This window comes from Ruditapes philippinarum, unplaced genomic scaffold (assembly GCF_026571515.1).
Source record: "Ruditapes philippinarum isolate M1 unplaced genomic scaffold, ASM2657151v2 ctg2198_1_1_1_1, whole genome shotgun sequence".
Taxonomy (NCBI): Eukaryota; Metazoa; Mollusca; class Bivalvia; order Venerida; family Veneridae; genus Ruditapes; species Ruditapes philippinarum.
Genome location: NW_026860985.1, coordinates 120,493 through 192,581, shown reverse-complemented (window position 1 = coordinate 192,581; position 72,089 = coordinate 120,493). Strand labels below are relative to the sequence as shown.

Sequence of the window (72,089 nt, the reverse complement as noted above, 5' to 3'; positions counted from 1 at the left end):
TCAAAATACGACCAGTCTGTTACTCTAAGAATGCCGAAGGAAACTTTCAAATCTAGAACTGAAGTGAAATTATTGGTAAGAGAGTTTTGTGAAGACCTGTATGAAAAATCTAAGCGAGTGATGTAGATAAAAGTTTGTTTCGTTGAAACGTTTAATAAAAACTAATTGTAATTCGTACAAAACGCCCAAAAAGGCAAAAATGGAAAAAGTTGCAGGCTCGATTTGATTGAGCTAGTTCGTATATGCAAACTATTGACCACGCCCTTAGTTCGTTACGAATTAGATACTTCTTCATATTTATTACATTTTTAGTTGCTTGGTAGTTGTGCCGATATAGTTAAATGCCAAATATTGACATAATATCTGGCACATGAAAGATGTACGCAAATTTGTCAGACTGTCATAGACCAATCTTAAATTTGAATAATTTGATTTTTTTCACTTAAAGACTTGAATGCGATCCAATAAAGTTTTAGAGTTGATTTCTTTAACAGTTTCACCACTGAGTACGCGCCACTGAAAACGTATCGTCGACCGAAATCTTAGCTAAATGATTTATTTATGCATTTACACGCATCATTAACACATTAACCGGTATTTCACTTAAGACTCATTTTATCGTAAAATTTGATGAGTTTTTAAAATAGACTTTAAAGATCATGTTGGTTGCGCTTTTTAACATTATGGGTTTGTAGGTCATTTAATTGATACCCTTTTTGTACAGCAAATTAAATTGACTTTAATGGCTTTTCAATATGGCTGCTGATTGATGAAATTGATATATGATTCCTTTCAAGTTACCAGTTAAAGTGCTAAATTTATGTAAAGTATGTGAAAATATGTCTTTGGGTCATTTGCACAATTATAAGCTAGAAGTGCATTGATTTCAGAAAAGTGTTTGAATTACCTAGTTTGATATCATATCTTAAATATATGTATCAATACACCGTCTGTCCGGTTTTTTTTTTTACATTTGCAAATATTTCTTTAATAGCTAGACTGAGTGTTTAGTTTTACGTGGCTGCACGTATTTTTTTCATCTCAATCTTAAACGCATTTTGATATGAAAAGCGTAAAAAATAAAAGTCGAGCAAGACGCCGGAGCGATATGTTGAACTATTTATGGTGTTTTTTCATTAAAAGATTATTTATTTGATTTAGAGATTTTTAGCCATCACAAATCGCCGTCATCGTATCAGTTGAAGATATTTTTCTTGGTCAATGCAACTGTATAATAATTTTGAAATTATAATATTAGTTATAAATTCCGCAAGTAATGATGTACGAGGTTCAGAAAGCGTTTGAGATGCACGTCAAGAACAAACTGTGTTTACCATTTATGAAACAAGCTGGTATATAAAATGCGCTGTACTTTGTTCCAATAAATTATGTTTACATGTATTAATTAAACGATATAAAATAAAATATTCAAAAAGTCAAACGTGGTATATGATCGCACTTTACCAAGATAAATAGTAATTAGCAGTGCCCTCCAAAAGTCCTAAGACAAAGTTTGTATTTACCATATTTAACCTTGTATGAAACAGACGAGCCCAGGCGTAATTTAAATATATTGAACACCCGGAAGTTAAGAGTAAATTCACCTTATCACAAGGTTATGATTATAATAATAATGATGGTAATAATGATGATGATAATAATAATAATAATAAAAAAAATAATAATAATAATAGATAGTTATGATGATGATGATGATGATAATAATAATGATTAATATAAAAATATAAATAATAATAATAAAAAATTAGATAATTATAATAATAATAATAATAATAATAATAATAATAATAATAATAATAATAATAATAATAATAAATAATAATAATAATAATAATAATGATAAATAAAAAAATAATGATGATGATGATGATTATGATGATGATAATAATAATAATAATAATAATGATGATAATAATAATACTATGGTAATATATAGGTACACGATACTCACCGTCGGGAGATGCTTACAGCTATAGAGATCCACGACGAATGTAAACAGATCATGTCCTGTACATCGTTTGTCTCAATTATCTGCGAACAAATGACTAAGGAAGATTTCTCAGTAATTATGCAGCTACCAGAAGATAAAGGTAACTATCTTTTATGATATGGGCCGCGCCATGACAAAACCAACATAATGGGTTTGCGACCAGTATGGATCCTGGTCAGACCGCGCGGATGCGCAGGCTGGTCTGGATCCATGCTGGTCGTAAACCCATTATGTTGGTTTTGTCATGACGCGGCTCATATTTACTTCCGAGTTCTTTTAGAGAATGATATTTTTGTGGTAGGGTTAAGGTCAGATGACGGCTGTGTAGTAAAATCTCAGAATTTATTTCGTGCATAATATAGACTCCTGCGTAACACCATTACCTACCTCCTTTTAGCCACATGGAAAACGTCTTCACATATCAGGATTCAAAGTCCGTGATGGGATTCGAACCCACAATATGTATACGTACAAAGCTAGTAATGTTGTGGCAATGAATTGATATTATATGGTAAAAGATATACTTAAAGTACATTTTAGATAGTCAGTGCTTTGGTCCTCCGAGGCCGAGTGGGCATGGTCGCTCGCTTCGACGAACTTGTCACTCTCCTGCATGCCTTCGAATCCCATCAGCTTCTTTGAATCCTGGAATTATATTAAGTAATTCAATAAGATTGTCACAGCCGTAATGAGCCAATTCCATGTATCATATATAACAATAATTATTTTGATTTAACATGTACTTGTTGTGACTTTAAACAATACCTTTCTTGTTTCTATGAATGCTATATTTGAAATTATACTGTAACTTTTTTGTTAGATATAAAGCAATAATTACGGGGTGGGGGGCAATACTATAAACATGTAAGCCTACAATACTAATAACATTGAGCATGTAAGATACGAACACTGCACTACAATCTTAAAATGTTCATCAATTTTGTTTTTAAACAGACTGTATACCGCTCGTGAGATACTGGCTTGAAACCTGGCTTTATTAAATAAATTAAAAGCCTAGAATGATAAAGCATACTCCTTCTTGTTTCCAGATGCTGAATGTAAATATACTATGTTCAGCCTAGACGACCATGGTTGGACATTGGCGGATTGTGAATGGAGTAAAGGAGAAAAAGAGCTGGCGGTCCATCTAATGGCAGGTGCTAAAAAATACAGGTAAAAAACAGTACAAAAAAACAAAAAACAAAAAAAAAATTTACAAAAAAACCCCAAAAAAAACAGTAAAGGCTTTGTAAGGGAAAACAATATTCTGCTAATGAAATTATCACAGGGTCAACAATCAATTTATGGGTATGCTCGATATAACGATATAAAGAATGGCTATGGATTGTGAAAAATACATTGTTATCGTGAAATAATAACACTTTATATAGCATACCCCCACATATTGCAGAAATATGAAAACCTCTTCACGTTCAAGATCGTGTTAAAAAGCCACTTTAAAGTATTTTTTAAATAAATGTTTGCTATACGTCTTTTAGAATAATTGGTTTAAAAGTTCTTTAATACTAGAGTGTTAACATATATCGTAAAGTGTATTTAAAATGATTATTGCTTGTACATTTTTCTTGATAAATTGTTTTAGATTAAAGCATCAGTGTAACAATGCATTGTAAAGTGTTTGTTTTCCACATATTTATTATACATCTTCTAAAATAGTTAGTTTGAAACTTCCTAAAAACACGAGTGTTAAAATCAATTTTAAGGTGTATTTTGAAATAAATCTTTGCTGTTTGTCTTTTAGAATAATTGGTTTGGAACTGCCTAAAGACATGAGTGCGGAGGAGAAGTTTGAAGCTGTAAAGTGGCTACATGATCACACCAGTCATTACCTTGTGAGGCTGTTGTTCAGACAAAGAGAAGACGATCCCACACAAGCCGTCGTCATTTGTCTAGGATCTAAAATTGTTAAAAGAGGTATATTTAATTTCTTCTTGTATAATATATAAATCATATTATTTTATTTGTAGATGTTATTTGTTACAAGAAATCCTGTTTACTCCTTTATTTTCTGAATATAATCTAATTTTATATCTGTGAAGCCAAACATTGGTAATGTATTTCCCTTCGCCAACGCGCTTAATGTTGTAGCATCACTTAGCCTACAATAGACAAGCTAAACAACCACTTATACATGTATTTCATGGACCATGTTGTAATTTCACTCTGTCACGCGTCTTTTCTTCAGAACCTTTCTACTTCAGAACTTTTCTACGTGTGTTTAACTTTCACACATTAAAAGTTTACATTCTTAATGGAATCTTATTTCTGTATATTCAGAGCAAAATACTTCCATACAATAACATTAAAACTATAATTGGTGAAATTCTAAAAACGTTTCTTCATGCTTAAAATCGAAAGGTAATCTTTTAATCAGAGTAATGTCTAAGTTCCATACGTGGTGCACCAACCTTTACGCTTACTTCAAAAGGCTTAAAGCAACCTGCCTCCATATTTTGATTTTGACTTTGAAAACTTTAAATGTTTTCATGACTCAAAATGTAGAGGAGTGTATAAATTAAGTGAGTCATTCTAGCATGAGATATAAATATGTACAGAAATCACAGATATCCAGTCAAACTATGTAAAAATGGTTCTGTATATTAAAGGAACTCTACAGAGATCTAAAAACTAAAAATAAACAAAAACAAAAAAACAACAACAAAAAACAAACAAAAACAAAACAACATAAAATTTGAATTTCTTACATAGATGAGCTGAAGCACTAAAGCGGAAAGATATGCAAGGATAATTAAGAAGTATAATAAAAAATATATATAATTGAAAATCTTATTTTGTGCTGTCCTTTGCCCGATTTGAGTAAATACCGTTGCAACGCTTTCCAGTATAGGTCATGTTTTTACAATTAGAATTTTGAATTGGGTACCTTAATGAAAAGAAAGTTTTCATTATCTTTTAATTACAAGTTACGATTCTATTTAAATCAAATTATAAATATTCTTAAAAGTTTTATAGACAATTTTAACGGTTGAATTCCTTAAATAAACTTTTAACATCATGTAATCATTATTTTACAAATGAAAGACAAACATCAAGGGTCAATACTTATTTTGTTTGTATAAGTGTAATCGGATTTTATCTTGTAATGACCTTTAAATAACAACAAAGTGTTCTATATATTATGCACATTATATATTGTCTAATGTGTTAAAGGAATTGTATTGTATCTTTAAAATTACATGTGAGTGGCAAGTGCTTATTTGAATAAACCTACAATTAATCAAACGGTTGGAATACCATTAATTTGGTTCTTATGGTAAATGGATTTGCGACATTTCCATTACTTAATGCTAAAGACGTATATAAAGAATAGTTTCTCAAAGTTTAAAAAGATTGCTGGGTTTGCAATGGAAATGAATCAGTCAGATGTTAATTTCAGAGGTTTCAAAATAAAAGTACTAAATTTAGGCTGCAAATATTATAAAACCCTCAAGGTTCCGAAGTCTGTCCGAATGTAATGATTTTTATTGGTCAATATCTAATTGGTCCATAAGCATGTATCATATCTGTTTTCTTCCAGGAATCTACGAGTTAAAAGAACTAGGGTATTCTGTGGGAGGGTATCCAAGTTCTCAGTTCTGTTTGTTAGAGGGAGACGTCCTGTCACTACAATTTGAAGGGGAGATAACTGCAACCCCTGTTTACTCAGAGAAGGTATAGTGAGTCTTTGTCCGATAATAATTATCATAATATTTATCTAGTGTTTGGTTCGCGTTAAAAAAACATTATTGACTTTTATTTTCCTCAGTCGAAATACCCATCTTTTCTAATCTTTTCTCTGTGCAAACAAAGCAGAAGCGGACATTATCCTTGTGACAATTATTGTATAATAAAACCATAAAGCAAATAGATAAGTGAACCTTTAAGTTGTAATATAAATCTTGCTTCTTCCGAATGACCTCATTTTCGAACAAGGTCACATCCCACGTGCTGTCATTCTGGTAGGTAATAAATAAGTTTTTATTGTTATACATTGTATACAAAAAGGAGAGAAAACTTTGTGGTAAAACTGATGTCTTACTTTTGGATGATTTCAGATTTAGCCATCCTCCTTTCTTCATTAATGGTCATTAAGGACCAGACTGTATTCAATTACCCGGTATAACACGCATCCTTAGATGCGTTCTTATTAGAAATGCAACCATTCTTGTACTACTGTAACAAATATAAAAGGCATAGATATAATTGTAACAATTCAAGATTTGTCAAAAGATGTTAAAACTTTGTTTACTGACGATATATTTAACTGTGTTATCATTAAAATACAACCAACAGTAAATTTCATATCTTTACATATGTTGTGTAGTTGGTTATGTTACTTTAATGGAAAATTTGACGTTTTTGCTTTCACTTTAATTTCAGATGGAAATGGCGTTCTATCCACAAAAAGAAATAGCTACAAAACAGTTGAAATTACATTCAGCCGGTAAAACTGAAGGTGAAGACACCCAGCCACAAGGCCAGCTAAGCGTCTTCAAGAAAAATGACTCGGAGAAAATAATTCTAGGGGAGACAATAAACTTCCAAATAGAAAAACAAGCCGACTTTGACGGGCGATCTGAACATACAAAAGTTACTAAAGATGACAAAGTTGACGAATCAAAAACGAAAGAAGCTGCCGTATAAGTTTGCATGATTTAATAATTAATAGGACACTTTAAAATGTTATCATGATTGTTAAAGTCTTTAAATTGCGTGTTGTTAGAATCTGTATCAATACTTGAGATGAATTGTTGTGTGTCTTCTGGGTGCCCTACTTGGGTGTGTCGGAGGCTGCGTCATATGTACGTTGCCTTTACCTTGTTGATCTTTATTCTTGTTTTTTTATTGATTGTCATATTATTTATGTTTACGAAAATGGAATCGTATAACCGATAATCAGTAGGATAGTGTTATGCTGTTTTACTTAACGGAAGATATTGCTATGTTAAACCTTTTTTTCTACTTGTATGTTACTATACCATAATTATTATGTATTACGTTTAAATAATAATAACATCAATTCTCATTATCATGCTCTTTGCTATGAATTTGCCCTTGAAATGAAATACGTTTTATACATTAAGAGATGTACTACATACATCTACAAGAAAAAAAGAAGTACTTATACTCAGTACTCGTACATATTAATTTATATTCTGCTGATGAAATTGTTAGGGGAAAATGTGCGAAAAGCTGCACGTACGGTTTTAGGATTTTTTTTAAACAGAGGGGATCACAAACTTTCAACAAAATGGTACTATATATATCAGAGGGTTTTAAAATTTTACTAGATTTTTTAAGCTTCGAAGGTAACTCGCGTTTTTGCCTCCGTCACATTTTTATTTTCATTGGGATGGTCTTTGGTCAAATATTTGCTTGATTTGCACTGTAACGTTTTATACCAAGACCTTGATATACATGTGTATGATATTTTATGACATGATAGCAAAATCTAAGGGTGTGGGGTTTTTAACCCAAACAGCCCCTCCTCTGGACCCGTGCATAAGCTACACATTATTAGTAATTCAAACGTGAAATACTTGTACTGTTAGAGGCATTCCTCTTAATGTCATGTAATCACTTTAACCACAGAAATAACTCGAAAATATCATGATGATGAAAGTATTGTAATACTTTGTAAGTGTGTAATACGTGAGAATGCAACAAATTAACAGCGACATTGCCGCAAACACTTGGAATAGGTGTGTGTTAGCAATTACAATGATAGAAACATCTAAGATATGTGTGATTTGTTTTTCCAACAATCGTCCTTCTTCTTGTTTTTAACCTTCCCTGTCTTTAGAATTAAAACAAATATACAAGGAAACGAAAACATAAATGAATATGAAATTGATATTCTCTTAGTTTAAATAAATCTTAATACCAACAAACAGGTTTTTGACTGTTAGAAGTTATCAAAATATTTTTATTTTGGCTTGTTAAGTATGAACGTGATTGCTAAAACGTTCAAACAAGGTCATGATATGTTTTGAGAACGTCTTGTACACTCCCAATTAACGTGGATTATTTGTTTAAGATATATTTCTATTGACCATTTCTCTTTTTCAAAATTAATGCAAATAAAAAACATCTTCTAATGAAGTGGAAAAGGTAGATTTCTAGAATGAAAAAATATTTTGACAATCCGAAAAACAAGCTTGTTATAAACTTTGATGACGCAGTTCAGAAACATATAAGCAGGAGAAATGTCAGACTGTCCCACAACGCCCAAGGTTAACTGAAGAAATTCATTATGATTTCTGATGGAAAAAATTAAAACATTTAGTTTCTAAAGGATACTCATATTAAGAAACTAAGCGTGTAGTTTAAACTGTAAAGATACATTCAACAAACCCGGGTTTGCATCAAAGCAGTAACATAATTGTCTACAGAAAAAAAGAAGAATATTTTGTGATTTTTAAAAAGAATGAAGGCATCGGAGGTGAAATCACATGTTGGTAAAAACATACATTTTGATAAATTACCAACATTACCAAAAGGTTCTGAAGCGTTTGAGTCTATCCGGAAGGAGCTGAAAGACGAAGAGGAAATGAAAGAAATAAAAATAAACAATGCTCATTTAATGATTGACACTGACAGTCCACCGAGATCGCGTGCTAATTCACAATCGCGTGCATCACCTGCACAGATGTGGTTTACTGCCAGAGCAAGATTAGACAAGCCATCTTTATATAAAACCGTTGCCCTAGCCACAAGTAAATGGAAGCGATGAGCGATCTAATAATAAAGTGTTGTAAAACGTTTCTAGTTTAATACTGAAAAGGAATAAAGAAAATTGTTCATTTGCTGGAATTTCAACATTTGATTGACAAAGTATGGGTTGGATACTGTTGGTCTCTATAAATGTGCGATTTTACAATGAAAGGAATTCAACCACAAACATAGCCGACATGCGGCTGATGCGTTTTTATGCCTTTATCTATACAATGACCGATGATCTGCTGTATAAACATTTCACTAGAACGACTTAGGTTAAGGCTAAAGAAATTCCGAGATATGATATGTGACGTATTTAAAGGGTAATCAATAGTTTACTGTGACTTTGATATAAATATTTCAACACCAGAATGTATATATTTATTTCATAACATTTCATTATTGCAAATACATCATCTAATGAATAATATGATTATAGTAAAATAACAGAATAGTAGAAATACTTATTTTCTTGTTTACTTGTTTAATGTTTTTATTTGATTTGTTTTATAAGTAAAGTTGCTTTACAGTTATTGATGTAACAACTAATACCATAGTTACAATGTGGTATTGGTACCTATATATGATGGGAACAGCCTCCATTTTTTTATCAAAAGCTGCTATGGCTTATGGTTGATTTAAAATGCAATTTTGTTTTCAATTGTCTACCTTTTTCATATTCATTGTTTATAATGAAACAAACAAAATAATGAAACCCCACTAACTAACTATCGATGAAGATGAATTGTAGCTGCAATAGTAAAATGTAGACAAATTTGCAATTTGTTGCTTTGTTTTATTACTTATTTTCATAGTATGAACGGATAAATACTGTTTGTCGGCTGCAGAAGAGATACGTGTGCCACTTTGTTGTAAATTCTAGTTTTCCGCAGAAGCATTGATTTCAATAAGCCACGAAGAAGATCTACCAGGTCTAGATTTTTTTTAGAGTTTAGAGATTTTATGGTTACTTTTAACTTACTGTACGGATTTTACTCTTTGTCATTTATCACAATAATGCGCATGAAATAATAAGAGAATTAACATTTGTCCCATTTATAGCAAGTACGTTAATTCTGTGGGAATATTTACATAAACGTTCGCATCATAATTGTTGCACTAAATAAGAAGATATTGACAAGTCCACATAAGATACGATGGGTGTTCAAATATGAATGCAACTGGGTCAATTTTCAGAAGTGCTTTAAAACAGTGCCAAAATAATTATCTCAATCCTTTAAAATACTCACCACCTTGTGATACTCAAAGTTTTAGTCTTTTAATTCAATTTTTAAATGCGTTTGAGGTATACTGTTCAGACACTGGTAAATAGCCGAACTGAGATTTTTCGCGTTTGATATTTTTTTCCAGGAAGGTGTTTTTGAGCCTCAGAAATAGGAAAAAGTCACAAGGGGCATGATCCGGTGAATAAGGAGGATGAGGAAGCTCGAAAACCCTTTCCTGTTTCAGATATTCTCGTACAATGGCCGCTTTGCGTGACGAAGCATTTTTATGCAACAACCTGACATCACGGAGACCAATTGCTGGTCGACGGTTTTTGAAATATTTCTTTAATTCATGAAGGACCTTGCCTTTGTAAAACTTGGCACTTACAGATTTTACCTTTCTTACGACAATTTGAATAGCGGGACTTTGATTGGTAAAAAAAATTACACACATGTGACCTTTTTGACGCTCATGGTGCGTTTTCCTATGCAAGGTCTTTCACTTTCTTTGGTTGCTCATATTTTGTTATGAATCTTTCGCTTGGGCTTATAAAAGTGAATCCACGTCTCATTGCAAGTAATGAAAATTGCAAAAGATCGATTGTTGTATTTAAGGAACTAGCTGTTTCAACAATTGTTTGGAGATTTTACCGGAGCAAGTTTTTGCTCTTTCGTAAAGAGATGGGTATCCATTTGGCACTTATCCTTCTCATTTTTAAATCATGTCTGATGAATGAGCGGCTCCTACAGAGATACCAACGCATTCAGCTATATACCTAGTTGTAAATCTTTCATCAGCAGAAATCAAATCCTTTTCTTTTTCACCCATTTTGGCGAAGTTGCAGTTTTCGGACAACGTGCATAAAGTGTATCTTTTACTGAATCAAAACCACTTTAAGATTTCTTACACCACCGTGTGACAGAATGATGAAAAGGAGAGTTCATTGTTTCCATTAACACGGCATATTTAATTAAATATATATTTCGCCTGTATACCAAGAATACATCGGTTCTTGATATTGGACCGTTTTTGGTCAGTGAAAAGAGACTTTTGCCCCACCATTTTAGTTTTAGTATACACGAGTAGATAGCGTTAATCGAGCTATTGTCAAAGCTAGACTGAACTGATATACATATTTAGACCACAGCTGTTTTCTCTCGGCCAATCAGAGTAGTTTAAAAGTGTTTGATATATCCCACACATCACAGTAAAGTGTTTGATATAACTATCATGTTTGTTTTCAACTGAAAGAAAAACCCCGTTATGTGCTCGCTTTATGCGGGAAAAATTTATATGTATATAGTTAAGTTTATAGTGTAATTCCCTTCTTAAAAATTAACAGATAGCAATAGTCCTTTGACCAATTTATTTCGTCATTTTACAAGTATAGTTACTGTATTTATAAATAAGAAAAAACAAGCAATAATGAAATGAAATGCGTTTATCTATCTATTTAAATCTATAAATGTATCTACATTTTACGACCGCTTTTGTGCTAATATTTTAGGTACTGTGCCTTGTGCATTATGCCCGGTTCACTCTTAATAGCAGACACTGTCGATGTACATTCATTTTCGGTTTGGGATGAGGGGATTCAACTGGTGAGCAGGGGGTGGAGTATTCGAACGGTGACTGGACTGCGTTTGCAACGCTAAGGCAATGGTATGCTTTAAGGCTTCAGAGGGACGTTTGAAATATTGTTTTAGTTCATGAATGAGGTAAAAAAGACAATGCAGGATGTATATAAAGCATACAACAAAAACACGAATCTATATGTCAAGTAAAATATTTTCAACTTCAGCCGGACAACCAATCAATATCCTGAACCCTAGGGTTGTTTAAGCATTAAGGAAAACGTTAAATGAAAGTTACCTGCCCGTTTCTCCAAGAGCCCACTCTTGAGAAAAGCAGCCATCGCCCATGAGTTCTGTCTAAGAGTATTTTTCGGTAAGCAGTTTTGCTTCTTGACTTCATATTCAAGCGCTGTGTACGTTGTTATGTCATTTAATCATTTAAATGAAGAATCAACAGGAATAACAACAAAATCTCTCAACTTGCAAAATTGTAATAATATCACATTCAGAAATGTTAAATTCTTCCTAAATTTCTTCTTACTGCACCTTTGTGATGGAATGTGAAATCTATCATTCATAAGATTGTGTATACAGTAACTTATGAAAGAACATGAATTATGCCATTTTCTCGTGCTTTATTTACCTACAATAAGGCCAAATAGATTGAGTAAGAAATATTTGGATGTCCCTATGTCATTGTCGGAGAAAAAATCGTTTACGCATATTAAATCTTCACCTTAAACAGAGAAAACTAAACCTGTGGTCTAAGTCAGATAGATCGCTCGTACCAGTTGGATGTGAGATTTATCAACTCGCTTCGCTTGTTGATAAATCTCACATCCAACTGGTACTCATGATCTATCCTATACGTATTGCTTACACAACCATCTATGCGATACACGCACATAGTTCGTGCAAAACGTGGTTTAAAAGCCTCATATTGGCCTAGTTGCATTCATATCTGAACACCCCTCGTAAACAGAAATTACATCCTTATATAACATGGAGTTTCTTTGCATTGATTGAATGAATGAATGAATGAATGAATGAATGAATGAATGAATGGATGGATGAATGAATCATTTCTTTATAGGTAAAAATGGGAAGGTAAATGCAAATGGCTATTAATCAACTGTCTGAAATTTCGAACTATCAAAGAAGTACATTTGATTGTAGGAGATAAACCACCTATTATTGATGACATGGGCACACATCTAATACATCAATTACTAAAACTTTAATTAAGATGTCTGAAACATCTTTGTAATAGTTGATGCATCTATAAAAGCACTTAAAATTCATGTGACAACAATAGCTTCTATAACGTTAAATTAAATGTTCGAATTTCATAAAAACATATTCACCCCAGCATATTGGCTGTTAATATGTAATAAAATATCTCATTTACAAATTGTTAAGTTTGTGAAAAGGAGGAATATTAAAGACGGTAAAAATACATCCCAAGGATTAAAATAGAAATTGATTATTCTCTTCGATTGTTAAGGCTGCATGCCCCCAGATGAGTAAACATATTTTTGTGAAAGGAAGAAACACAAAACTTAAATAAAACATATATATTAAGATGGTATTATGCTCATTTTTTCATCGTCAAATTGAGCTGAATTAACTATATTTTTCAAAAGATTGACTGTTAAAATGGTGACTGGCCACCAGTTGATATTGGAAAATGTTTAGGATAAAATATAAATCTGCCTAAATTGTAAAAAAGACTGCCCCATTTTTTTTTTACAAATTGAACGTTACAGGTAGACTTATTTCCGATGGATATTTATAGAAGTTTCCTTGGGCAGCGTCCATGCGAAGTAAATTATGAAATATTTAGAAATTATGATTAAATGTTAAATTAGTTTGACTTCACATATTCACTCACTATATAACCTTGGATTGGCTTAATGTCACTTTAATAGCTTTTTATCAAACTTATAACAATATTCTACATAGTTTGGCAAATTATAAATCAAATCCTGTAAAGTGCATAGAAGTACATACACACGACACATACCATTTAAGTTTAACCTAGAAGAATAGAAAAATAAAGATGTGATTGATATTCTGATTTGTATCAGGACTTTAATAAAAATATTAGTTACAATTAAGATCAAGTTGTTAATAAGGAGTTCGATGCCTATTTTTTCGATGAAACATACAGTGCTGTAACAGTTGTGTATGTTTCCGAATTGTATTTCCTCAATACTAAACCGAGCATTTAAGATCATAACATATTTTAACTTATCAAATATGAAAACAACCGTATATTTATAATTCTATTCAAACTAATACTGTAATATGCACTTGATGAAGAGGGCATTGATTTTAAGAAAATCAAACAAATTTGACCGTTGACTCTCAACTTTACAAAGTGATAATCCGGAACGACAAACAGATTTGAACAATTTCACGGTACTTCAGTTTACATAAAAAGATATTACTTTCACTTTGATAGCAATTGAGAGTTTTAATCGTGGGAACTACTTATCAAATTCTATTAGAAGTAAGGTTTTTATAAATAATTACGCGCGCCAAGTAGTCAATTATCCGAACAAAACTGGTTTAAACAATATCCTATTCACTTACAGCAGACGACAATTTTCAATTTTAATAAAGACTGTCAAACGTGTCATTATTTCAATGAGAGCATTGATGTATTCTCCATTATATAGGAAGTTTTAAATTTTATTTACATGTACTTTTATATACTCTACAAATTAACTTATCATTTCTTTATTAAAATTTACAATGGTTTGCCATCCTATCTCACACATATATCAAAAAAGTGTAAGGATACTTTTTGACACTGAAATAGAGGCCCAAACAACGACTACTTGCACATTACCTTTTATATGACTTAAACATACTGAAAACAATAATACAGAAAATAAAGAAACATTTTTGTTTATATAAATAAATAAATATTTCTTAAAATCGTTCATATTTTGAACGATACAGCATAACCAACCCTTTTTAAAATTAAAAGTTTTAAAGTTTGGGTAGTTTAATGCAATTTCTAATGTTGTTTATTTTCACTTTATGAACGCTGTCCGTTCATGATGTAGTAAGGTGCCGTATAGAATGAAATAAATACTACAAACCGTTTCGGACCTACTAGAATTATAAGGAACAGCTCATTCGAGTCCAAAAACAATATATTTGGTCTTTGGTATGTTTATTATTTATCATTTAAATGCTAAAAGAACCCCGGTAGTGTGAACTTTTTCTTTAATAACACAATTCTCATGCTAAAGACGAACAACGCAAAATAGGACAAAACATTTAATAAATTTTTCTGGCAGTAAATCATACACACCATTAACACTGCGCCTCTAATAAGCTATTTTCAGTGCGACCTTTGACATTATATTTAGGAATTTGGCGATGTCAAGTTAAGTAATGGCAATATTTGACCTTATAATTGGCTGATCATCCCGTAATTTAAACTATGTTAATGGGTGAACATTCTACCAGGCGACAAAGGGCACTACATGGATCAAGTATTTGTTGACATAACACTCAGACTGTTTGCAAAACATCCCTACTTAATATTTTAACCATAAAGTACACCACTGAAATGATAATGGTTAAAAAAAAGAAAAGTATATAAACTGATTTACACTGGAAGTGTTATATTTTTTTTATATAATTACACGAGAAATTAGTCCTTTTATATCTTCAAGTGTGTTAAAATATTTTACCTTGTAGTCATTTTTGTTTAGATTTTAAGAGAAACAATCAACTGACAATAAAAGTATATATTTGTTGGGGTTCACTTTCCGTACTGTTTTAAAATGAATTTGAATGACTATGATGCACACTTTTCATGTGATATCCTCATTGATTTCTCAAAATGCGATTGTAGGATAATTCCAGCAATAAAAAATCACCAACCTGATATATTCTATTAAAACTAATTATTTTATCACACCACCCACCTATTGCAATTTTCATACAAACCATAAAGTATTTCGTGAATCATCATTATTATATAACAAATCTGTATTGAAAATCTATGGAAGCGTCCTAGTGCCAAACCTGAAATGTTTTTATGTCATAATTAGTAGATAGTAAGTGCTAATTAGTAGAAAGTAAGTGCTAATTAGTAGAAAGTAAGTGCTAATTAGTAGATAGTAAGTGCTAATTAGTAGATGCTAAGTCATAATTAGTAGACAGTAAATACTAATTAGGAGATAGTAAGTGCTAATTAGTATATACTAAGTCATAATTAGTATATAGTAAGTACTAATTAGTAGATACTAAGTCATAATTAGTAGATAGTAAGTGCTAATTATTAGATAGTAAGTGCTAATTAGTAGATACTAAGTCATAATTAGTAGATAGTAAGTACTAATTAATAGATACTATGTCATAATTAGTATATAGTAAGTACTAATTAGTAGATAATAAGTCATAATTAGTAGATAGTAAGTACTAATTAGAACATAATAAGTCATAATTAGTAGATAGTAAGTTAACACAGAATGCAAGCAGCGATTACAATATTATAACTTAGTATGTACTAATTAGTACTTACTATCTACTAATTATGACTTATTATGTTCTAATTAGTACTTACTATCTACTAATTATGACTTATTATCTACTAATTAGTACTTACTATATACTAATTATGACATAGTATCTATTAATTAGTACTTACTACCTACTAATTATGACTTATTATGTTCTAATTAGTACTTACTATCTACTAATTATGACTTATTATCTACTAATTAGTACTTACTATCTACTAATTATGACTTATTATCTACTAATTAGTACTTACTATATACCAATTATGACATAGTATCTATTAATTAGTACTTACTATCTACTAATTATGACTTAGTATCTACTAATTAGCACTTACTATCTAATAATTAGCACTTACTATCTACTAATTATGACTTAGTATCTACTAATTAGTACTTACTATATACTAATTATGACTTAGTATATACTAATTAGCACTTACTATCTCCTAATTAGTATTTACTGTCTACTAATTATGACTTAGCATCTACTAATTAGCACTTACTATCTACTAATTAGCACTTACTTTCTACTAATTAGCACTTACTTTCTACTAATTAGCACTTACTATCTACTAATTATGACATAAAAACATTTCAGGTTTGGCACTAGGACGCTTCCATAAAAATCTCTATTCAATTATGAAAATGTAGTAAATCTATTTCAGATAATTTGTTGTTTTGTTCGATAAAATTAATAGTTTTTCAATTGTTACGAAACCCGCAATTACTTTTAATAAATTATGTTTACTTGTCAAAAGACATTTATTGGAATGCGAGCGTTCATAGGGAAACTTCATTTGGGTTTGTTTTAAATTTTGGGGCCCTTCTTTCGGTTTTTTAAAAATTTTTTTGACCCCCGCAATATAAGTGCCTTTTAAATAAACCCTTAACATAGAATTAAAACCCCCTTTTCCCAGCGATTCTTTTATTAGTTTAAAAATTTTAAAAAAAACAAAAATCCGGAAAAACCCTTTAAAAACGACGGGCCAAAAATTAAAAACCCGTTTTTACTTTACGAAAATGTAAAAAAAATTATAAAATTTTGTTTTGGGGGAACTTTTATTTTTTGTAAAAAAAAACACAAAAGGTTTTTTCTTTTGGTTCAAAATTTTCATAGGAAAAATTTTTTAAAAGGGTTTTAAAACATTTGGGTTTTAAGCAAAAAAAGATTGATTTTTTTGGGCTAAACTAAACGTTTTTTGGGTGAAATAACAAAGCTCCCAAAAAAAAAGGGAAAATAAAATTTAAATTTTTAAATTGATGACAGTGATAAATCATCAGCGATTTAAAATTACTTAACTTAAGAAATTGAAAAAGAATAAATAAAAAATAGACGACAAAGATGCTGTGAGAAGTATATTAAAATCAATTTTAGAATATCATCAAATGGAGATATATAAACATAATTAATACATAACATCAATGTTGTATTTGAATTCTGTTCATTTTGTTAATGTAAACGTAAGAGGGAATCTTAAACTAAAAACTTCATAAATAAATAACAAACATGAGGACGTTAGGGGACCAAAATAACAATTTTCCACCGATTTTAGAAGATTCAGAAAGTGGACTGGAATTAAAAGACAGCGAAAATAACAATATGAAATATGATACGTTAACCTCACCATCCAGATCGCCATTACCTAAGGGATCAGTCACTTTTCAACAAGTTCTTGACGAAATAGAAAAGGAGAAAGAAGCCGAGAAAGCACTGATAGAAAAAGCTTTGAACGCGTTTGCATCTGTGAAGAAGAAGCCAGTAAACAATGTTGATAATAAAAATGCAAAGAATAACAGATGGAGAATGGCTTCGATTAAAATGATTTCAAGGACAAGGTCGCACAGGGATTCTGTTTCAAAATAGTTGACTACTGCTTAAGGTAGAATCAACATTTTTTCTACATGTAATTGGTGCTTTAATTGAATTTATAACAAACAGTGTCAATTATACACATGTTACTACAATTAGAGAATTTCGTGATACCTCTATTTTTCACAGTTTAATCCCGAGAACATAAAGTGACAACTGAATAAAAAAACTATCATTTTAAACTTTAAATATAATTGTGAACCGGTGCTTTGTGTGGCTATGTATTTGTGTAACATTCTCAGATTTAAGATTATAAGTGATTATTAATATAAAGGTGAAAAAGGTATGTGAAAAAAATGTATGTTTAGGAACTCCAAAAAAAAGAGAACATTTAAATACTTACCATGGTACATGGTACCCTAGTATATCTTACAGTTTTTTGTTAAGCTGAAAGTGTTTTTAAAACAATTTGAGATAATAAATCGCGTTTTTGAGATAACTTTATACTTATTCGTGTGATGTCAATGTTTAAATGTACGCACATAGAAAACGATGACTGTCTTAAGTGTAGCAAGCAGTTAGATTCTTTCACATAAATAATTCAAATGTTTTAATTCGGGATCCGTTATTTCTCTTGCTTCAGAAGAATCATGTGCAATTGAATAAGGATACTGTCTTGAATAAAATGAACACTATTTCAGCTGTTTACATAGATAACAACACACTACAATTGTACAGCCTATTTATGTCGTCCTAATCCCCCAGAAAAGATACGTTATTTTTTGCATACACTATAACGAACGATAGTTTTAAATAAATATTTGTTAGTGATTAACATGTACTTATTTCATTTTGTTTAGAATTCCGCAAAAATCTTACAGACTGTTTACACAAAATTGTATCAATTAAGTGTCGGAAGCTTACATTGGAGTAAATGGCACGCCGTATTCATGCTTGTATAATTTATAACTGTTACGCTACATTTGTAAAATTCGGATACCATTTAATTATACTCACCATTTCTAAAATGTTTTGTGCTTGTGAAAAAGATGTTTGTTACTTATAATTTGTGTTAAGTATTAATACTTTGTTACTTTTCTGATTATATGAAAGCAATGTTTTTTTCCAAATGTTGTTTAGTATTTTGATATATCATATTCTATAAATATGTAATAAAAATGTTCATTGCAAGGTACACACTCTCTTTTTTATACCATTACAATAATAACAACAACAACAACAACAACGACGACGACGACGACAACAACAACTTTTACTACTGCTTAACTATATGCTTGGTGATGGCAAATGATCTAACCAATGCAACAAGCGCCGTGACGTTTAATCATGTTCACACTTTTCGCTTTTCAGGCAGTACATTATTTTGAAATGTTCTATAAAGACGTTCCATAGATTTTGTCCAGACTGTAAGATGGGCATATTTTAGATAATTAGTGTAGTAGGGGTTAAACCAAAATATCACACAAAAGAACCTTACTTGGATAATTTCCTGCTGATTCGTTTTGGTCTAAACACATTAGAACAGCATTTGGTGGAAAGGTGTGTACTGCTTAACAATATTCAATTTTAAGCATGACTATCATATTCTATATTAGGAATTTATTCCTAGATGTATAAATAATATATGTGATAATTCTCACTTGAAGTTGTTTATTTTCAAAGTATTAAAAAGTCACATTATTAAAAAAATACGTATTTATTTAATGCAGCTCTTCACCACTGTAACATTATGTGTGTCCGCGGTAAAATGTGTAAACATTTTGACAGTTGTGCGTACAAAATCAGGTAGATCTAGATTATTATGCATGGATGTCACGGAATCGAATGGATATCTTGAACATTTTATTATGTTTGTTACTGATAAAAATAATTGACATAGTTGTTTTCCTTTCAATATACAATACATTGTAAATGTCTAGTTAGCCGCCTGAATAAGAACAGCAAACGTATAATAATGTATCTTTATAAATAATTATTAACTTATTAATGACAAAGTTACGCAAATGACATATGGGATTTTAAACAGTCAAACACCATTATCTCTAGTTGTATGCCTCATCCGTCTTGTTCAAAGGCCTATTGAGTAAAAATGAGAAAGAAACCCTATATATTTTCATTTTTCTAAAGCTTTTTTTTATTTTCATTGTCGTGTTTCAATTTTCAGACAGGACGATACACCTGAGCAACTTTTTGCTTCAATATACTTTTAATGACAAGCGGAATACCTTGAAGATTATTCATTATAACCTTGGACTTGATACTTCTACCCCCTGGTTTCACATGTAAACAAAACAGAGGGTGAAGGTTTTGTATAATGTATAACGAATGTATAAATTTGACATCCAAAAGAAAAATAAAGTAGACTACGATACAGCTATGATTGAACAAATGTTGGACCATCATAATCAATTAAAAATGCCCAGGGATCAAACTGAATTAATGTCAGCAGGTATAAATTGTACTTTAGGTTTCACATCCGTTATAATAAGTATATGAATTATATGTACTGTTAACTCTAATATCAATATATGTACTTATTTAGGTGATTTTTTACTCGATATATTAGAATAAACTCAGTTGTTTACATGTTTAGTTTCTGTGTATTCTTGCTATTGTTTTCGAGGACCTTATCCGTAGCTTGACGGAAAGTCCCTGTAAGATATGATTGTTTGAGATATTTAGTATTTTCTATGAGTGTCAAAATTACACTCTGTTTACATTTTGCAACATATAATATTGACTATAAATCTTTTCAAAGTCAATGCTATTTTCGTCAGGTATAAAGCGTCTCACGTGTTCTAAATTTATTATTACAACATTATAAATAGCATGTTTGTCATTTCCACAGAATAACAAAATATTCATTTCATAGATATAGTCTGTCTTTAACAGTGATGTTTTAATGAAAATTAATCAGACAATATGCATGTAACTGACTAATATACATCTATGTCAAATGTTTCTTTTCTACAAATTGAACTTTTTAGAGTACATAGGTCTCAAATGGTCACTTTCACAAGTATTTCAAATATTGATTAAAACAGTAGATATGTATAATTTAGATATTCTTATAAGATATTGCTTGATAAAATTGTTGATTAAGATTTCAGTATGAACATTTAAATATTAATAATGATAACATTTGGTTAAAGAACAATTTACTGTCTGCTATATATTTATATATGTATTACAAAATGTATCAAAACATGCGTCTCACACTGACTCACACTTGCCAACATCATTCAAAAATAACTATATCGTGGTTTGTTGATATGTCGTAATTAAATACCATCAACATAATTATTTAACAAGAGATGTATCTGACAATCTATACCGATCTAGCGTATATCAGATATATTCATTCGCAATTTCTAAAAAACCTCTTTATACTTTAAAGCCAATTTTGCCTCAGGAATGCTATCATTTTTATTTCTCAAAACCTTTTCATTTGAGGTATATTGTCTCTGTTCCAAAGTAAAAACACATTTGTCATATGCATTAACAATTTATTTCTGATTTTGTTATGTTTGCTATTGGTATTAATTTAGTGAATTAGTATTTTGTATGGCAGTCACAATACTATTTTTTTTACATTTTGCTACCTTTATGACACATTACTGCATGTTCAGTGCTACTTTCTCCAGCTGTTAAACTTGTAACATACTCTAAATACATTATCAAAACATTATTATACACAGGTTGCACAATTCTAAGTGACACAATATGTGTTTTTGTGACATAATGTGCCTTTATGGATTTAGAATAAACACCCTGCTAAATTTTTATTTTCGAATGTTATCCCGATTTTGATATTTTTAATTATTCGTAGAATCTTAACCATCCGTGTTAGTTCAGTAACTATCAGCGACTCTATTCGCTTATTGAAACCGTCTTTTTCTTTTTACGCGCATTTGGCTTACACTTGTACTCAAATCGGATTGGAATCCCAGATAAAACTTTACCATTTACACTATATTGATTTCCTCTCCGAATCTCTTCAGTATAACTATTACTACATGTATATTCGCACATCTTGTTCCTTTTCTCCATCTCAATCTCCTCGTACATTTCAGAGATGATTCTTTGAAGTTCTGAAGAGCCCGGCGGTATGATTTCTTTGCCTATTTTGCGTCTGTATAAAGGTGGAGTCATTGCCATTACTGAAGGTGTGTTCCAGGGGTCTTCTATTTCTAAAGTTGACATTGAGGACTCTGTCATGATTTACATCAACAGTAACCCTTCGATCTCCGTTCATATATCATTCACTTCACTATTTGAATATAAGTTTTAAATTGTGTGTCGTTTTATTTCTTGTAATACAGAAATGGTACCTTGAAATAACTTGAAATTAGTTATCATCAATATAGTTTACTTACAGTTCTTTTCCAAATATTAGACGAACAAATTTCATAAGAAAACTCAGAATATTTATTCGGCCAAACATAATGCATATATTATATAATGGTGTCAATGAACCGATGCATTGACCGAGATCAGTCTTTCACACGTCTAAGTAAATCCAAGTATTCTACAAAACATTCACGTGGATCCTACATCACTAAACAAGCACATAAATCAAGGTTTTTCTCATCAACTGATATAAAACAATCTCTTACATCCTTCACAAATAACATCGAACAAAGCTATGTGTCAATTTGGAAACATTTCTTCAATTAAAAACATTATCAATATGTGATCCTGAATAATTCTAAATTTTTATTTTATTTCATTTAAATCATTTGCAATCATCACTTGTAACCTACCAATTAATTGAAGAAGGAAACTAATTTCTTCATAGAACAGGACTATAGACAATTAAACATCAATTTATGCAATAAAACTTTCGTTCAAAAGAGAATACTTGATTGAAAGTTCAAATTCTAATTGATTGAAAACGTGTTCAGAACAATAAACATTCTCGGGTATAGTTTAAACATAAATTACACAGCTTAAATTTTACTTCATATTTTTCTAGTCCATCGGAATCATTTATTCCATTTATTTCAGTTTATTTAGTATTGCAGATTGAATACCTCCTAAGCAGGTGCTAGAGGGCGCGGTTTTTATACACAGTTGCAAAATATGTCAGGAACAGACTCAATCAAACTAGGTATGCATTTTTTTATACATTTCTTTTTTTTTTCATTGCTTGCCAGAGAGCTCCGCTTTTCTTCATCAAATGCCGTGTTGTAGCAATAAAAAGTCAAATTGTGCTGCACTTCATTGTGCCACTCAGGAACGTTGTTCCTATAGCACATTTGATAACGGAGATGATTAAAATATCGCTTAAGCTGGTGCCGTGAGAGATGCTGTACATGACAACGAAAACAACCTAGGAAGTTTGAGACTAAGTTCTCACGCACAGATAAAAATAAATGGACAAGTAAAAAATGATATGAACAAATGTTTAAGAAATAGATTAACGTTGACTAATTATTTATCACCTTTTTAAAGTATTTATCATAGAAACAAGTAAAAGAAAAAACGTATTTTCAAAATCATGATCATAAGGAACAAAACAAAGTGTCGGTATTATTAAGATGCCGTTGGAAACTGTCGGTTATTTTTTTAGTTATGATACATCGTATTAATTTATCAATATTTCCCAACTTAACTGTGAAGGTTCCGTATCAATTTCTCGTATTGAAATATTTAGTAGTTCGCATCAAAGTATACAAACGAATAAAAAAACAATCGACCTAACTGCATGTCAATAATTTTTATTACCATTTTATTTTGTAATATCTTACGTTTGATTTTTTTTAATTATTATTGTATATTATTTAAGAATAACGTCAGTAAAGATTAAAGCTGGTTTATGTATTATTTTACAGTTAAATCACAAGGGAGACTAATCGCTACTTTATTTAGCAACGCACCGATGATACATACATTCCCTTGATTCGAAATTCCCCTTTTTCAGAAAATTTGTTCAAATTGAGCATTAAAAATAAAATAAGCATAAATATTCATTATAAGTTATGCAGACTAAGATTTTTATTTTTATTTGGAATCAAATTGGACTAAATGAAAAAAGAAGAAAAAAAAACGTTCAAGTTTATTATTTAATCCCACGTGACCGGAAAATGTAGTGCTAACTGAATAATGGCGGTAAGTAAATTATCGTCTCTTTTTTCAATACCCACAGCAATTTAACAAGCAATTTCAGTTCACATAACAACAGTGTAATCTAAATTAAGTAGTTTCACCATAAGGCACAAATAAAGTCCTAAGTTTACATGCAAATACGAAGATAAAGGATGTTTTCGTATGTAGGTCAACATAAACAGTACAGTATATATGTTCGTCTTTGTTTCGTTAACATTTTCAATTTAAATGTCATTATCTATCCACCAAAACACACCTCGGCCAATTTATAATACATATAACATGAATAGGTAAAAAGTGTTTGAAACAGATTGTAAAATTTTATTTGTAATTCCTTTTAAAAGCTTAATTTAGGAAACCTTTGATTAATAGATTACTGTATGTATATAAATAGAAATGCTATTAATAGAGACACGAAACTATATGCATTCATCAGCAGTATTTGAAACATATTGTAGGGCACTCAAGAGTTAGTAGGTGCTGCGCTGGAAATACCTGTACCACAGACGAAGCGTAAAAGAAGACATAGGTATATAATTTCATTATTTTTATCTGTTATACATGTATTTAATATATATTATACAATCTATTAACTTAATGTAATACAGAAAAAATTGAACTCATTTATTGAAATTTTCCTACACTTTAAATCGTTAATTGTATGAAATCACACTTAAGCATAATGAAATAATTAAACTAAAACTTCAATTATTTGATAAATTACACAACAATTACATTGTAGTGAAGCAGGAATAGATACGGGGGATGAAGACGATGATGTCGAGTCTAAATATAAAAGACATCACGTTGGTAAGATCTATCTTTAGAATGTAAACATACCCCCTCTAGGGTTTTAGTATACACGCTGAAGACAAATATAGAAGTTGGTAACTCGATTTCATTTGTAAAAAGTAAATAAATTAAATAATAATGATGATAATAATAATAATAATAATAATAAAGAAAACAGTGCATATTACTGAGATATTTGTAATATTCCAAATTACTACTTTTCTAAAAAAAAATGTAAATTAATTCTCTGGAGTTGAATACAGCTACCATATTATTGCAAAATGATTATGGTTTTGCATTCCAGAAATAGATAAAATACAAACAAGTGACAGTCCTCAACTTTCTCCGCTAAAGAAAATCGTATCAGATAATACAGTTGCAACTTCTCCACAGGCAGATTCAGGTTATGAAATATCTGCCGTAAACACTCCATCATCTAGCAAACCCTGGAAATACGTACAGCCGGGATCCAGTGGATATATATCAGGTATATTGGACAGAAATCATGTTTATTAAACAATAGTTTAAAAAAAACGTTGTTTCTTTCTAAACATATGCTAAAAGAGTATTTAAAGAACATACTGCGCATCAACATCTTTTGCGGGAGTAATGTTTTAATAGCTGCATCTGAGGGAGTTAAATGTAATGTGAAGTCTTACTTTGGGAAAAATGATACCCTTTGTTGCAAAGAGGCGATTGCTCTGTAGAGACTGTGGCAACATTTTTGTTTCAATTATAATATATTGAATTTGACTTAAAAAGTTCAATTTATATGATAGAAGTCATGTTTTAAACTAACATTGCAGGGTCTGATTGTGGAACACCTGCTGGAAGTCAGCGAACACCCGGACCATTTTCTCCTGATTTTGTAACGAGAGGAAAGGTAATATCAGAATCCGATTTAAATACGTAAGGACTTTTAAATCCAGTCGATGTAACCTGCTTGTTAATTACACCTTTGATATATCATTTTATCATGCATACTTATTTGTAGATACATGGCATTTTCATTTGGCAGCCCGTTAGCGCGAAACTTTGATATATATTTGATAATAGCATAGAACAGAAAAAAAGTTTATTTTACCTGACTTACGTTACTAACCACATATTTCAGAAAACAATAGCTCCGGTCAGGCCACGTCATCTCGAATATTTTCTGCAAAGACAATTTGTTGTGTTGAAAAGTGAGGTGGATCCGTCTGGAGTAGCAGACAGTCTATTCACTGATGGAATATTATCAGAAAATGATGTCGAAAAGATAAGAGAAGAAAAGTTCAGATTTGATAAGTGTGATATTCTTATCAAGTCTATCGTTCGGTCGAAACTCAAGAACGATATTCACACACCGCGAAAGGTCATTACAGCATTTGAGAAGGAAGGATATGGTCATCTTTTTCAAGACTTTGAGAAAGGAAAAGGTAAAAGATTTGAAAAATTCACATAGTCGTCTCATATCTTATATTTCATTTTGTATAAAGTTTACGATCCACATGCTTATTTACATTGATAACAATCATTCTAAATTCAGCATTTTTACCGTGAATTTTTAGAAAAGAGAAAAACACCACCAGTAGAAGAAGTCCTATCCAAAGAAGACATTAAAGGAAGATTCTTCTGTAACAGCGCTTACATAGAGGACGAAATTGATCCTTTATTAATCCTTGATGATCTCGTAGCTGAAGAAGTTCTGACATTTGATGAGCACCAGGACATAAAAAACACAGACTTTAAACCAAAGAAAGTAGAGAACTTAATCAAGTATATTCTAAGAAAGTCTGTGTCGGATTTCTGGTTGTTTTGTAAGGCTCTTGAGGTGCATTATCCGTCATTGGCAGAATTATTGAGACGTGGTGCATCAGGACCTTCTCTTACAGGTACATCTCATTACTGCATCCTAGTTAAACATAATCTTAATGATTTTAAATTATATAGGCTTAATATTTAGGCTTTGGACATTATTTCTTTACAGATAGCATAAGTACTTTCAAGCTTAAAACGACATTTACTTACTTAATATTCAAAATATTACTAAAATTTATGCTATACTTTTGTAAATTCTAATTTGTCAGATTAATAATATGGTATAAAAAGTAAGAACGATATGGACATAATTTTGAAAATATTATATTTCGGTAAAAACTTCGTTTAAGACCTTAACAACGAAATCCTTATATTGCAGAATACAGAACTACTCCTTTGATAGATGTAACCTGTGTAAAGAAACCAACTGAAACAAGCTACAGTAATTGTCCTGTAAATGAAGGTAATATAGATGATCTTATATTAACACACATATTTGTAAAAACTTAAAACTTTTTTAATTAACATTATCAATCTATTTTTATTATATCATAAAATCAATGTAACAAGTACATCAAATTACACCAATTTGAAGCAGTTAATTGTATAAATGCAGCCCTTGCGAAGGCGTAGAAAATGGAATTATATATTTGGACGCAAGCTAAAATTCAGCTTTACAATAAAAGTGCGTCAATGAAAAAATGGTATAAATTTCATTGTAAACAGGTTCATTTTAGAAATGTGATTTTCATTCTGTGTGTATGATAATTGCTCAAAAACTTTTAAATGTGTAGAGAAAATAATGATGTAATGTTTGAACAATAAAAATATGCAAATGCTAATATGATATCTTGCACTTTCGTTTCCTAATTTTACAGTTTTTCTAGAAAAAAATGCATGAAAGACTTTTTAAAACATTAGGCTATCATTATACGAATTCTTTGAACAGACATTAAACATTGTTGGTGATATGCCTTGTATCGTTTAAAATAGCGTAAATTGCATCATACAATATTATATCAGTTGTCTGTTTCATCATGCAATTGTTTCAAAATCTAAGTAGGATCAAGAGAAGAAACAGAAGTAAAGATTATATTCAGTGGTGACGGAAGAGAAGAAGAACAGATGATTGTCGATGACAATTTCCCAGATGTAGATTTTGGATTTCAGGAAGAAGTAATGTTTAGAAGAGTTTTAATATAATTAATTGTGAAATTGTGCATTGGGATGTTTGTAATGATATAACGTCGCAATACATAAATTCAGCTAATATTGATGTCTAACCTAGTAACGCCAATTTTCCTGATTCCAGTCCTATTGAGTACGTTTTGGATCTGCTTCGTCGTAGGCTACAATATGTTCTTAAAATTGAATTAAAAATAAATCCGCTCATACTGTTAATGTATCGTCAATTCAATATGGATGTCATTTTGCTTTAGTAAGCCGTCAACTTGGTGCCCATACCAGATATGTACAAAAAGATGACAATAATTTCATTATGCGTGTCATTCACCGCAGTTTATTTTATAGGTCTATGCTAATGTCATCTATGATTATGTATCATGTTGACTCTAAACTCATTCGTCAATAAAAACCACAATTTGAAAAAACACCACTCAGTACGTAATTGAATAACCTAAAAATGGTACCAAATATTATATAATTTCAATAATGGAAATAACGCCACAACCTCATGGATAACTCATTTAACTTTGAGTTAACCTATCAAGTAGATTTTATGATGAAACTTAAAATATGCAATTAGCATGACATTAATGTAAACACTGTTCAATCGTATAAATATTTATGCGAATTTATGATTCACAGATGTATCTATTAAAGAAAATTGTACATCTTTATGTATGGTTAATATGATCATTTGAAAATTTCAGGCAATGGAAATAGGATTTGATATATCAAGAATACAATTTTCTTGTATCCGTATAAGTCTCACAAATATGTCCAAACAGTCACAAATGATGCTTCTAAAGAAATGCAGAGAGTCGCCAAAGTTTCTTGAAAAATGGATTCAGAGCATGATATCAGAGAAGCACATACAACGTTTACAAGAAAAGAATATTGACAAGATATCTTTTCAAGTGAAACTTTGCCTTCCAGATTTAGATAAAAGTAATTATATGCTTCTTTTTATTTCATCCTATATATTTGAGTTCTCTTTAGTTAGTGTACACTTCTCCCGTGTATAAATGGTGTTATAATATATTATTAATAAGAAACAAGTATCTGTCCATATATTCACTGAGTGACAATCTAATTGATCTTTGAATAACTTTCGGCGTGACATTCTTGCTCTGCGTGTAATTCATAATGTTTCTTTTAATGTCTTTAATACGTAGGCTTCAAAGTGACACTATGTTTTCATGTTAATTGCTGGGGAGCAAGGATAGTAACATCCATTGACAACAATTCTGTTCCTCATGAACAGTCAAAGAAACCCGAGCCTGCAGCATTTTCACTTTGATCGTGTGAACAACACGTTCGATATTCTGATATTGAATTTAGCTTGATCAATCACTAGGATTTGTTGTCGTTGTCAATCAAAACCAATGTATTGAAACTGGCTCTAAAACATAATTTATATTAGTTTTTTCTTATTTCATTAGGAACATGCTCTTGCAAACTGACAAAAGAAGCGATTGTAGAACATTACACTTCCCTAGAAAAGAATCTTAAATGCGTAAAAGAAATTATTCAAACATTTGGGAAATTCGAAGGATTTGACGAAGAAACCAGAGCTGTGTTTCAAAATTTGCTTGCGAAGGATAAAACAGGCCCTATAATAGAGAGGTTTCTACAAAAGATGCTAGATTTACATGATTCAAGAATTCACCTATGCCTTCTAGAGAAAGAAATGCGGACAACCAATCCTACCCTGTTGGAAGAAGTAATTAAATCCAAGCCTAAAAATACAAGTAAGCATATTTATTCAAATTTGCTTTTCTTGCAGAGTATAGCTGAAGTACAAATTATTGTGTTGAGTTAAAACCCTCACTCTAACCATCTTATCAACGCTATAGTTTTCTTTGTTTTTCTCAGGTGATATAATAAATTACAGACACTAAATTTAAGTTACTCTCGATTTATGATTGATTGATGAATTTATTGATTAGTTACAACTTCTATTTCGAGTATTGCTAATTTTATTAACGGTATATATCTTCCAGCAACCAAACTGTCTGTATCCGACTTGAGACGAAACATGAATTTTCTTGTTGACGAACTGGAGCCCCGGCATTTTAGGGAACTGCTAATTGGAATAGATGGCAGTGAGGTCGTCGTAGAAAAAGTGATGTCAACAGAGCCAAGGAAAGAAAGATGCCGAGAACTTTTGAATTTTATAATTCAAAAGAAAAATATCGACCGATTTGTTCAAGAATTAGAGCGTCGTAACAAAACCCATATTGTTGAATTTCTGATGGCTTCTAAGCAAGATTCCGGTAGGAAATCTCATTCTTAATTGTGTATTATGTAAGAAATGCAGGATCACAATGTGGAAGAAGTATTTGTGTCTGAAAGACAATAAAGCTCGAAGGTTTTATGGGCTAACAAACGTTACTTTATGATTTGATACATATTGGCTATATTGTCATAACTTATTCAGATATGAGAGTAATATAAGCAAGGGAGAGTAATTGTGATTGATAAGTTTTTTTTTTAGATTTGAGACTTAACAAAGTAATTGTAGTGAAGATTAAATCGCACGCATGCAGATGAAAAATATTGTATTTTGAAAATATACCTATTCATAGCTCAGTGACACTGCGTAATTTATGTCTAAGTATAAATGAATGTACTATTATTCAATCAAACATTTTACCAAGTATACAACAGAGTTAGAACTATTGAAGCATATGTTTAAACATACATACTTACCGTAGGCAATGAACTTTAAATGTACAATTGATAAAATCTTTACCGTACGGTCGGCTTAAAGGGGTCGTGAGGGATGTTGCACCTATTCATTATCCCTCATGTACAGACTCAATCAAACCGAGTCTGCAATTTTCATGTAATTTTGTTGTGATTAATTCTTCCGAGGGTGATTAATTCTTCCGAGGGTTCACTTTGTTTCAAGAGTTTTAAAGCATTAACATCTATGCCCTGTTTACAGCAATGAGGCTTTAGGCAATTCTGCCGTTTCTTTTTTATCTTTTGAGCCGTTATTATTCTTTTCAAAAATCTGTTTCGATAAAGAAATATTTATTTTCAGAAGTTGGCTGTCGGGATGACTTGAAAGAGGCGATAGTCATAAACTACAAACGTATCATAGATGAGATTGAGCCTCGCGCTTTCCGTCAGATGTTTGTAGAGAGACGGGAGATCAAAGCCAAAGACTATGATGCAATAATGAAACTTCAATCAAGGAGACACAGAGCAGTCTGTTTAATGGGAAACATATTAAAGAGAAATGGGTCAACATGGAAATGCTTTGTGGATAGCCTCGAGGTCATGGGATATAAGCACCTTGTGAAGTTAATTAACAGCACTGCAGGTCATTTGCCTTACAATTTTAGTGACATAAAAATGCAAAAATGACATTTGTTCTTCTATACACTCTATGCTATATTTAGCTTAAAGGCTGTTTTATTACCAAATCAATTATTATACTATGTTTGAATCCTTCTTTGTTTGATTGTTTTTTTAAATATAAGAGTAAAAAGCAATGGTAAAAAGGAACTTCAGAAATTACATAATATCCAGTGAATAGCCAGGACGTGAGGTTACAAGGAATTTTAAATTTAGTATTGAAAAATACCTGACATCTTTAAGAAGTGACAAGCTCTTTATTCACTTTATTCATTTTATTTTGTTTTGTTCTAAGGTTCATATGTGGAATGTCCGAGACTCTATCAATCGCTTATTGGCAGACATAGATTTGTCACTTTGGAAGGTGAATTCCAACTAAAGTTTACGAAAGGTAAGATAACAATTTTGACTAAACCCATAATAGAGATACATGTATTCCTTTAATTGAATGCTAAATATCTAAAATTGTACATTTATTCGACTTGTTTGGTTGCAGGAGAAATCAAGGAATCTACGCTTCAGGTCTTTTTGTTAAAATCGATTTATGCAAGCGACAGTAAAGAAAAAGAAAATAACCCCAAAACTGACGAAGAAATCAATAATGAACTTCCAAGTTCATCATGTGATGAAGTTATTGTTAAGCGCAATCTGACACGGGCATGGGTCCAAGAACAGCAAATGGATCTTAAAAGGAAGCACAATGATTTGGACGCAGCAGGTATTTATGTTATTGATCTAAATTATACAGAAATATATATGTCACATTATTTATTGTATCAACAATTGTATATTGACAATATTTCTTGAATCAGAAGATCTACCAAATGCAGAGTATTGTGCAAATTGCACTTGGTTTCATTAAGTATGTTCAAGGAGGCTGACAATGAGTATTATTTATTGATAAAAACAAATATGTTTTAAAATCTTTAATCAATAGAAGACGCTGTTCAGTTAAATATCACCCACTACTTATGTTTCAATTATTTTAGAACGATCAGATATAGAACAACCAACCGAGAGTAAGCAGCCTCGTCCCGAAGTTGCTTATGCCATCCAGGACTTTGCAGAGCTTTCCCAAGCGTCTTCCCCAATGTTAGGAGTGCCACGTCACGGTGACTACTGCAGTTCCCCGCCGCTCACTCGTTCATCTTCAAGGGAAAGTGATGAGCGACCTCAGTATGAAGATATTTCACCACCTGCCTCACCAAGTCACGAAGATAAGCCGCATATAATCATTGAGGCACCGTGTTTTCAATCAAACATGTTTCATTTAAAACGCCGCAATTCGCTTTCAGATGGATCATCTTGTACATCGTCTCCGTCAACATCTCCTAGCTGCTTCAGAGGTGCATGTTTGATAAAATCGTCAGAACAAAACTTTAGCTCACGTCCTTATAGATCTTTGTCCGCTATTCGAGACAGTGTAAACGGACGAGTCAATGCTTTATTTTCTTCCATTATCAAAAAGGGGAAATGAATCTAAATACATCAAAGACTCTCCCTGTCTTGTTTTGATTTTATTAATTCATATTTATATATATTTATCTGAAAGAAAGTAAATTGTACATACCTATTTATTTAATCAAATCAGTGTTCAGTGTATCAAATTATTTTTCTTCAATCAGATTTATTATAAGAACATTGTGCAAATAAATTACAATATGAAATACACATTGACATTAATCAAACATTTAGAATATCGTGAATTTTGCTACAGTAATTTCTCAATGACATAATTACAGATGAAGAAAAAAACGTAGTGGAATTGCCCATCTGCTTATAATAAATACCGTCATCGACACTTCCATTTTCATTTCATAAAATGTTTTTAGATGCCTTTTATTAGGTCGACTTTTTTTCTTCTGTAATATGTATTTATAAAATATATTTGCAGATATATACAAATATATATGTGTGTCCTCGCCACCCGGCGGTGGCTCTTGTTAAATCTCATACAAAGACAATTACATTAGGATTTGTTATACACATGTATACATGTATGTTGAAAACAATTGACTCAAATTTAGTTTTCATATCTAATCACAAACACTTGTACATTGTATCTCTTTTGAAATTGACTGCTCTGTAAACTTGTCTATTTATTTGATCAATAATTGGGTCATAGAATCTTAAATGCTTCAAAAATGTTTTGTTTGTAGATGTTTGTATATGTTATGATATATTTAAGTTGTCCTTAGCGACAAGCTGCTGTATGATGTCTGTACACATGCTCGTATATTTAATAAAATACTACATCTTTTTTCAAATTTCTAAGATAACTTTTTATATCAAAACTATTTGTAAGAAATTAAAGTGTATTATTACAATACATGAAATGCAGAAATAAAATGGTCTTTGTTTTTCTTAAAATACATGTAATGTACAAATTTTAAAATATTATTTCTTTGCATTTGTTCCAACAATCTGAAAGCATGCTCACTGATCCTAGAGAGTTACTGAAAGGTATGCCTTCCAACGATTAAGAAATAGCTTCATCAAAAGATAATAAGAACACGTTATAATTTAGGTATTTTAGTAACAGAGAGATGGAAAAACAAACAAAAAAATACTTGATGAAAATCGACTTTGTTTGATTGGGTATTTTAAAGCACAACACCTCTAGCGCCATTTAAACCGGCTAAACCGCAATTATTTTCCAATACTAATGAGTATAAAAACTAATAATTTCAAAGAATCAGCAAAATATCAAGTAATTGAACTATTGCATTCAAACTGATTTCAGTTGGGCCTATGTAGAAAATAACAATTAAAAATATTGGAAAACAGTAAAAAAGGAACTCTAAATAAACAGAAATCCTTATAATACATTATTGACCCGGTGAATCACAAGTAGACGATATTTTCATGGTTTATACGCTCGCTAAAAGCATCGACGACGAAACCTCCTTTAACGGATGTGCGTCCAGGCAGCATTCTGTTTTGTCCGGAGCATATATTCTACATGCATCGAAAGATTTTTTATTACTAAAAACTAATGTGGATAGCACTCCGTATATTAATAGTTGTTGCCAACCGTACCATTACATCTTTCGGTTGAGCCAAGTTTTAAATTAGCTGAATGATTTATAGTTTCGAAGATGGGCTTGGCTTTAAGTTAAACTCATATTAACGATGAATTGAAATAGTCGTGCTTTTATATATAGCCTGGAACCCCGTTGTATCGATCTACTTATTTTCATCAACTATAAATAACATTTATCTTGGTATTCTTTTATTTTTACATCCAATTATATTCCTATTTTTTTTAATCTAGCCAATTCTTATTGGTTATCACTATTAAACACTTTCACAGTCAAAAATATTCAGCCATGTTGAAATTTGTGTATTCTGACGTCACTTCATTATATCGATGCGTTATGGGAAATTACTGTTTTGCATAAAGTATGGAAAGCCAGAGCTGTATAAATATTGTCAAAACATAGAATTAAAGTCGTCTCTCTCAAAAAAAGTTTGCAAAATTGTTCATCATAAACAGTTTTAACTAAGAACTGTAAAAAATAACTATATTTACAAATCATATTTTAGCTACTGCTGATCTGTTTTAATTGGGAACACAATGAGGACAAATGCACTCACTGTCACGGCGTACAACACGATCTTTGGAACAGAACCTTAGATGTGTCCAGTGTGAGCACTTGTCACATTTTCCCCAGGAAACGATAGACATAAATTGATACTTGTCCAAATCAGCTGGCTCCCATCTGTTTTATCGTCATCAGTAACATCATCAGATTCTGATTCAGGGTCCTCTGATTGAAGATTAAATGGACCTCCAACTCTTCCTAGGCCAGATGTTCCGGCCCTTGGTTCAGCTGTGCGTTGATTCTCTTCTAACATTTTTGTTTCAGGGCTGATCTGCTTAGACCTTTTTTTTTCCATACTGGTAAGTATTTAATTATTTTTTTGCAGCATCAAATTACCTGATATTCTAGAAGGTGGCACAAAGTTTCTTTTTTGAGGTTTTACTGCCTTTGTAATTGTTCTTTTAGAGAAAGAGTTAACAGCAGGAGTCAACATTTGAGGTTCTTGAGTCTCAATCTGAGGAGATGTTTCATCATCAGGGTTGCAAAAGATGGTTGAAGGGGCTACTTGAAGGTCACTTATGACTGTGCTGCAAAATGGATAGATGCTTGTCTTTTTTCAAATGCGGATATGAGATTTTCAGGTCATACTGCTTTCAGATTAAGGATGTGAATTCAGCTATATCATATTTTGTAATGTCAATTCCAGGACTAGACTTCAAATATTTCTGACACTCCCGAGAGTACATTTTCTTGAAAGGACCAAATATGCCAACATCTAATGGCTGAGTCAAGTGACTGGAATGCGGAGGTGATACGAACTGCTGCTTCGCCCATTGTGTGGTGTAAGGGAAATGTGAGACCTGTGGCCATCATACAGCAGAAGAGTTGGCTGTTCAGCATCAGTTGGAACATACTTAAGAACGTGCTGAGTAAGATAAGTCAAGAATACCATGGAATTAGACAAACCTGTCTTGGACATCTCTCCAGCTGAACCTGGGCAAGCACCCTTCAAGAACTCATCATTCCATCTTTGCCTAGGAAAAACATAATAAGGAGGAATACTCTGGCCAGCTGCATTACAAGATGCTATTACTGTCACTGTTGATAATCTGGCTGATGTTCTGTTCTGTGGATTGGTGTCTTTTCTACACAAAATCTTGGGTGGTGAATGTTCACTGTTTACACCAGTCTCATCAATGTTGTAAATTTTGTGAGGTTTGTCCTTGATGTTGTTTGATGTTAATATAGAGTCCAGTTCATTAAAATAGGATTCAAATGTCTCCCTAAAAGATGTCTTGGCCCTTGCAGTACAGTCCAAAAAAATGTGTTTTTAAACGTTTTAAAACGGTACCTGTACCATTTTTATCTGCTATTCGCGTAACCTGTCAATTATCGATAACGCTCCGCCCCCTGTTGAGGCATCAATGAGGGAAATCGGTAGTTCCATATATGCGTGAATTACCGGTCCATACTGGTCCTTCATGTATCGTACAAATACCGTACATCTTTTATGAATATCGTCTACCTTTTATTTAGCCTTTTTTTTTATAAAATAAGAAATTATCGGCCAATGTACATAACATAATGTATGAAACATAAATAATATAGCGGCAAATCGCACGACCACGGGGTTGATTAAAAATATAGTTGCTAAAATATCCATAATGTGTGAAAATAATTTGTCTGTCCCGTTAATCTGATAGATATTACATTGAGTTTATGGACTTTTGTACGGATTCAAGGGCTTGCTTCACATTCAATATCTCGTTTTCTAACAATGTCAAGAAAAACAGCAACAAAAACAGACAACATTGTTTATGTGAACGCCTATATGACTTGTGGTAAGGTGTCCCTGACAAATTTCTAAACCATTTTAGGTTGTCTAAGGATTATTATTTCTCTATGAATCAATTAAAATAGATAATAAAATATATTATCAGTGAATGCTTTGAATAAATTGTTCGCCAGTAAATCGAACACAGTAATAATAAACCTGGGACAAAGTATGGAATTTATTGTATATCCCAGTAGAAACTGGATCTCTATGTCTTGCATAGATGATACGTGTATTCATGATAATAGAAGTCAAGAAGGTCAGATCATAATGATCGGGTGATACCTTTTATTTCTATTAAAATATGTGAAGCATTTATATCAATTTGGAGGGAAAAAAATAATATCCCGTTCTTATTTGTACATCTACCATGGACTTTAAAAGACCGTCAGAAGCTCAGTTTTTTTGTTATTTTAATTTATATTTAACGGAATTTCATACACGAATACACAGACAGAGTGACACTGGTATGATATAATAATAATGCTGATGATAATAATAATACACTTCAAAAGTGAAACAATTAAATACCCCGCTACGTTCCATTTCTCCCCACCGAGTGTCCCAAATTTTTACCGAAAGTCACGTGACATGTGCGACCGATACCAGACGGACGGTAAATCACGTTAAGATTTGAAGAAATTTCTGTTACAAACTGATATTAATCAGCAACCTTTTAATTGGTCAGATTTCACTGGGTCATAAAATGTTGTTAGAGTATGTTACCGCAACTTGTGACCCTCTCTGGTGCGATATTTGTGTATTATGCATTTATTTAGCGTGAAACGTAGGGGTCCGAGAGAGAACAGCCGATTTATGACACTTCGTTTGATGCGGGTCGGACTAACTTTGAATCGGCATAACTTTTTTAATAATCAAGCAATTAACATGCGGTTTAAAACACATGAAAGGGAATTCATTTACGGAGGGAACAGAGTCAGGGATTTTTGTTTGCTCAATCAGCGACTTAATCATCCTTATTACGTAATATGTATGGTGAAAAAAGTCGCATAAAATGATTGACGTTACGTAATATTTTTTTGAGAAAAGATATAAAAAATATGAGACACGGTATCCCAGATATTATAAGTATGTTTATTTTCCAAAAGTTTGATGACAAAAAAATAAAAAATGACTTTGATATGACGATTTAATAATTTTAGGATTTTTATTAAAATCAATCATTTACAAAGGCATTTTTTCAAATATGTTATTTCTTATGATGATCAACGACATTTCATGCACAAAGATTAAATGAATAACAATTATTACTAAAATAAGTTGGTTTAAATGACATTTATGTGAGTACCACGGAAAGTGTCTGTTGTCACCTTAATGCCTTTCAGTCTTGACTTTCTTGCCAAGAATATCAGCAAAGTCCTTAGCCATATACTGGACTGATGTTTTGCTGTAACCAAACCCAATATTGGCCATGTATGTTATATGGTCATACAGCTTTCGCTCCTCTTCATGGGTAAGTATTGTTTCATGTCCCACTTTAGCATCAGCATCAACACGTCTGGCTCCTGAAAAAGACAAATGACATTTTAAAGTTAAGAAAAATATGTTTTTGACTTCAATATTAAATACAAAATACTCATAAATTTCATATGGCATTTAGTTAAATTTTTTTAAAAGGAACGGCGTTTCATAGTTAAAAAATTCTGACAGCAGGGTCACGTGATCTGTCAAAATTTTCCAGTGAGCAGACAAAGATGTGTAGAATGTGTTATTTGCAATGTTAATTACAAAAGCATGCAGAAAAACGATGAGAAATGGAGAAATTATGTTATAAAAGATACTTACTGCTATTCTAAACATGGTCTTGTGGAAATTTTGCTCAAATACTGAAGCGAAAGTACAGCGGTGCACTGATGCGTGTGTAAACAATCGGCAGGTGGCGCTAGATGTAAATTCTCGCGAGATTTATAAATAGTTCGATACAATGAGCAGATCGATACAATGGGGTTCGAGTATATATTAATAAAAGTATATGCACTTCCTTTAAATCTGTGTTGAAGAATTTTCTTCTTAAAATAATCCGTATCAATAGAACCTACGAGTGAGTTCCGATATATTCATTTGTGACTTATTGAAAGGTATTTCTTGTTTTTCTTAATAGTTGTTTCTCATTTGTGTTTTATTTAACCCAAAATATTGAAATTATGAAACCATTTAGTTATAATTTATAATTTATTTTCTGTTGAGGTTCAATATTTTGTTTCTCATAAAATTTTCATTTTAAAAAGATATATTCTTTAATCTGACATAATGCTCTATTTTTAGAACAGGGTGACTTAACGCAGTACTTTGTGCAAATTAGGTCATTATGATAGTGAGTACAATAAATCAACACGGTATTGCGTTGCAAGATAAAGTTACCACTTACAATTTAAACCGTCCGTTTGTTACTATTTTGATTGTTTACATCTGAAATAAGAATAAAACACTAATTTTAAAGGCGTGTTTAGCACGCTTACATATTTGTTTAATTACAAAAATAGTTATTTTATTATTTAATTCATGTATCTATGAATTCATTAAAGTGTTGAACAATAACTCATAATATCATATTGCAACTGGTTTTTGTTTGCCTTATAGGAGGTATGACTTAGTAGAATTTAGAGAGAGTCTGATCAAACTTTATTAGTTATAAAGGTGGAAAAGGCGTGACCCTCGTTTCAGCGTTAAGCCTTATTATGGACCGATAAACTCATAATTTGAAGAAAAAAACTTATAAGGAGCAAATCATTACTTATAAGATTTATACAAATCTCATAAGAAGTAATGAAACTCTTAGTAACTCTTAATAAAAGGTAAAATAATAAATAAAGAAAGGACACACGCTTTTTTTTAAATGGGGACCATGCGCCGCTTTACATGGATTAAATGTTGAATTCTGCTAAGGATGTGGACGGTAACTTGCACGTCCTTAAAGAACGCCCAAAACGACAAAATTGAAAATGTTGCAGGCTCGGTTTGATTGAGCCTGTTCATGGACGGTACTGTCAAGTGCAAACTTAGCACCGGCTTAAGCAGCATTCAACATTTAACATTTTACAATTTTAAATTTTGAAACATCCGCAGATGTGTTCATACGGCGGTTATCATGGAATCTTCAATGTGACACGTAAGTGCCATTTCATGAAAAGCGGCATATAATCCCCAATTAAAAAATGCGTGTGCCCTAAACGAGAAAACAATGGGCGGAACTAAATAAAATTGAATTTTGAAAGAGGATCAGAGGTTATGAAGCCTGCATATCACAGATAAGACGTCAAAAGACAAATTTAAAAAGCAGGCCACATATCCTAAGCCTAAATGATTCTGTATTAGGCCTCTATAACACCGAGTTATGAGTTTCCAAGTGATTTTACAATATTTTTATTAGGCTTTATTATTCCTAATTAGGACGTAATTGTTATAGAATATTAAGAATTGACACTAGGACACGTCCGTAGCAAAAAGAATAAATAAATAAAAAAAATAAAGTAATGTACATTATATGAAGGTCTTAAAAAGCAAAAAATCACAGGCACGAGTATCGGACCTGGGAAGAAAAAATATGACCAGATTGATAAAAAAAACCTGTGTTCATCTTAAGTAATTGTGACCCGTAGTCAGCTGACATACATGTATTAGTCTATGTTTACGTACCGAATTGTTGTGCCGCAATTCTGTCTACCAAGGATTTTTAGCACGAATTCGCTCGTTTCCTGATAGATATTTCATGAACGGGAAGGGCTAGAGACTTGGGGTTGGTCTCATTTTGAAGCTTAATATAAACGTGAAATAGTGATAAAAGGTTTTTTTAATTGGCTGGCCAATTGTTTTCACAACGGCCCGGGAAATGAATCCCTTGCTCGTAGGCTCGAATCTGGAGTTTCCGGCCTTCTCTTAACATATAGTATATTTTTAAAGGGGGTCATTATTTACATTTTTTTTTGTTGTTTTTGACACTTTTAAGATGAATACAGGTTTTTTTATCAATCTGGTCATATTTTTTCTTCCCAGGTCCGATATTCGTGCCTGTGCAAAAAATTGGAAAAAAATCGACTGCTATTTATCAACAAATATATTATATATAATAAAATGAGGGTTGGTCAATATGTGAAATATGTAATGCAATATGTAATGCAATATTTCTAATAATGCTGGTGATTTACCATCCTATGCTTCAAAGTCAACCGATTAAGAATGTTATTTACATTAAAAATACATTACAAGAGTAACTTCATGTAAAATATGACTGGTAAATGCTTTGTTAAAAGGTTAAAAGTGCTGAAATACGGGCTGACATAATGCTCGAGCAAAAAATTTGATTAACAAGATCAACAAGAAATGGCGGCGTTCATTAAACGCAACCCCACACGACCAAGCAACAAGGACCAGCGACCAGGAGCCCAGGATGACACCAAACAAAAACAGGACAGAGCACAAGGCAGAGCACGGACATGATAATCACTTTAATAATACATAAAAGGAAATAATAGTAACACTAGTAAGACAAGGAAATCAATTTCAATTGTTTGATTAATAGGCCAGCCAACAAAGGAAAAATGCACAGGGGAAGAAGACTTAAAGTAGGGGAAAGGGAGGGAAAAAATAAAGGGCAAAGGGAAGATACCTGAAAAATCTGCTATAAATGTTTTAATGACATTTGTAAAATTTATGGCAATAATGAAGTATCTTGTGCAACTGTGTCGAGGTAGATGCATAAATTCAAATATGGACACGAGTCAATTTAAAGATTGGCGTCCTATATTTTTTCAATACCCATGGAACAGTTATTTCTAGAGGCGACGTTTTAAGATAAATCGAAAAACACTTTTAAAACGTTCGTCCTTCGGCTGGTATGAAACGATTGTTGTTTCTACATGACAACGCTTCTACACAGAAAGGGGCTACTGTAATTAAATTTCTTTCGACCAAAATTGGTAACTGTCCTTAAATGTTCACTTTATTCTCCAGACTTGGCAGCCTGTGAGTTTTTCCATTTTCTTGGACAGGAAACCCCCTTTTTAAGGGTGGAAATGAACTTTCTTCGGCAAGGAGGACTATGTTGATGCATATAAAATGGATTACACCCCATTTGTTTTTTTTGCCCGTGTGATATATCCTGCTTGGTGTCGTGCGCCCCCTTGTCGGTGGTCCTGTGTTGGTCTTGTGTTTCATTTTTTTGTATTTAATTAGGAGCTTATTTTGGTTTGTTGAAATAGAAAATTGTAAAATTTTGTATTTTTTTAAATTTTAAAATTTTGTATTTTTTCTTATTTTGTGTGCCCATATTGCATTATATATTGACCCACCATCGTACCTTTACTTTATTACTGTGACATACACCGTTTGTTTATTTTTGATGCATTTGAATGCTTTGCTTCGAGAACGTTGCCCATCTTTGTAGATAATAATTCTAATCTTATACGTTTGCCAGACATTGGTACATTAAAATATGACAATTTTATACTTTTATATGGTCTATTCAACTGCTTGACCGTATTTAAAACATGGAAGTCAAAGGGATCACAAAAATAGTAGGATGTCCTGCAGTATTAGGGACATGATCACAAAAGACTAGAAAACAAAACAACATTGAATATGATGTAACTTTTTAAAGCAGCATTGCGTCATTTTATACATTCTCTAAAGAATATAGTATCTGAAAAAGAAGATAACCCATCAATACATTTGAAATTGTTAGCTTTAATTCAGTACATTTTAAACACGTGCCCCTATGAATCGTGCAACGTATGCTAGTCAACAAATGGTGAAAATAATAGACACTGAAAAGCTTACCATGTTTAATACTACAATTACAACGGGTGCCAAGATTTACTTAAAACAATAACGATATATAGTATATAATCATATTTGTAGCAGTTTTCTTAAATAAATATATCAACATTTTGGAATGTACCGGCTATTTTACGAGTTTAATTACTGCGGGAATTCAAAGGGTAATTCCCTTACGAAAATTTGGGAATTTCCATTAAATCAAAGTCGATCGTTTAAATTTTATTCAGGTATCGTTTACATATAAATCTATCGACTTATTCAATATTTGTAAAATTTGGTTAGCGTCGGTATATTAAGTCAGTATTTTTTTCTATTTAGCCCCACTCATAAGAACTTTTGTATTTTGTATTGGACAGTATTTAATTTTTTTATTTTTTTACTATGTTTTTACATATTTCGGCTCAGGATTTTAAATTGTTTGCTAATATCTTTTTACAATTTTAGTAATGTGTTTTAAATCCTAGCTGTAAACAGGAGTGTCATTAAATCAAGATTTGACTGTGATATACATTTTTATGACTTAATTAGTACTTTTCAACATGATTATATTTAGGTCTGCCTCTCTATGTCATGCCGCCAATACTAAGGACCACAATGGAAATAAAGGCTTGTCCTTTTTTGTGTTATCCTTGGTGTTGGTGAGCATGTCATAGTTTTCTCGTATGTGATATAGTATTTAATAACGCTCTTTATTTTATCCTATGTTATGTTGTGAACTATGTATATGCTTCCTATGCCGAAATAAATCTATCTATCTACCGACATTTTATACTCCATATAATTTTGATAGAAAATAATTATTCTGGATAAAAGAAATTATTTTACTGACCTACTTACCCAAACCAAACTGGCATGGGTCGTGGGAGGGGAAACAAATATGATTTTAAGGCTTGCCGTATGATATATTGCCTTTTATATTGTCCACTTCTATCAAGTACTATCAACACTTCTATCAAGTGCCATCAAGGAATAATTCAAGACGATATTTAAAATTCATTTATTTATTTTACAGTATAAATAACAGGTGAAATACTGTTTTGTTGAAAACAAAAAGGAAGAAACTGACAGTCCAAATACAATCACTCATATGCGCTGCAGATTGCCTGATTCAAAACACAGTTGATAACATGGCAGTAAGAAACGATAGTATTATTTTTACTTTCATTTGATCTTTATATCTTTAATTTTTGTTCGATTGAAGCCTATTTATGTCAGGAATATTCATTCTACAAACACTAAGTAAACTTTATGTAAAGTAGAATATTATATATATACAAATAAGAGAATATACATATACACATATACCACCACATCGATATGCCAGTCCAATTACGGCACAGCGTCTAGCAAAACAGTTATGAAAGTATAACCACTGCTCAACCCCCATCACAAAAAATGATGGTTTCAGAACAGCTTTATATACAGTCACAAACTGCACTACACATTGAAACAGGCTCAACATTCGCATATATAGAGTTTGTTCTCTGTTATCATGTCTCACAAATCAACGATGACATTTTTATTGTCTTTTTCACTGATTATATATTATATATATATTACACAAAAATTGTCAATTCGGAGCCGGGACTCGAACCACGGGTCTCTAGATTGCCAGTCCAGTATGCTAAACACAACGCCACAGCCGCTATTGCGTTTGTTTTCTTCGTGCTAAGTAACATTTTATTGTGGCTACATCACTTTTATTACTATATAGCAGCGAGTTATTTATAGCTACTTTTATTTCAGTCACATTCACATTAATAGCAAACAAATTTATTATTTAATTAAGACACTACCGCCCCAAAATGAATATAGATCTATATCACTGTTGTACGCGTTTTACCGGAAAAAGGCTCCTCAAAACATCGAAAACGAAGTTAAAAAAGTAACGAGGTAATGTTTCAATTTATTTCTCAATCATAAATCAATCGATTTTTTCAAACTAAACAATTCTGTAAAGCTTAAAAGTCTGGTTTTGGAGAAGTATTTGCTTTTTTCTTCAAATTAAATACATTTTGTTAAATTGGTGTTTGTAGCGTTTTTGTTCAAAATTGCGAACGTTGTTCATATTTACCACTAAATCAAGCCCAAAACGCATTTGTTGTTTCAAAATCCGTATTTAATGAATAAATAGACTTTCTTCTTCTGCTTGTGCTTCAGTGGTCATCCATTAACTCGAGCTGCTTTTAGAAAAGTTTGCGATTTTTTTAATTGTGTACAGAGTCTTGCAAGAAAAACAAATTTAACTGAATGGGGTGTAGAAGTTTCATGTACAGGGTTTAGTAAAATATGAACGCTTTCTAGTGGTCGCATATTTTGTCATTCGGTAAATTGTTTATCTTATTAGTGTTTTTGAGCATAACAGTAATACTTTTAATTTATATTGCAAAACCATCAAGACTATTTAAGCTGAATAGTGTCTGTTGGTATAATTAAGGCATGTTAAAAAGTCTTCTGACCAATTTGCTGAATGAAAATGGTCCGATTGCAGGGATATACACAAATATACACATAAGACAAGTCGATTATTGATCAGACACTTAACAAATTATGCAGTAGGATTATTTTCTACAAAACGGCATTAGCATGTGTCTTCCATATACTTTTTAGCGGCCATGCATAAGCTATTATGTCGACTTGAAATTGAGACACTTGAAAAATGTTAAGTTAAATGTTAAATTTTAATTTGGCAGACTATCAAACATTTACATTCAACGTTTACAATCAACTATACGTGTCATTCAACCATGTTGCCTTAACTTACTGCATTGTTATATGTGGTCATCTTTTATCTTTAGTTCACAATGCATAGCTCAATCATGATTTGGCATTGTTCAGACAAATTATATAATTCTACTGTAACGTTGTACATCTTTCATGAAATAAGGTCTACAGAGTTTTACTTTTTTCCTTTTAAGTCAAAGTCACGCATATGAAGGTCTAGCAGGACGGAAACTGTTTACTATAGCGTACTGCCATATATATTCATGTTGTGTATAATGTTAAAAAGTTAATTATCTTCTTTATCTTTTTTAATTTTTATCCTTTGAAAATTATTAAGATTCTTCACTTTACGATCCATGTTTCTGACATCGATATTCCTTAATCAGCGTACGATTTTGCTGTGGTACTTAAAAAGATGGCATTCGTTTATATACTACAAAACAGTGTTCCATCTACACACCGTACAGAACCGTGCTAAACTCTGTACACAAGTCGCATGTTTTGCTAAAAGCAGCTCGAGTTGATGGATGGCCACTCAAATACAAGTAGAAGGAAGTCTATATTTTACATTAAATACAGATTTTGATACAGTAAATGCGTTTTCGGCTTGATAAAGTGGAAAAAATATCAACAACGTTAAAAAATTGCTACACATACGCTACAATTCATCACTCATTAAACAAAAAGTATTCAATTTACTGAAAAAAAGCAAAAAATGCTCTAAAACAAGACACTTTAATCTTTATAAAATTTGTTCGGAAAAATCGATTGAGTTATGATGGAGAAATAAGTTGAAACATCACCTTGAGTGAACTTGATGTAAACCTTTTTACTTTCGTTTTCGATGTTTTGAGGGGCTATATCCAGAGAACGCTGTACAACAGTGTACATGTAATTTTTTTATTGGCATGTCCATGTATATAGTACTGAATGTTTTTCTTGCTATTTTAAGGGAGAAGTGTTTCAAAATCGTAAAAGGAAATCGAGGTAGGATATATTATTCATACAGTATACGTATGTAAAAGAGTTTTTTTATTAAATGTGTTTATACTTAGAGAAGCTACATAGTTTCTCAGTTGATAACATGACATATACCAAACTTAAAGGCTCCTTGTGGTTGAGGGGCTGCTTGATCGTAACCATGCAACGCTTAGCCCAAGAAGGTGAGATCTTTTTGACCCATGATGCTGTCTTTAAAAGTTTGTAACAACCGAGGTTAGCCAAATCATCTTTCCTTTTTTCTGCGCCATATGACCTTTTCTAAGTTGGTTAGCCGGAAAACCACGGATTGTAAGTAAAACTTAACACACCTCACCAAACTGACAGGTTACTGAAAAAAAACATTCTCTTGAGTAATTCACATGAGCAATGTTATCTTATGATGCTAAACCAATTTATAAAGAGAAATATATGTCGGTGGATGAAAAAATAGTTGTACATAGGCTATCCGATCTTTTGTTCTTCCTGAAAGTGCCCATGTGTATTTTCTGAGCAAATATTATTTTGTTTTGTTTCGGTCAAGTCATTAAAAATGTATGTACAATTGTAGAGAAGAACACATTCAAGATAGTGATGATGGAAGAGCAAAGCGTTCTAAACAATACACAGCTGAAGGTATGTATTCCTTACAATTAAGAATTAAAAACCTTGTAAAGAAATCCATTAATTAAAACTTACTTTGTTGAATTAAATATTATATTACTTTTTCAAACGTACTGAAACATAATATGTTATCTGGATTAATCAGAAGTTACTCAATTTACTGCCTGTTTCAAAAGTGACATAAAGACTTTTAGTTTAATTTTTTTATCACATACCCCTGCCGCTTATGCGCCTCGATAAATTTGGTATTACACGGTCCTGTGTATATTTTGACGTGGCGTCACTTACATAGAGTAAAGACGTGCTTTATGTAAGCGTTACATTATTTAGATGATATTATGCTCGACTGATGATTGCAATATTTAGTATAAACCAACACTCATTCAATATTTTCTATATTTATTGATTTTATAAACAGGTTAATGTCGGTGTTAAATATGATCTTTTTAGAAGGTTGTGCTAGTGATCTAGGTACATCATTTTTGACATTTAAAAATGACGCTTAAATGATCACATACACACATACACATACTTTGTCGAATTTTTCAGATCAAAATGAAGAACAATTTCTTACTCCAGAAAAACATGCTAATGGTCAAAATAACACAGATGCTCTTAATGTTACTGTCAACAGGAATTTTATGTTCAACGGAACAACAACACAACCTCCATTACATGGAACGCCATGCCAATTCGAACATACATCGCCTTGCTCTTCAATTATAGGTGAGGTATTATATACGAATACTGTAAAATGATTAATTGGCAGTTGTGTTTTTATCATTTAACAAAACATTCAAATATTATTGTTTTCATGGAATATTTAATGTTTATACAGGGACCGACAGAATGGAATGTAAAACTAATATATCTATAACACATGAGAGGCGATCTTCCTTAGATTCAGGAATAACGTACACATCAACGAATGCAGCATCATCACCACATGCAGATGCGCACTCAAGTGGCATTGGATCATTACTAGGTAATTGATGATCTTCTGAAGTTTCTGTTTGAGACTCTAAACGTAGTTGAATTTATTTTTATGCCTCGGACAACAGTAATTCAACAATTCGTCCATCCATCCGCACGAGGTAAACCTAAAGCGGTTATTTGGATTTTACGTTCTACCTGTACAATGACTTATAATTTACACACTTACTAATCAACATAAAGTACATGATCCGGGCGAGTAACATAACTATGCCTTCCATTTGTTCCAAGCTATTGCCCCTTTTAGAACTTTGAAAAAGGATATGGTTATCATTAACCGGCAATTTGGATATACATTAAGTTCTACCTGTACTAATTGTTTCATGTTTCCACACTTACTTATCAATACAAAGCATGATATATTGTTTAGTTTTATAACTGTGCCATCCATTTTTTCCCAGTTATTTCCATTTTTACCACTTTAAACATAGGGCCATGTATGGTTAACCTATTCCGGAAAGAAATTTCTCCTAATTACCTCTTTATTTAATGATATCATCAGTATTTGGTAGCTAGATACCTTCAATGATCTATATTTTTAGAGTAAGTAGTCACTTGGATCAAGGTCAAGGTGTAAACAAAGAAATAATTTTTTTTTGCTCATACAGCTTTTATTTTCAAATTAATGTGTTTCATGTTTAATACTGACAAGTCCTTTTCCTTTGGGTTTAGTCAGGGGGGCAATGTCGAAAAAAGATCTTAAGGCTTTAACACGTGTAACCTAATTCTACTTCAGATGTCTTTAATATTTGGTAAGAACATGAAATTGAGAAGTCTTCTCCCTTTGAATGGAGTTTGGGATCAGCAGGGTCAAAGTCACTTATGCTATAAATAGATTTATACAGTTTTGTCCATGCAACCTCTATTTATTCACAGATGTCTGAATTCTGCTTAAGCCGATGAAAGGGAGGCGTGGTTGTCAATACCGCTCATGAACAAGCTCAATAAAACCGAGCCTGCAACACTTTCAATTTTGTCGTCTTTGGGCTTTCTTTAGGGATTTTTTGCATATTTAGTTAGAAGATACTTACATGGCATTCTTTCTTTGGATTGAATTAGGGGTCAGTTGGTCAAGGTCAAGGATGCCATAAATAGATTGCTACACATTTGCTTATACTGTCTTTGTTTGACTTTTTTTTCATATTTTGTAGAATGATTTTTTGTGCGGTCTTCTTTCTTTAGAAGTTTGGGGTTAGTTGGGTTATGATCAACACTGCAAAAAATTAATTTTTACAATTTTTGCCCATACAGCCTTGCTTTATGGACATATGTCTTTCATATTTGGTTGGAAGATATCCTGTATGGTCTTCTTCCTTTGAAATGTGTTAGGATAAGTGGGTCAAGGTCAGGGATGCCAAAAATAGATTTCTAAAAGTTTTCTTATACAGCCTTTCCTTACACACTGTAGTTTTTCATATTTTGAGGAACATACTTATACAGTCCAGTGTTCGGAGTCACAAATCAAGGTTACTTGTGCTGACAATATATTTTTACACTTTTTTGAATACAGCCTTTGTATTATTTTACTGAATGTCTCATAATTAGAATGAACATAACTCAGGTGGTCCTTTGTGTCTGGTCGGGGTTTGGGATGACATGGTTCAAGGTCAAGACCCTGCATTTATGTACATTTGATTATTTTTCATGGCAAAGTTGCATATCTTTTACTTTAACTTCATCGCATAGCAATGACATGCCAACTTATAATTTTCACAAAAAAATATTACTTTGTTTATAATTTTGGGCAATTTGTCTGTCCATAGTTAAAAGAATGGTTAAACTTTAAAAATAAGTTATGACTGACACGTATCTGGGCCGGGGGATTTTGTGTTTAACAAACACGTTCTTGTATTTAGATGATATTATATTGTCAATACCCTTTAATGGAATATAAAAATAGCATTTATGGAAAAAGAATGCATAGACAGTATCTAGGAACAAGTTTGTCGTTTTATTTTTCTAATAGATTTCATTAATACAACATAAATTAATATTCATTATTCGTACAGCATGTTTTGTTTATGTTAATTATATATAGTAAATCACTTTGCATGTATCACTTGATTTGTATTTAAAGCAATGGAATGCAATGTTGAAGATATGCAGACCTCAGATGAAGCAGATTCTTTCGAAATGAAGACGGTATGACATCGATTCAATTGAAATTTATAGCTTTAAAGCGATTGTGCCTTTGCTGCAAAACAAATTCTTTAACTTGGTTCTTATTTAAAGTTATTAACGTATGATATCTTAACGTTCTACAAACGATATTATATTATGTTTAAAAAGAAATGAAATGACTTGTTACATTCATTTTAATTATTATACGTTTGCTATATAGAGTAAGCCGAGCTAAAAGTCAGAGATGATATCTCTTTAAAGACAAAATGCATCCATGCTAACAGAGTAGAGAACATTAGCTTTTCTGTCTGAGAAGAGTGGAGTTGAGAAGAGAAGAATAGAAAAGCCATTTGATGAGAACAAATTGTCTCCTTTGTTTGATGTCCTTCTAGAAATATATAAACAACCACAAAAAGAAGACATCTTAATCATGTTTTTTTTTAATTTTATATTGGTAATCGTTTAGGGAACCAAACATATCACGAGCACAATTAAGCAAAAACGGATGCAAAAATTCCTCCAAAGGAAATTTGTTTTCCTGAAAAACGAACTTATTCCCTTGGATATAGCCGATAGGCTTCTGAGCTTTGAGGTTATAACAGATCGAGATATTGAGGATATACGTAATGTGAATGGTAGAGGCCAAAAGAGTGAGTGTATGATAAAAGCAATTTATCGCTCGCTGGAAAACAGTGATCCTGGTGTCGTTCGAAAGATAAAAGCTGCATTTTCAGATGTAGGCTATGACTATATCTTCAAGGACTACAAGGAATATTCTCTGTCTGGTAAAACACACAAATTTAGTTGTTTTATAGTCTCAATGAATTATTTTATATTAAAGGATTCATCACTAAGTATAAATTGAATATGTGAAAATAAATTAATTTTGTTATCAAATAAAAGTTGTGTATACCTTTGAATATTTCAGTGAGAATTTAAGTACATTTTAATGTTTCAGGTAAAAGAAAATCTCCACCTGGTTTATCTTTATTATGGAAGGAAAAATTAAAATCGTTTGAACTTGAATTGGAGGATGATCTGGATCCACGTTTTTTTATTGATCAGTTAGTTTCTGAAGAAGTTCTTGAATTTGACGAGCACCAAAACATCTTAGATGTGAACTTTAAACCGGAAAAAATGAATTGCTTGTTTAGATACCTTCACAGAAAAAATGAACAGACGTTCGAGGACTTTTGCAAAGTGCTCAAAATTGCTTATAACAAAAACACCCTTGTTGATAAACTTTGCAGTTCACAGTATGTTAGTACCATAGAAATCGAAAAGCTTAAAGGTATATCTAGATAAATAAATAAATACATAAATAAATAAATAAATAAATAAATAAATAAATAAATAAATGAATAGATAAAGAAAGAAAGAAAGAAAGAAATGATTTAATAAATAAAAAGATAAATAGATAAATAAATATTTTTTTTGCTTTTTCATAATTTAATATTCTCTGAACTTTAAGTCAAAATGCATATCAGATAATTTAATCCCTTGTTGCCGTCGTATTTTGTAGAACACAAGCCGCATCCTGAAGTAAATCTCGGAAGTACAGAAGAACCAATTTGCCAAATGAGTAAGTTTAGTTTGAATTGCATTCATAAAAAATAATGCAGATTGTAAAAAATAAACATTTCCAGTTATTGAATGTTAAATCTTCGATCAATGCATACCAATTATTGTAAGTTATATAATACCTAACAATTGAAGTTACATAAATTGGACATGTTGTTTTGTCCTGAAGTTTGACATATTTTATCATCAGACATTCACAGAGAATCATTAAGCATTAGTACTCAAAAATTAGTAACTCGTGTGCTTCAGCATCGTCTACAATTGGACATATAGAATTTCGAATTGACGGAGAAGCAAGAGATATCGAAAAGATGATAGTTGATGACAATAATCCTATTCCAAATGCAAATTTACAAGAAGAAGTAAGTTGCTCTGTTCATTTCCTTTATTTGATTGAACTTGGTTAGCTTTACCACTTTATATGTAAATTTGTTATAACCTTTAACATTTCTGTTATAATGTTTACAGTTTTCTTTTTTTTTAAATTATGTATTACATTATTGAACACTGAATTAATAAATCATTACAGGTTATGGATATTGTCGCATATGAAATCGTTAAAACAACATTTTCATCGATTCGCATAGTTTTATCAGCATTATCGCACTCCTCAGAGATGCAGATCGTAAAGAAATGTAAACAATCGCCTGTTTTTCTGGTGAAACTTCTGCAAAATCTTATCAAACCTGAACATTTCAAGATGTTAGAGGAAAGAGGCATAAAACGTATCTTCTTTGAAATAAAAGTAAAGTTGCCAGGTATAATTAATACGCTTTGTATGAACTTTTAATATATTCAGTGCCATTTATCATGTTTCGAAATTATCAAAATTAAGATCACCAAGCCTGCGGTAGAGGTAAAGAAGATGAAATATGCTACATATAGTACATGCATATGTCTGTTTTTTAATTAGAATTTTAATAGGTCATTGAAATTAAACACTGTATTCTGGAAATCTCATTGACCGTTATAAAATATAATAACAAAGATAGTTTTTGCCAATCTAAAAAATAAAAATCTTAGGATAGTTTTAAATTAGATTGTAAACTATAGTTCTATGGAGGCTTTTCCTTGCCCTTATGTTAATTAACCAACTTTAGTTCCTGCATATTATAATGCTCATTATCAGTATAAACGTTGCTTCGTTTCATTGTTACGTTATATCTTAACAAATTTTGCATTACTTGAATATCCTGTGCTAGAATACGTTTCAATAAAATCAAAGGATATTCAAAGTCAACTGTAATGCATTTGATGTTTATGGCAATATAATTTGATTTTTTTTTGTACCAGTAAGAGTTACCTCTCTTTATATTTTGCTTTTGCGACAATTGGCTCCGCCTATTAATTTTCGTCTTTATCCATGATAATGTCATATATGGAAGTTTTCAAACTCTTTTACAAATGTTAATCGCGTTAGAGTGTAAAAGCAAAGTGTGGTGTTGTCGACCTGAGAGTGTTAACTGATGCAGTTACACTCTCAATGTCATGATGCACAGCATTAAACGTGTTGTGTACGTTCTATCGTTTACATTTCAACATGTTGCAAATTTGAAATTACACATGGTTAAATATAGTTTGCAATTTATCTAAGTTGCATGTTAACAGCTTCCATTTTATCAATTCGAGATCATTAAAACGCTTAATACCAAAGCAGTGTGTAACTTTCGGATCGACAATTAGATTTTTACTTATCTGTTTAGTAGAACCGAAGTATGCATTGTCAAGTTTCAAAGGCTCTGTTATAAGTTAGGAATACATGCATGTTACAGTATTGCATTTTTTCAAGTTTAATCACCCAATTGATTATTCTATTCAAATTTTGTTTGGATCCAACTTTTATTGTTTTTATAAAAATAAACAATTAACATTGTGAGCAAAAATGAACTGTAAGGAAGTTATTGAGTATTTCTTTTAAAACTTTTGTTGAATTAAACCCAAAAGCGTTCGCAAAATTAATGTGGTGGGGTCTATCTCTAATCATCACAATAGTTTTTTTTACATCGTTGATTCTTTTCGAATTCATCAAAGCTGTTTGTATTAAATTAAAGACAAAATGTTTTATTGATTTTATATTTCCCATTATTCTTTTATTTCTATTCATAATAGTCCATATGTGATTTTTTAAAAATATTTTCCGACACTATTGCATATCATTACAAAATTTATAAAATCAAATTTAAAAAAACAAGTACCAGAGACATCTATTACATAAATACGTTAAAATAGAAGTTGTCCTATTTGAGGAGATATCAATATGTTTTTTTTTATTTAATTTCTATGGTTCTTCTTCTTCGCTACAATAAATGATAGTCATTTCTATGTGTATCGAAACCTTAAATATAACATATATAATCTAACAAGTTTTACACTGACCAAATATCTAAAAAAAAGCCCTTCTTGTCACTTCTTGTTACACAAGCGGTATTATTTGGTATGCAAAGTCAAAAATTGAATCTGTTTCAAAAAAGAGTGAACCTTGAAGGCTACGAAAATTCACGCATATATATATATATATTCAATAAGAATGTGCGTTTTCAATTTAACGTCTTTTATAGATATGATTTCTTTTTACCTATTCCTTGCTTAATTTCAGGGAGTGAACATATTTCAAAAACCGATATTGTTAGAAACAAAGACCTGCTATGCAAAGAACTAACGAAAGAAGAAATATTGCAATTCCTAGGAGAGACCGACACCGATGATCATGTGAAGGCAATTGAAGACATGAAAAAGGCTGAAACGAATACACAATGCGTCATAAAATTGGTGGAATTCATTGTTAGCGAAGGAAACGAAATGTACCCGGAAACGTTCCTTGAATATTTGAAGAAGCATAACAAAGATGAACTTATCTCAAAATTGTCAAGATTGCGTTAGTCATACAATTTTTTTGTGGTTTTGATCAATATTCACATCGTGGATACTCATTATATAAGTGTCGTCATAGAATGTTAATGGCAATCCTTATAAGAATACGCATTTTATTTTGGAACTTTCTGGTTTTCTTCAAGTTTTGAGTTTATACTACAACGTTTACATGCATATGTATTTTTATCATTTCTATTAAGAATTGTCAACATACCGGTAAAACAATAAATCATCGCTTATATAAACACATTTGTCTTATTTACAGAATCATGTTCTTGCACAATTACAAAAAAAGAACATCGTTGAGCATTATTCGTTGATTGAAAAAGAATTGACAGATGTAGATTCGATTATCAAAGCATTCTCTGAGTATGCTGACTTTCCTGCAGATTTAAAAGACAAATTTAAGAGTGTTTTAAACAGTTCACATCCGGAAGTGAAAGTTGATACGTTTTTACGACATCTTTTGGCATTACCAGATGATGGGATACAGCTATGTTTACTTGAAGAACGCTTACATGCTACAGATCAGGTTGATTTACTTGATAAAATAACGAAGATGTCAGAAAACAACGAAGGTAACACTCACTGCAATGTATGGGCCAGAAACCATATATATTATTTATCATTAAAATTGTTAATGTTTCTGCAAGATATGTAATATTAATAATATATTTGTACTTATTTCCATGAGTATTGGACAATCTTGCAGTAATAAGGTTAGGTACTTTCCTATAAAACGCTTGATCCAAGTTTGACTAATAAAGTTGAACTTGAAATCGAAAACTTAGCTTAATGTCACTTTAACTTTATGGTTTTTTTATACAAATAAAGTATATAATTATGTATCTACAGTATCGAAGCTTATCTTATAATTTCAAAAAATGACACAAATGACGAATAATGTTTTTGCTTTGCATATCGAAGTAGATTGTAACGAAGAAGAAAGCAAACTTAGCATCTTTGGAATTTCAATGTATCAACCTTTTTATTCAGTTGATGTTCAAATTACTGAGGATGACATTCGAAGAAACAGGCTTTACCTGTGTGATGAATTAGAGCCAAAGCAATACCTAGAAATGGTGAAAGAGATTGACGAAACTGACGATCTATGTGAACAAATTCTTGAAGCATCATCTAGAGAATCTCGATGTGAAGTCCTGCTCGATTTTATATCAAACGCATGCAAAACAGACAGTAAGGCACACATACTGAGAAAATTTTCACAAAGTCTGCTCAAATGGAATGCCGGTGTACTACAGTATATCAGAAAAGCTCGAAAACCTGGACAAGAAGGCAGTAAGTATTTATTTATAAGTAAACCGTTCATTTAAACAAACGCGGTGTTTTATTTCCAGTGATGCGGCTTCTTTGATCGCTACATGTCTTTATTTCCTGAAATAAACAACAGAACAAACAACATAGTATGTCAGTATATGTTAATATTATTTGTGTAATATTTCCTCATTCATTGTGTCTTCAGAACGCCAGATGGAAATAGAGAATATCGTTGCTTCATACAAGCACATTGTTGACGAAATTGAGCCATTAAGTCTTATAAGATTCTTTAAAGAGCGGGAAGAATTAACAGAAGATGAAATAAGATGTATTCGTAGATCATCATCCCGCAGAGCAAGAGCAGTCACTTTCCTTAATTTTGTACTAAAAGGAACAGAATCAAAAGTGTCTTGTTTGATAGACTATTTGAGATTGGCTGGCTACAATTCATTACTTAAGAAGATGCGTGAATGTATGCGTAAGCGATTTAATGGCTTTAATAATTTACAGTATTTAGCTGGACAATTCGTTAAATATTGATATTTTCCTACACATGTTAGTGCCTGCATTTAAGTCGGTCATTTTATAATCATAACTCAAACATATTCTCTTAAAAATTATTAAGTCTTTGAAATTTAATTTCACACCACCTATGAATCTAGCATAAATTCGTTTCAAATCAGACAAGTATAGTGTAAGAAGTTCATTTTACATGTAATTAATTCCCACGCCTTATACGTAAATGCATCTGGAAATAACGCAACTTATGATATGGTTGTTTTAGAATCATTTTCCTACATACACATAAGCGGCGGGTGCACATATTTGAGTATATGTATCATTCTTATCAATAGCATTTATTTACAGAAGAATACAAAGAATGTCCAAGATTATATGCATTTGACTTGAAGGGATGTTATGTATTAAAAGGTGACTTAGATATTAATTTCAATAGTGGTAAGTTTATTACATTTTGTTCTTGTGTTAAATGGCTATACAAATCATATAAGTAATTTCGCTAATTCTTTCTGAACTTGGCCTTAATACAGGCTTAAATATTTCATGACTAAAATATCTTGTATATTAATATATATCTTTATATGAAATAAAGCTGTATACCTCAAGATATGAAAAAACGAAATAATGAATAAAATTCGTTAATTATGCGCGCTTTAGAAAACTGTAAAATCGTCTTTGTTGCATACAATAAGTTAATTATTTCTTGAATGGTCAAATCTTTACTTTTTAAAAATCTTACTTCATTTAAATCAGAGTCAATTTTTGACTTGACATAATTTTGCCCATCTGGAGGCAAGCAACTTTAAACAATTTATTGAAATACCAAGAATTTATTTAGCACAATAACAACATAACATACGCTTACATTTAACACACTAGGGAAAAACACACACGAGCAAAAGTCTTCAAATGTTCCAAAATTTGAAAAATGGTCACTAGTCACGAATTGGGTTCTTCAAAACTTCTGTAAGTATTAAATCATTTCTTTTTTTTTCATTTAAATAAAGATAATTTATGTACATAATACGAAATGTAAATGTTGTGCAATGTAAATGTTGTTTGAATTGTCATTTTTGAAACCTTATGTAATAACTTAAAAAAACAATTTAGATATCTAAAATCTGTAGACGAACGTAGATAATAAATATTTAAGTTGGATGTAACATTTTATTGAATTAAATTTAATCAAACAAGTGCCAGGAAATACAATAAAAAAACCGCAAACAAATTTGTTTTGATTGTTTGTCACAAATAGAAAAGGTATAACATATTATAAAATATTGCAAACCCCTTTCGACGCCGGCTTAACCAGTTAATAGTTTTATGTCTATTTATGACGCACTAAAATTTCAAAAGTAACAATATTTGAATAATTGAATGAAAAACAAATGGTTTTACCTTGATTTAAGTCTCACAAAAAAGAAAAATTGAGGAGCAAAATGCAAAAGAAATTCGTGAAGATTCCCAAAGACTTCTGGATGAAGCAAAATGTACAACGAGTTATGAGAATGTTCCGAATAAACCAGGTAAAGTGTAAAATTTAAAATCCTCGCGACTTGATTTACATTAGGTCAATGGACTTTTGCAAGGATTTGTTTTCTTCAATGTGTTTATATATTCATTATCCTAAACTTTCTTCATCAGTTTTCGCTGAGGGGTTGCCTCAAAGGACTGAGACATCAAAAGGGGCGACTACATCTATGCATCATTTTGCTCCAGAAGGTGAAGGGGTTTTAACCCCTGGTGCTGCTTTACGTTTCTAACACCAAAGGTTGGCAAGAATCATCTGTCCTGTTCCGGCGTCATATGACCTAAATTGTGTTGTTGCGTCTTAAGATAAACAATACAAACACAAATCAAATGTTTAATTTCTATAATAAAATCGTAATTGATTATTCCATCTCTTATTTTTAAATATTTGTTTTGTATTTAATTGATAATAACCCTGACGTTTTTATTGTGCTATAAATATCTCAGCCCACAAATGAAAAGAAGTGCGTATTAGAATAAGAATAGCCAAGTCAGTGCATCTAAATACAAAATAGAGCCTTTATTATCACTTGATGTGCGTTGTCGCCAACAAGAGCATTTGTCGGCAAAGACAATTTTTTATTTAAACAACTTGGTCATTTTTTACCATTTTGATCAATTTTAACATTTTTGTTTTCAAAAGCAGTCGCGCAGAAGGTGATGTTTTGTTAACTCAATTAAGGTTAAAGAGATAATCAAGTCTTTCACACAAAAACGTGTAATTGACAGACACCATTCTTCGGGGTTTTGTTTACGATACCCATGTAGGAATCAATAATGCTTAATTGTGTTATGATTGCATTAAGAGCTATCGTATGAGCGTTTTGCATTATCTAGCAAGTCTGTTTAAACGTACTTCAACAATACCCTATCAAAGATAGTTTCGCCCGAAGACACATTTGTATCGTCCATTCAATTTTCCAGGGCGGCATTTATACCTTTTATTTGTGTTATCATTGACTTGCAGTATATAGTTATCAACAATGCTTAGATGTATCATATACCAAGTGTGCATTTTAAATATTTGTCTTTCATGCATGTTCAAATAGAAATCTTTTTTCACAACGAATAACTTCTGTGCAATTGTGCAATTGTTTTCAGATGAATTGGTACATGTGCAAAAAGGAAAAACGGAACCCGCCCACTCTGAATTACTAGACAACGAGCGTGAGACCAAAATAATAGAAACATGTACTGCAACATTTTGCTTCTTTATAAGTTCAAACATCATAGACTTAGTTTATGAAATTTAGCATATTAACGTTTTTCTTATTTAATCAATTTTCATTGAATACGTTTTATTATTATTAAAAAAACACCATCTCTGCAGATCGACCTACATAATGTGTGGATACTGTGATTCCGTTTTGTTGAAAGTGGTTATTGAAACTGTGACTTTGTTTTAAGTTAATATAACCTTAATGGGACGAATACTAACATTCCTTTTCTTTCACATTTCCAGTTGACAATGATGAGAGAAATAAGATACATGATTCTGCACGGGACAATTTGGAGTTACTTGTAAAATATGCGGAAGTCGAACATTCAAGTTTTTTACTTACCACTGGCTCCCCAATGTCAGGCAATGAGTGTATTCGAAATCATGACGTTTATGATAGAAACAGTTCAAGTGGTAGTCCTGTGTCTACACAAAGCCGTATTTCAAGAACCACGTCTACTGAAGACGATAAAGACATTGACGGAGATGCGGCCCTACGTCGATACGATGAGGGCAATGTATAATAACTTTGTATTAAGAAACAACTGGTCGGTTTAATGATTACATTGTTCACATTGATGTTAATAGGAAATTGTTTGTGTATGTTAGAACGTTTTTTTTTTAAATATAACAAAACCTAATTAAAACAAATACATAATTTTATAGACTACTCATTTTCATGTCTGATCCATTTTTTACTCTTTCTTTTAAAGTGTTTTCTCGATCTTCTAAGATATCTTGTCATAGAACAGGGCCTTTCAAATTCTATTTAAAAGGCCTTGCATAGAATAATGAAATACTTAATAATAGTATACTGATGTCATCATAGGTTAACCCCTTCTTTTTATGTCACTGGTTGACAAGGCAAGCCTAATAACCTACTCAATAGCTTTTCTCTTATCAACTGTATCATTTGTAAAAACTTCACTCTAGGTATAAGCTAATATAGGTAATTTGATCTCTTATAATTTATGTTTTGTTTTACATTAATTAATGGCATAACAAAATAATATAATCTTGCTACATTATTTTGATATTAACTCATTGTTTTCTAACAACCAACGGTCTTTAAAGGCAGATGCAATTTAGACGCTATACTCATTCATTTTTCTTTTTATCGGAGAATATTAAATACCAGCATTGTATCTAAAAAAGTAAGCACAAAATTAAGTATGTAGTCAAAGAAGTAATATCTTGTGTGGACAATCTTTTTTAAATTTCTTAATTTTAATAAGGAGCATATGCACTTACATTATAGCTCTATACCATTCTTTAAGGTGTTTGTTTGTAACTTGATTAATTTGAACACACATATATTTCTATTTGATTATATGGCCTTTCCTGTACTAAACTACTGGGTGTGGACTGTGGAGCCTTCAGAATTCATAAATTTGATCATTTATACTTCCAAATGTTTTTTCACGGAAATAGACCATGCATTATCGTAGTTAATTAACTAATGTTACTAACAAAAAGACATTTGAGCCGCGTCATGACAAAACCAACATTATGCGTTTGCGACCAGCATGGTTCAAGACCAGCATGTGCATCTGCACAGTCTCATCAGGATCCATGATGTTCGCTATCAGTTTCTCTTCTTGTTATAGGGTTTGTAAGCGAACATCATGGATCCTGATCAGACTGCGCGGATGCACAGTATGATCTGGATTCATACTGGTCGCAAACGCATTATGTTGGTTTTGTCATGGAGCGGCTCAAATTTTCTACCACATAACACATACCTTCACTCATGGTTATTGTACAAATAATATAATAAAGCAAATGTTAAAGCAAAAGGTAGCAACAATAAATATTTGTATTTGTATTGTTACCATTCATTTGACATTTATCATTTATTTAAGAAAATATCATTCAAAATAGAGGAGACAGACATTTACTTATGCACTTATTTGCACCAAACTGTCAAATGAATAATAAAGTTAATGTAAATAACATGAATCATTTTTATTCTATCAAATCTATGGCTGAGCAAAGTTTCTAGATAGTTCACTACTCAGATATTAGGTGTGAAATGTAAAAAAAGTACATACAGATATTTGCTATCATGTGGCATGAATACATCTGTATTTTTCTATATGACTATAGGCTTTAAGGAGCCTTTGCATATTTGATCATAGTGACATTTTTATCATGTTGTTATTTTTGTTAAATATGAAAATTCATGAATTGACTCTGTTTAATGAATGACGTTTTGCTAAGACATTGTACGAAAGCCAACGCGCCGTCTAGTAGATATGCATTTGTTCATATAGCAATGGGGAAAATTTTAGACTTGATTTTGTGCGTTTTTTCTTGTTTTAACAAAAGTACATTGTTTTCAAATGTTCTAATAAAATAGCTTTTCTGATGTACAACATGTCACAGAGATTTAAGGATTAAAAAACGTTTAACTGAAGTGATAGTGCCATGTTTGAATATCATACTCTTTTTACAATTATTTAATTTTATCTACCTTATAAATAACGTGCCAATGAGCCAGTCTGTGGTCGATCGTTCTAGTCTAATGAGTGGAACCAAATTCGGACAGGGAACAAGAGGTACAGTATCATTAAAATACGCAACGGAGATTTTATTGGCGATACGGACACAGCGGAAATATTTTTTGCAAAACAGGCAAAACGTGTTCGACATGTAGTTCATGAAAATAATTAACATTTCAGTTATAAAACAGTTTAACTGATTGAAAAAAGTACGTTTATTTTAAAATGTATCACAAATATTTGCAATAGTTTATTCTGAAGTATTCTGTGACTGACGATTGTTCTTTTTCTCCTTGATTTTTTACTACATTTAGTGAGTGGTCCTATACCTAGATTCTAGGCGAATATGCAATCTTTAGTTTAATCAAGTAGTGTAATCTTTTATAAATAAGAAAACAATACGTAACAAAGAATTGATTATATAGATATCAATTTATTCATAACTATTATTTGATATTACAGACATACGAGTATGTTTGCTTTTTGTAAAATAATAGACAGTTCGTCCTCAAATTCATTCAAACGAACATTTTGCAATTGCACCAATATTTAAATGGACATAAATATTCTCGGCACATACTGTCTTGAATTCATTTTAAGTTTACCAATCATTTCAAATTTTCTTGTTATCCAATTTAATTTGCTTCGACCAGATGCTTCAATCATTGTCGCAACAGACAAACATTTCAGACTTTCAGACACATAACAATGACATGGAGAAAAAATTGATTTGTGCTTCGCATATTCAACTGTAATAGAGCATGATTTTCAATTCAGATTTGTACATGACCTGTGACTGTTCACATCATTTGGCGGCGTCTTTGATATGCAGCATCAACATTTAACTTGTATAACATTTATCATACGTGATTGCTGACGGTGTATGGTATTCTGGTATTTCTCCACTCTTGTTTTAATAAATTAATGTATTGGCAGTTATTTTCATTCATGTTTCTTGTTTGATTTTTTTTTTATATTTTTTGCCATTTTTTGATATTTATGTTCTGTGAAATGTAACAAAGTTGAGAGCAATTTATGATGCTAATTTGTAAATTTAATTCTTAAAATTAATTATATTGCGTTTACGTTCCTTCCACATTTCCTTTCTTGTTTGTAATAACTTTGAAATTTTAAAAGTGTGTTTGCAAACAAAATAAAAGCCGTTGTCGTTTTGCTTATTTATTCGATCTAATTATCTGGTAGTGGGAATATTTCATTCAGTAGGAAAAGAAACTTGTTTGTATTGTTTGTATTGACTGAGTCCACAATTATCTAAAAAATCAATAAAATGCTTATTGCTAAGCTTGAAGTGATAATTTGATGAATGTCTTCAAGTTTGAAAGTTTATGTAACAAGTTAAAATATAGAAAACTGAATCCGTAAATGAAAGCCCAACTCTGCAAAATTTAAAATGATGCAGGCTCAGTTTGATTGAGCCTGTTCATGATCGGTAGTGGTAATGGCAAGCTATCGTCCACGCCCCCTAGTACCGGCTTAAGCAGAATTCAACATTTAAGAAGAACTGGTAAAAGTTTGAATTTTGAAACATTCGCAAATGTGTCCGCAAATGAGTGTCATGGAACACTCAATGTGACGCGTTAGTGCAATTCCAGGAAAAGCGTAAAATAATAATGTCTTTTAAGATCAAAAATTCAAAATAAAGCGTAAGAAGCAAAAGGAATATGAGGATAAAAGACATTTTTACCGTATCTGTTGAAGCCTTATAATAACAATCATCAACATAAATGTTTGCTGCTGATAGAAACTAAGAGAACAATGAGCATACCATTTGTATCAAACGATAAAGGTTTGTAATTCGAACACATTACAATTGATAGAATCCCTCATGAGTATTTTAATTTTAAAGTTCTAGAACAAGAGGGGAAGAGAATGATAACACATGCGACTGTGACGTCACAACTGACGTATAACTTGTCACAATCAAAGCATTGAAAAAAGTAGATGACGGCTGTCCAATGATAGTTTTACATGTTATTGTTCCCGGAGAATATTTTTATGACAGTGTTGGAATAATTAATGGTTACATTACAAGAACAACTTTTGAACGGACGGACAGCATACTTTGATATCCACCAATGAGATTAAAATTTGAGTAATTTATTAAATGTTAGAGATGGTGTATTGTACATAATATTCATTATAATTATTATTATTATTTAACATCTTTATCTAACTTTTGTGCCGTGGTTTACGTGATAAAACATCATATGAATCGACAAGAATTGTGATAGTCAAATTGTAAAGCACCAGAGGGAAACGACAAATAATACGGCCGTTATTAGGTCAGTCATATTTGAAGCATATTTTGTATGCTTCAAGTCAAAATTAATCGGTCCGACGACACTCTTTTGATCAATGCTTTCTATGAAATTTCCATATGTCCATTTACGATTAGCAACCCACACCTTAAAACAAATTTCATCTACGGTCTCATTTCAAATGAAAGTTACTGCACATGTCACAAAGACACCTAAAAATACCGAATAATATTTATCTTACAGCTGATTTTATTTATTTTGAGCTATGTTTGGCGAAACAATTTATGGAATTATGCTCGAAGAATATGATCGTTCTTACAAAATTGCAAAATGGTGAAACAATTTATTTAGAATCAGGAAATCAAGTTAGTAAGTACCATTGCTAAATAATACGCTCAAATACACACATTATTTTCTAAGTAGAAGTATATCAACTATCTGCTCTTAAATTTATTGATCATAATAAAGAAGAAGACAAACTGTTACAATTCTTAACTTTTGTTTACTAACTAAAAGACGGTATCATCTTCTTCGACAAAGAGTACTTTAAAACTGTAAATTTTTCGAAGATTACCTTTTCTGTAAAATTTACGCCATTTAACGCAAAATACGAGGGGTGCGCAGATGTGTGAAGTTGGCGGCCTGGCGGCAGAGCGACGTGAAGTTTGCGTCCTAGCGGCCCAGCGGCCTAGCGGCCTGAACTTAAAAAAGAATACAAGTTTGGCAAAGAAATTAAAACGACTCTTAATTAATTTTTAAAGACATATCTTACCATTTAAAAGTTACATAAAGAAACATTTAGACAGCTTTTTTTTTATCTCTAGCGACCTGTCAGGCGGAAATTTTAATGTTGTAGAGATGTTATAAATATGATAAACAACGTTACTTTATGGGGTTCTTAAGACTATTCTTGATATTTATAAGGTATATAAAAAGAAAAAAAACACTTTCAGAGAACTTTTTTATTTTTTCATTTTTGTGAAGTTTGCGGCCCAGCGGCCTGACGGCCAAAATTTTTAATGTCGTAGAAATGTTATTTTAACAATAAAACGGCATTTAATGAAGTTCTAAAGACAATTCTTGTTATTTAAAGGATATATAAAAAGAAAAAAATACTTTTAGAGAACTTTTTTATTTTCTCATTTTTGTGAAGTTGGCGGCCCAGCGGCCTCACGGCCAAAATTTTTAATATTGTAGAAATGTTATTTTAACAATAAAACGGCATTTAATGAAGTTTTAAAAACAATTTTTTGTTATTTAAAGGATATATAAAAAGAACAAAAATCACTTTCGGATAACTTTTTTATTTTCTCATTTTTGTGAAGTTGGCGGCCCAGCGGCCTAGCGGCCTGACGGCCAAAAATTTTAATGTTGTAGAAATGTTATTTTAACAATAAAACGGTATTTAATGAAGTTTTAAAGACAATTCTTGTTATTTAAAGGATATATAAAAAGAAAAAATCACTTTTAGAGAACTTTTTTATTTTCTCATTTTTGTGAAGTTGGCGGCCTAGCGGCCCAGCGGCCTGACGGCAAAAATGTATAATGTTGTAGAAATGTTATTTCAACAATAAAACGGCAATTAATGAAGTTTTAAAGATAATTCTTGTTATTTAAAGGATATATAAAAAGAAAAAACTGCTTTGAGGGCACTTTTTTATCATTTGTGTGAAGTTGGTGGCTCAGCGGCCCAGCGGCGTGAACTTATACAACTTTGCAATGAAATTAAAACGACTCTTAATTAATTAAAGATTTCTGTCAAATTTGACTGAAATAGGGCTATTCCCCGCGGGATTAGTCAGAACGCCGCCATTACAAGTCTTCAAATATTCTGCCGATGCCATTTGCCTCCTCAGCGACGAGCAAGCTCCGAGGGGAAGTGAGAAGCTGTTTAGCCAATGTAGTTGTAGTTACATCTATATGAGTGTCAAATCAAATGGAATCAAAATTTATTTATATAAACATATCACAAAAACATAACCTACATGTATGTATAGCGTTTGACCGACATACAATTTGCATTATATTTTAGCACCCTACACACGTCTGGTAACAACGTTTAGATTTTTAATGTTTATAATATTTATTTAAACATTTATTATGACAATTGATATGAAATTACATTAAATAACAAATGTTTATCGAAAATACTAATTCCTTTTGCATTATTTTTTAATTTGACCACAGGTCTGTCAGACACTAAGCCTCTAGTGAAAATGAACAGCTAAACTAATTCAATTCAAATTTAATTCAAATAGTTTATTTTCGTTTCATCACATGTACAACATATACAACACAATCAAAATGCATAAAACTGGTAAAAGTACATATTCCATTAAACATAGAATTACATACGTAAATATGATAAAAATGTTTTTTACATATTTAATTATATACATACATTACCCATATTACTGTATATGTATTGGAATAATGCGAATCTATGATTTTACCTTTTTTAATCATTCATATTTCTACTAATATGTTTATTTAAAAGTCTATATATATATATATAGCAAATTAATAGATTTGAGATATGGTTTGGTGTGAAATTGGGTAGTTCGAATGCATATCTAATAGACGCTGCGTGCACGCGGCGTCTAATAATAATGCGAAAAAAAGGTAAGGCAAGCTTATGCCTTATGAATAAAACAAAAAGCAAAATATGGAAAGCCATGGCTGTCTGATATTGTTCTTTTTCAATTTATGTAACCATTTGGATTATATATAAGTTCACTTTGACTATTTATTATGGAAAGCCATGGCTGTCTGATATTGTTCTTTTTCAATTTATTTAACCATTTGGATATTTTATAAGTTCACTTTGACTATATATGACTTGAAAACACCTTCTTATTTAACCGGAATCCATTCTATTAATCCACAGTTACAATATATGAATACATACCGTCTGTGTATGAAACCGAGTTAGCAATATATAAGTTGATTTTTTCAATATATGATTCCAATTCTTCAATATATTGTTCCAAAGTAGCAATGTATGGAACCAGATATCCTCATATGAAACCGAATTATCAATATATTAATTTATTTTTACAATATATGAAACCATTTTATCAATGTATGGAGCCGAAGTATCAATATATAAATTGATTATCACAATATATGATACCAATGATTCAATATATGGAACCAAAGTAGCAATGTATGGAACCAGGTGTCCTTATATGAAACCGAATTATCAATATATTAATTCATTTTTACAATATATGAAACCATTTCATCCATGTATTGAACCAAAGTATCAATATATAAGTTGATTATCACATTATATAATACTAGGTCTTCAATATATGGTACCAAAGTAGCAATGTATGAAACCAGATGTCCTTATATGAAACCGAATTATCAATATAATAATTCATTTTTCAATATATGATACCAATTAATCAATTTATGAAACCAAAGTAGAAATATATAAGTTGGTTATCACATAATATGATACCAATTCTTCAATGTATGGTACCAAAGTAGCAATATATGAAACCATACGCCCTTACATGAAACCGAATTATCAATATATTTTTCATTTTTACAATATATGAAACCATTTTATCAATGTATGGAACCAGAGTAGCAATATATCAGTTGATTATCACATTATATGATAGCAGTTTTTCACAATATGGAACCAAAGTAGCAATGTATGGAACAAGGTGTCCTTATATGAAACCGAATTATCAATATATTAATTCAATTTTACAATATATGATTCCATTTTATCAATGTGTTGAACCAAAGTATCAATATATAAGTTGATTATCACATTATATGATACCAGATCTTCAATATATGGATCCAATAAGTCAAGTATGGAACCAGATGCCCTGATATGAAACCGATTTCTCAATATATTAATCCAGTTTTACAATATACGAAACCCTTTCATCGATGTATTGATCCAAAATATCAATTTATAAGTTGATCCGACCCTGATGTGGTACCAATTCTTCAATGTATGGTACCAAAGTAGCAATATATGAAACCACATGTCTTTATATGAAACCGATTTTTCAATATATCAATTCATTTTTACAACGTATGAAACCAGTATATCAATGTATGTAACCGAAGTAGCAATATATAAGTTGATTATCACATTATAAGTTACCAGTTCTTCAATATATGATACCAAAGTAGCAATATATGGAACCAGATGCCCTTATATAAAACCGAATTATCAATATATTAAACCATTTTTACAATATATGAAACCATGTTATCAAGTATTGGACCGAAGTCCCCATATATAAGTTGATTCCTCAATATATTGTCATAGGTTGTTAGTATATGAATCCACTTTTCCAATATATGGTACCAAATGAGCAATGCGAGGAACCAAAATGTCATTATATTGACGGGACTTTTTTTAAAGGCTGTATGCTATCCTTGCACCGGTATCATAGTTTCGCACCAATATCCCTTGTAGAACTGTCGCTTCAGTGATGGCATACTGCACATTCTAAATAAGGAAATATTTGAATTAAACGACACATCCACTTTGGTCTTAAAATGGGTTGGGCAGGCAAAACTTATCGTTATGTATGTATGTAAAGTTTCAAAGTCATAATTTAAGCTACTGAGTCGTACCGACCATTAACAAAAACATATCAAGGTCCATAATAGTACTTTAATTTAGTTATTATAAATATACATGCATAATAAGTATTAAAATATAATGATATGGTTATAAAGATATTTATTTCGTGTACAAGTTATGTTTTTATTTTTTAAAATGTGTTAGTGAATGATATGACCGTTATAAAATACGATTCTATTCCAAATATTGGCATTTGTATTTTTTACAATAATTCATGCGGTGTTGAGGTATAACTATTATGCGATGCAGATCGAAAATGGGTGCAAAACCATAATAATTTTAATAAGAAAGCAAAGGTACTGTACATTTATTCTGGGAGTATCCGTATATACAACATCATAGGAATGAAGTGTTTAAATACAGCAATAGCAAGAAAGATATATTGACAAACATGTGATGCATGATAATAATTTAAACAACTACATACATTTACAAGCAACATATAACATATACAAATGTTAAAAGAAATCAATGTTTAAAAATTACAAGTTCACGTATTGAACTTTAAAGGAATAGGAATGGATGGATTGATGTCTGTCTAATATAAATATTCATCATTTAAAAAGAGGAACTATGACAGTTTTCCTATTGACATCAACCCTATAAGAGAGAAATTCGTGTTTTAAGACACTATTTTTTACTTGAGAAATAAGTTCATGGGCGCCGCCATTTTGGCGTTCTGTCATTCTCGCGAGACAGACGAGACCGAGATTGTGACGTGTTACACCCACTTCCGGTATAGGTGTACACGCTTTTACAACTGAAATATATCTTGATGAAGAACTTATAAATTTTATTGCGTACATTATATATTATTATTGAAAACATCATATGGAACTGAATTGCTTTAATTAATTAATTGAAGACGCCGCGACATTAATTATCATTTGTCCGATATTCAAGCTTGCTGGTGATCCCACCACATGATTTAAGCAATGACTGCTTAATTTTCAATAATAAACCATCAATTAAATTTAGGTACTATGAGAAACTTCTTCAAATTGACGATACTGTATATCCTTTTATTTTGTACTTCATTTTCGCTGGACAAGCTGTCCAAATAGGGTACATCGCCGGTCATGTATCTTTTTTTCCGGTAAAATATCAACTAAATCCAATATGCTGAGGACGCAATTTTCCGCAATTGACGCTAAAAATGAGAATGGCGCAGGAATAGTATCGTATGAAAACAACATTGTATGTAAGGTTATTTAGGCACCCAGTCAAAACTGGTACCAACAGCAACAGGTTGCCCATTCCCCTATAATTACGCATATTCTCGGGTTTATCCAGTTCCCTAAAGATTTTTTCCACGTTATCTACTTACCAAATTCCTTTCCCCGACAGATACGCATTTCTTGTACCGTAAATTTAATCCAATAAAACAAAAAATCATGAATCTACTTAATATACAAAATGATTATTGGTAACTGAAAAAATGTGTTGCTATTTTATGACGTCCTGTAATTTACTACAGCATAATTTGACAGGTGTGGAACCTAATTCCCCCTAAAGTCATTCAGTTCACTGATGAAGCGTAAAAAAATAGATGTCTATTTCGTCATTAGAATATTTGACAACGGTGATTAACCAATCAGGGCAACATTGTGCATGATCAAAAGGTCTGTCGGCACAGAGGCATACAAGGAACATTTGGTGCAAATAAGGAACAATTAAAATGGACAATGCGCAGTATTAGACATAAGTAGTAAGAACCAGCAATTGTGTGAATAAATTATGCAAATTAGATTTTTGAGCAGCCAATAAAAATGATTTGCCTGCAGTTAATATTAGGCTACGATTACGATGCGCAGCATCATAGGTTGACAGACATGTTAACAATTTACTTTTCAAAAGAGTTGCTTATATTTTTGAAATGTGTACATCAATTATAACATATGTTCACACCTTTAAATTTGAAAGTCAGAATCAAACTGCAAAACTTTAATTATATGTTCTATTAAGAACACGTTTTAGTAGGGTTTTAATAATGGAAGTGGCTAGCGTACGGGCCTGTACGGCTAGCCAAAAGTCACTTACGACTAGCAAGGACACACTGTGTTGGCAAGCCGTACGGCAATTTTCAAAAAGTTATGGAAGTCGAAAATGCATATGTTATCTTAATACTTTAAGCGAGGATTTTAACCAAGAAACAGCATTAATTGTCTTCGGATGTTAACTTTTTAGAGATTAATCGCCTTGAACGCTATATATATATACATTTTTCACCCGAATACCGACTAATTTACACTTGTGCTAGCAATTGGAATCCCAACCATTCATCCTTTCAGTTTCATCCAATAACAAGGAGGAAACCATTTAGGGTATGACCATAAACCCATGCTATAATCATGAGTTATTGTTAATAAATGTGTAAGCAAAAGTTATTTTGTAAAGTCAGTAAAGGATGATTACCTGACTTATACTCATGGTTGGGACGGGGAGAATAAATTGGATGGGACCCGAAAAAATGTTCTTCATAAAGGACCATTCATATTTGTTACAGAAATTGTACACCATATATATGCATGTGTTCAAGTCTGTCATTCTTATGTGCTTCTGTTCGGCTGATTGATATTATCAAAATCACGAACAAGAATGAAATAACGCGTATGTATGTAATGAATAAGCAAAACATATCAACGCCTGAATCCCAGGCGTACCATACATATAACAAGTTTAGGCCGTTACCTTCACAAAAATGATAAAAGATCTCTCAAAGTGATCCTTTGCTTATATATCTTTAAAATAACAAAAACTTCATTCAATACCGTTTTTTTTTATATCATTTCAATAACTGTAAAATTTTAAAAGGTTACCAACTTCACAAAAATTTTAAAATAAAGAAAAAAAGTTATCTCAAAGTGTTTTTTTTTTCTTTTTATATATCCTTTAAATAACAAGAATTGTCTTTAGAACCTCCCAAAATTTTGTTTTATTGTTTAAATAACATTTCTACAACATTACAAATTTTGGCCGCTGGGCCGCCAACTTCACAAAAATAAAAAAGTGTTCTCCAAGTGATTTTTTCTTTGTAAATATCCTTTAAACAACAAGAAATATCTTTAAAACTTCATTAAATGCCGTTTTATTGTTAAAATAACATTTCTACAACATTAAAAATTTTGGCCGTCAGGCCGCTAGGCCGCCAACTTCACAAAAATGAGAAAATAAAAAAATTCTCTGAAAGTGATTTTTTCTGTTTATATATCCTTTAAATAGCAAGAATTGTCTTTAAAACTTCATTTTATGCCGTTTTATTGTTAAAATAACATTTCTACGACATTAAAAGTTTTGGCCGTCAGGCCAATTGGCCGCAAGACCGCAAACTTCACAAAAATGAGAAAATAAAAAAGTTCTCCGAAAGTGATTTTTTTCTTTTTATATATCCTTTTAATAACAAGAATCGTCTTAAGAACCACATAAAATTACGTTTTTATCATATTTATAACATTTCTACAACATTAATATTTCCGGCTGACAGGTCGCTAGAGATAAATAAAAACTGTCTAAATGTTTTTTCTGTAACTTTTAAATGGTAAGATATGTCTTTAAAAATTAATTAAGAGTCGTTTTAATTTCTTTGCCAAACAGGTATTTTTTTTTAAGTTCAGGCCGTTAGGCCGCCAACTTCACGCCGCTAAGCCGTTAGGCCGCCAACTTCACGCCGGTAGGCCGCTGGGCCGCCAGCCGCCAACTTCACATATCTTCAATATATTGCTTTTGTCAATCAGTACAGTTATAGCAATTTAGTATTTTTTATGGAAGTAAAAACATAACATTGTTACATGTTGCTTCTATTATGACAAATAACTTCACATTTAGCATTACTTTCCTTCACCTCGGACATTAGAAGAAAAAAAAGATTCGTACAATGCTGCTTTTTAAATTTCATCAAT

General features: G+C 31.5%; 4 protein-coding genes across 6 annotated transcripts in view; all 4 read left to right on the top strand.

Moving 5' to 3' along the window:
* LOC132714135 (uncharacterized) overlaps positions 1–7,108 on the top strand; it is a 17,481-nt gene extending 10,373 nt beyond the window's left edge. The window contains exons 6-11 of the mRNA XM_060696910.1: positions 1–75; positions 1,958–2,111; positions 3,061–3,184; positions 3,774–3,946; positions 5,571–5,704; positions 6,413–7,108. The exon at positions 1–75 is cut by the window's left edge and continues 114 nt beyond it. Of these exons, the coding sequence (XP_060552893.1) occupies positions 1–75; positions 1,958–2,111; positions 3,061–3,184; positions 3,774–3,946; positions 5,571–5,704; positions 6,413–6,676 (924 nt within the window). The 3' untranslated portion in view covers positions 6,677–7,108. The remainder of the gene's footprint in view (positions 76–1,957; positions 2,112–3,060; positions 3,185–3,773; positions 3,947–5,570; positions 5,705–6,412) is intronic.
* A 16,858-nt stretch (positions 7,109–23,966) lies between these two features.
* LOC132714134 (uncharacterized) lies at positions 23,967–33,525 on the top strand. 3 transcript variants are annotated; one of them, XM_060696908.1, is made up of 16 exons: positions 23,967–24,039; positions 24,495–24,565; positions 24,779–24,846; positions 25,133–25,315; positions 25,635–25,711; positions 25,943–26,246; positions 26,379–26,702; positions 27,008–27,091; positions 27,692–27,804; positions 28,521–28,758; positions 29,253–29,561; positions 29,814–30,086; positions 30,860–31,141; positions 31,472–31,567; positions 31,673–31,894; positions 32,166–33,525. In XM_060696908.1, exons 1-16 carry the CDS (start codon positions 24,034–24,036, stop codon positions 32,651–32,653), a joined length of 3,138 nt encoding a protein of 1,045 aa, XP_060552891.1. In that variant the 5' UTR covers positions 23,967–24,033; the 3' UTR covers positions 32,654–33,525. The 3 variants fall into 3 exon arrangements, with proteins under 3 accessions (XP_060552891.1, XP_060552892.1, XP_060552890.1); XM_060696909.1 differs by having other exon boundaries at positions 27,689–27,804; positions 30,863–31,141; XM_060696907.1 differs by having other exon boundaries at positions 27,689–27,804.
* A 4,849-nt stretch (positions 33,526–38,374) lies between these two features.
* Positions 38,375–54,637, top strand: LOC132714132 (uncharacterized). Its single transcript, XM_060696905.1, has 14 exons — positions 38,375–38,654; positions 43,364–43,484; positions 46,028–46,062; positions 46,625–46,689; positions 47,227–47,403; positions 47,516–47,662; positions 49,748–49,812; positions 50,258–50,576; positions 50,750–51,082; positions 51,314–51,373; positions 51,622–51,734; positions 51,902–52,130; positions 53,969–54,247; positions 54,509–54,637. The coding sequence occupies exons 2-14, from the start codon at positions 43,479–43,481 to the stop codon at positions 54,547–54,549; spliced, it is 1,869 nt and encodes a 622-aa protein (XP_060552888.1). The 5' UTR covers positions 38,375–38,654; positions 43,364–43,478; the 3' UTR covers positions 54,550–54,637.
* On the top strand, positions 54,498–62,318 carry LOC132714133 (uncharacterized). The gene is made up of 8 exons (XM_060696906.1): positions 54,498–54,821; positions 55,240–55,542; positions 55,727–55,999; positions 56,389–56,478; positions 56,920–57,006; positions 57,450–57,566; positions 58,672–58,761; positions 59,033–62,318. The coding sequence occupies exons 1-8, from the start codon at positions 54,803–54,805 to the stop codon at positions 59,311–59,313; spliced, it is 1,260 nt and encodes a 419-aa protein (XP_060552889.1). The 5' UTR covers positions 54,498–54,802; the 3' UTR covers positions 59,314–62,318.
* Positions 62,319–72,089: the final 9,771 nt, after the last annotated feature.

What these genes read in the sequence shown, in the direction of transcription:
- LOC132714134 (XM_060696907.1), top strand. An exon ending in AGACTTTGAGAAAGGAAAAG is followed by an intron (nt 26,247 to 26,378) that starts GTAAAAGATTTG and finishes GTGAATTTTTAG; the next exon opens with AAAAGAGAAAAACACCACCA. An exon ending in CCTTCCAGATTTAGATAAAA is followed by an intron (nt 28,759 to 29,252) that starts GTAATTATATGC and finishes TTATTTCATTAG; the next exon opens with GAACATGCTCTTGCAAACTG.
- LOC132714132 (XM_060696905.1), top strand. An exon ending in ATTCTTTCGAAATGAAGACG is followed by an intron (nt 49,813 to 50,257) that starts GTATGACATCGA and finishes GTAATCGTTTAG; the next exon opens with GGAACCAAACATATCACGAG. An exon ending in CTCAAAATTGTCAAGATTGC is followed by an intron (nt 54,248 to 54,508) that starts GTTAGTCATACA and finishes TCTTATTTACAG; the next exon opens with AATCATGTTCTTGCACAATT.
- LOC132714133 (XM_060696906.1), top strand. An exon ending in GAAGATGCGTGAATGTATGC is followed by an intron (nt 56,000 to 56,388) that starts GTAAGCGATTTA and finishes ATTTATTTACAG; the next exon opens with AAGAATACAAAGAATGTCCA. An exon ending in GACCAAAATAATAGAAACAT is followed by an intron (nt 58,762 to 59,032) that starts GTACTGCAACAT and finishes TCACATTTCCAG; the next exon opens with TTGACAATGATGAGAGAAAT.